General features: G+C 38.6%; 2 protein-coding genes and 1 long non-coding RNA gene across 3 annotated transcripts; 2 read left to right on the top strand and 1 right to left on the bottom strand.

The window, feature by feature from the left end:
• Window positions 1–28,038: 28,038 nt before the first annotated feature.
• On the bottom strand, window positions 28,039–31,161 carry LOC107815651 (uncharacterized). The gene is made up of 2 exons (XR_001654774.2): window positions 30,632–31,161; window positions 28,039–28,238 (listed from the first exon to the last, which is right to left on the bottom strand). It is a non-coding gene; the product is annotated as an uncharacterized LOC107815651 (long non-coding RNA).
• A 14,357-nt stretch (window positions 31,162–45,518) lies between these two features.
• Window positions 45,519–46,623, top strand: LOC142166443 (uncharacterized). The gene is made up of 2 exons (XM_075225744.1): window positions 45,519–45,682; window positions 45,786–46,623. Exons 1-2 carry the CDS (start codon window positions 45,519–45,521, stop codon window positions 46,621–46,623), a joined length of 1,002 nt encoding a protein of 333 aa, XP_075081845.1.
• A 10,756-nt stretch (window positions 46,624–57,379) lies between these two features.
• On the top strand, window positions 57,380–59,368 carry LOC142166440 (uncharacterized). Its single transcript, XM_075225731.1, has 5 exons — window positions 57,380–57,821; window positions 58,163–58,422; window positions 58,534–58,767; window positions 59,026–59,203; window positions 59,346–59,368. Exons 1-5 carry the CDS (start codon window positions 57,380–57,382, stop codon window positions 59,366–59,368), a joined length of 1,137 nt encoding a protein of 378 aa, XP_075081832.1.
• Window positions 59,369–72,089: the final 12,721 nt, after the last annotated feature.

Raw genomic sequence — 72,089 nt, 5'->3', positions numbered from 1 at the left:
AACTTAAGAGAGAATTCTATTAGGTTTGAGCCTCGATTCTTTGTTGTGATATTACCGTGGGTGTTTTGAGGCTTAGGATAAGTTTGGATAATATATTTGTACTTGTTGGTATGATTGGATGGGGTCCCGAGGGGCTAGGGTGTGTTTTAGATCATTGGTTGAGAAACTAGTTAAGTTAAGGATTTGGAGTTTGACCATGATCAATTTCGGGTCAAGATGACCTCTTTTCGGTGTCTTGAGTGCGTGAGCAGGTTCCTAGCGTATTTTATGATTGAAATGCATATATATGGTTTGTATCCGGGAGGTTCTGAATGAGTTTTGGGATGCTAAAACGAAAATTCTTTTGTTGCTGATTTTCTAGTATAAAATAAATACGAAAATGTCATTTTTGTCCCTTAAATTTTCAGATTTCCTTTAAAACTTCAAAACATCATATCTCTATCTTTTTAAGACCAAATTGGGTGATTCAAAAGGCTATCTTGAGTGTACTCTCGCAAGGATTATGCTGGGCTTATCAAATATGAGTATTGAGGTCATCTAGGATCTGATTCGAGCTATAACAACTGCTGTATTGTTTTTAGTCATTCTGAAATTTAGTCACTTTATCTCACAAGATTTTGGAGCTCGAATTTGGGTTATGTTGAAGGCAATTTTCACCATATGGATTGGGATAAGTGTCTTCTAATCATTTTTGATTATATTTCATAATTCTATCTTCAATTTTAACATTTGAATTATGATTTTAGAAGATAAATTGGGGGGGTTTTGTCTAATTTTTTCTAAAGTTAATATTTGAGATTTGAACATCGATTCGGCGTCGAATTTGAGTGAAATTAGTATAGTTGGACTCGTAGTTGAATGGATTGTCAGAATTTATGAGTTTTGTCAGGTTTTCGAGGTGCGGGTTTGGGTTTGACATTTTGGTTGACTTTGGGCTTTTGATTAAAAATTCAACCTTTATCGATTGGGTTTGTTTCCTTTGGCATTATTTGATGCTTTTGAGTTGCTTTTGGCTAGTTTCAAGACGTTCAGAGGTTTATTTCTATGTGATAGCATTGGTAGAGTGTTGTTTGGTTTCCTCGGTATTTGATTTGACTTGTTCGAGGTAAGTAACATTTCTAAACTTGGAATTGAGGGTAATTATCCCTTGGATTCATGTTATTGTGATGTGCTGAGGTGACGCACATGCTAGGTGACGAGCGTGTGGGCGTGCACCGGGGCAATCATGACTCAAGTTGACTTTTAGACTATTATCAGACTTGTTCTGCTATCACATCCTGTTATATCCGTATTTTCCCCTACTTATTTGATTATTTGAGCTGTGATTCATGTTAAAAATCATGTTTAAGCTACGTGCTTATTCGGTTGAGACCTAATGAGGCTATTTATGTTGTTTTGAGTTATCTAATTTAACTTAACCATACACCCAGTCATGGTTCTTCATTTGGATATCATATCTCAGTCTCTGTTCATCAGTCATCACTATATCACATTTTATCATTGTTTTTCCATATGTGGAGTTGTTGGGTTGAGTGGTATGAGATTGTGAGCCCTTGAGACTTGAGAGGTTGATGACTGAGATGGGTCATAGAGCCGAGTTGAGAGTGTTGTTATGGATCGGGTTGCACGTCTGACGAGCAAAAAACACACACTTAAATATGCTCGCTAGTCGAATATAGTATAATATAATATCGTATCCACATAGATTGGAGTTAAATAATATTTTCGTAGTTTATAGCTTGATTGCTATCCAAGATAAACAACTATTGAGATTTATATGATTAAAACTAAAATTAACTAAGAGTCTAACTTATTGACGAATGACACTCGAACAAAAGTGAGCAAGGAAGATATCAATGAGAGAAAATAGGGATTGATTGGATAGGTGCAAAAATAAATGTCTGGGATTAATCTCTAGTTAATTCACTTCTAATGTTCAAGTGAGTCTCTCGAATTCACTCAATTATTAGTTCAAACGTTTAGTAGAAACTCCTATCTCGATTAAGTTTCAACCTCATAATATGAACCAATTTAAGCTCAGTGAAGATATGCAAGAATTCGTAGTGGATTGGTTCTTAGGAGAACCTCTCTCGATTATCCTCCTAACTAGGGTTAAACAATAATTCAACTAGTCTCTTTCGATTACTAAGAAGAACTAATGAACTCAACCAACACGATAATGCAACAATATCACAAGTTATGCCTCTCTCGATTATATGAACATGTGAATATAGATGCAATAATTAAATCATTCAAAACGATTCAATACATAAAATACTAGAGTTATAATCTACAAACAAATATCAATAAACCAAATCCATCAAACCCTAAAGAGAACTACTCCATAGATATGGAGTTATTCATCACAAATATGTTTAAAGTAAAGGAAAACATAAAACGATCCAAACTAGTGTCTTTAGTGAGGATTGAATGATGAACTCCATGTGCTTTTTCTTCTCTAACTCTTCCTTAGCCTCCTTAGGTCTTAGATGTGCCAAAAGTCCAGAAAATACCATTTTTCCATGTATATATACCAACTAGGGTCGGGCCCAAACGAACACACCTTTTCCTACTTGAAATAGGACAATTTCGGGATTGTACGTGCGCGGCCGCGCACCTGAAGGTGTGCTTGCGCATATGGCCGTGCACTTTGGACATTGTTCTGCCTGACTTGCTGTAACGACCCGACTGGTCGTTTTGAGCACTTGCACTTTTTTCGGTAGTTTGAGGGCACGAGTATCCCCGCATGATATATTATGTGATGAACCAATAGGTCATCTTATGTTTTAGAATCTAATTTTGTGTTTCGAAGCCTCAAATACCTCATTTTAGCCCTCCTAGATTTGCGTGCACAGTCCGCGTATTTTTCCCGAAAGCTTTTATGTTAAAAACTAATAAAAAATATGAAATCTTTGCCTTAAAACACATTTAATTTGACTTTGGTCAATATTTTGAGCAAACAGTCTCGGATCCGTGTTTTGATGGTCCCAATGGGTTCGTATCGTGATTTGGGACTTGGGCGTATGCCCAGAATCAAATTTGGAAGTCCCTACCTCCAGTTATCGCATTTTGTTGAAATTTGAAAGTTTAAAGGATTAATGAGTCTAAAGGTTTGATCGATGTTTGAAATTGTTGATACCGGGTCCGTAATTTGATTTCGGAACCCGTTATAGGTTCATTGCTGTATTTATGACTTGTCTGTCAAATTTGGTGAGAAACGGAGTTGGTTTGACTTGACTCGGACGTCCGGTTGTGGAAATAGAAGTTTTAAAATTTTCTTGAAAATATCATTTGATTTTGGTGTTCAATTCGTAGTTCTAGGTGTTACTTTGGCGATTTGATTGCGCGAGCAAGTTCGTATAATATTTTTAGACTTGTGTGCATAGTTAGTTTAGAGCCCCGAGGGCTCGGGTGAGTTTCGGATAGGCTACAGAGTGGTTTGGACTTAGAAAAACTCAGCTGGTGTTTCAGTTCTGGTGCAGGCCTCTGATCTCGCATTTGCGAGATCAGGCATCGCATTTGCAACCTCTGATGGATTCGCATTTGCGAGTAACTCATCGCATTTGCGAAGAGTAGCTGGGCCACCTTATGTTCGCATTTGCGAAAAATGCTTCGCATTTGCGAAGTGGGTCAGGGGAGTATAGGATCGCAATTGCAATCAGGTGGTCACATTTGCGGAAGGTCAGAGTTTGCATTTGCGAACAATTCATCGCAAATGCGATGAAAGTAGAGATGTGAAGGTCTTTGCATTTGCGATTGATTCTTCACATTTGCGGGGTTCGCATTTACGAACCCCAGGTCGCAAATGCGACATCTGCAACTGTTCAAAATGGGACTTTGACGGGATTTTGGTTCATTCTCTCAAATTTTCAAAACAAGAAACCCTAGGGGCGATTTTTCAAAGAACCTTTCTTCCCAAAATCATTGGTAAGTGATTCTAAACTAATTTCTTTCAATCTTTCACTACATTTCCTAAGATTTCAACCAAAACTCTTGTATTTTCATGGTGGAAATTGGGGGTTTGGGTAGAATTAGTGATTTTAGTAAAATTGGGATTTAGATCTCAAATTGAGGTCGGATTTCAAAACAAATTACATTACCGGGCTCGGGGGTGAATGGGTACTCGAGTTTTGGTCTGAATTTCAGGTTTGGACCAAGCGATCCCGGGAGTTGACGTTTTCAATAATGACCTAAATTGAATCTTTTGCAATCATGGGTAGTTCCTAAGGCTTAATGTGAATCGTTTGGTTGGTAAATTGCTAGATTCTATTGGTTTGGAGGCTTGTTTGAAAGGAAAAAGCTGTGGTTGAGCTTTGAGTTGATCTTTGGAGCGATGTAAGTGTTTTGCTTAACTTTGTCGAGGGAATATTTCCTACTATTTGACATTGTTTGCTACATGCGGGGGTGATACATATATGAGGTGACGAGCATATATGCATGTGCCAGGGTTAACCATGCTCGAGGGTAAATTATGTTATAAATTGTGTCTTGTAGAATCACGTGGCCTTCTTGCTTCATGTCTTACTTGATTCCTAGATACTAAGAACGTAGTATTAGACGTTAGAAACTAAGACTTAGCTTATTATAACTTGATCAAATTTTATAAGATTCTGAGAATCCATTGATGTGTCTAATTCGATTATTACTATGTGTACTCATTAATACATTGCTATGGCCGATATCCTTGAAATACTAGATTATATACTTGTGTTGTAGATCATTTGTGAGATTTGTTGAAATATAAGGTTCTTGCGGGTTTATTGAACTATTGTTGGCTTGGAAAGTTGTGGTTGGGATTCATTTAGAATATTCGTTTAAACACTCTCCTTGACGTTATTTATGCTTCATGCCTTGTTTGTCATTGATATACATATGCTTGGTAAGGAAGAGTGTAAAGCACAAAGGGTGATACCGTGCCTTTGTTTATACATTATCATGTGAGGGAGAGTGTAAAGCACAAAGGGTGATGTTGTGCCATATTATTGAGAGTAAAAGCACAAAGAGTGATGCCGTGCCATATTATTGAGAGTAAAAGCACGAAGGGTGATGTTGTGCCATATTATTGTGAGTAAAAGCACGAAGGGTGATGCCGTGCCATATTATTGAGACTAAAGCACGAAGGGTGATGCCGTGCCATATCATTTGTGAGTAAAAGCACGAAGGGTGATGTCATGCCATGTTATGTGAAGAAGAGGGACATGCATTATGTTGTGATATCTTTCCTTTGTGTATACGTTCATGCCGTTACATTGAGCTGTTATTGTTGTATTTATGGTTCTTATGTGACTTGTCGTTAATGCCCTGTTCTTGTTCTTTATCTTATTTGTTATTGTGTCACTCATGCCTTATACTTGCTAAACTTGCAAATACCATGCCTACTTCCTGATGTCATAATTATATCTTTGTCGTATCTATTTGGGTTGCACTTAGTACATGCCTTCTACCGTGTTAGTCATTCATGCTTCTACTTGTTAACGCATAAACATCATGTGTTCCCCTCTTATTCGTTATATTTGTATTTATGCCTCCACCATCCTAGTTAGTTGAAGTTACATTCCTTTTCTTGATTGTTGTCATCACCTTTATGCTTTCTGCCTAGTCTGTTACTGATGCCCTTATGTACATTCTCGTTCATTATTGCTACTTGCATATTTCTTACTTTGTCATTATTGTTATCGGCATTTCTGCCATCCGGTTGGTACTATTGTATGCATATTTGGTGAGGATGAGATAAATTCACGAAGGGTGTTGTCGTACAATTGACTTGATATCAGAGTATATTCCTAACGTTATGAAAGTTATGGGGCGACTATTGTGGTTTATTGGTTTTGCTCTAAGGAAAAGATTGGTTGAGATATTGGAAACTGTTGAATTGTGATCTCTTCTAGTACTCTATTATTGTTTTGTACATTCGTTTTGAGTACTCTATACTGTTATATTGTAGTATAGTTCTATTGCTAGATTTCGGTACATATTTTTATTAGTGAGCATCTTTTTTACTAAAAAGCCTCATCACTACTTCGACGAGGTTAGACAAAATACTTACTGGGTGCATGGGGTCGGTTGTACTCATACTACACTTCTGCACCTTGCGTGCAGACTTTTGGATCGGAGCTGCTGGTGATATCGGAAGCTGACGCTGAAGATGTTCGTGTATTCCAGATATAACTGCCACTTGTCCTTGGTAGCTTTAGATTTTGTTAATCTGTTTATGTAGCTTTTGAACAGATCGTGTAATTATTTGTATCATTTTTGTAAATTCTAAGTCTTAGAAGCTCATGATTTGTATTACCAGTTCTTGGGTTAATTTGTTTTGTTCAGATAGTTCTTCGTTATTTTCCTACAATTTTATTTGGATTGTATTGACTGTTAGTTGGCTTACCTAGCGGGTCGAGTTAGGTGCCATCACGACTAGTGATTTTTGGGTCGTGACACTTGCGCACCCAGTGCGTGCTCGTGCACCTGGGTGGCATCCTGCTCAATTCTTCATTTCCCTCGTTAAGTGCACTATTGTTCGTTGATCCCGAACACGATCCCAACTTAATCCTTGGGCTTTTACTCAAACTTCAAAGCTCCAGAATAGCTTGAATTCATTCCAAAACATCTACATATCTAGGAATCACTTCTACAAGGCATAAAATACACAATCAGTGCAAAACACTAGCGATTAAAGCTCAACTCAATCAGAGTGCAGTAAATTAGAGTGCAATAAGTGACTAAAATACGAAATTATAGCCTACCATCAACACCCCACACTTAAACCATTGATCGTCCTCGAGCAATCAAACTACACTTTATAAAGACACGACCTTTTTAAACAACTCTCCTAACTTATCATACCAAGAATATTTAAAATAGACTAAGCACAATAGTGTAACATCCTAGCCTCAAGATTTGACTCACAAGCACCACGCATTATTTATAACCCGCTCCCTTACTCTAATATAGAGGTTAATGACATTACCTTTCCTTCATGAATTAAGTGCCCTCACACAAAACCGAGAGTAGTTCCATACACAATAAAAATTAAGAATAATTAGGAACTCAAGATAGAAAGAATTCACTCACTCTCAGAAACAACATTCATATGCCACAAAAGATGCACCACAGTCTTGCTCGTAGTGTACTACTCTACTAATTGAGTCCATTCAGTCAAGGATCAAGTAGGACTTTAATTGGTTGTAATGTAAGTTGTGGGACGGGTAGGATACACTTAGATATAAGAGTGACTACACCTCCCTAAGCACCTTTAATACATACACTTTAACATTCAAAACCCCACACTTATATCAAACCATGACTCCACCTTCACATCAATATACATCAAGTCCTACTTCTTTAAGCACAATTACATCAAGAGTTACCACTTATCAAAGAATATTTTTCATAGCAATACAACTATTTTTTTTTTCTTTTCTCTTTCAATTCAAGTGGCTCTCACTTTTTTAAAAATAGTGCACCTTTTTCCTTACTTCAATAGTTCCACTCAAAAACTAAACCAATCACCCACACTCCAACTTTTACACAGTTCATAATAATTTCAAGTGCTCATGAGAGATACAAGGTTCAAATAGATAGTCAATTCAAACAAATGGGTAAGGCTTGTAATGTGGTTGCCAAAAAAATAAGATCACAAGCTCAAAGGGGTTAACTAAGATACATACCAATTAGGTGGGTAAACACATATATCTGGCTCAACAAAGAAATGCCTATATCACTTCCAAGACTGAATAAAACTACTATTTCACTTTGCAAACACACGGGACAAGTTCTAGACATCAAATGCAATGCACAGAATAACAAAAACCTCACACACACATGGCACATAACTCACTCAAGATCGGACTCTCCAGACACTTTAGTCAAATCAGTAAAGCATGGTTAAGATCATACAATTTAAGGTACTTATATAAGAGTTAAAAATTGAGTCTAACCATCACAACTAAAACACTTACTCTTCTCAAGGTATAATAAAGTTAAGAGATATTGCCTTCAATTCAAGTCATAGCATAAGGTTTCCTACTCCTAACAAAAATAAAAACTAACTACATCTGGTTCAAATAAAACCCTTGAAAAAGAACCGCGACACAAAGAAAAACCAAGGGGAAATTAATACACTACCTAACAAAAGAAACTTTTTTGTCTTTTTCTTTCTACTTTAATCCCTCAAGAAACCCGTCGAATAATATCCATCGTCGGGAAAATTTGAAAATTCTAAAAATTTTATGGTTTTTTCGAATTATTATTACTCTTTCTACTACTACAACTAACAAAAAGAAACTAATATACATACATACAACATACAATTGTCCCCCACCCCACACTTCAAATTGTGGCATGTCCCCATGACACACAATTAAAAAGCAAGAGGTAAAGGAAACTTCCCTGAATTTTTTTCTTTTCCGAGAACTTATGAACTCCACCCCTAATTCTGAATTCATTCCTCGTTTTTGCTCCTTGGAATTTTTTGTGGATCTCATTAAGCCCAATTCTTCTGAGGATACCTACAAGACCCGCTCTTTTCTTTCTTTCTTATCCTCATCTTGAGCAGTGAATTGTTCGTTCATTATGATCCTTAACGTTTTTATGCATTCTTTCATAGGATCAATCCATACATATTACTGTAAATCCCCAAAAATAAAATCCGCATGATCAATGTTAGAATAAGAAAAAAAAGACGAAAGGTCAAGTGAATATTCCTCTGGTATGTCCACGGCCATTTGTTTCTCATTCTCCTCTACTACATGTTGCAGATGTGGAAAGGTGGATGGGGGTTTGAACTCTTCTTCTGTTGCTTCATATTCAACCAAAGCCTTATTTTCAATCATCTCAGTTGAACCGGAGACTTCTTGTACCGTGGAAATCTCCCTCTGTAGACGCTCATCCTCTTGAGTAGGCTCATTCTCGCATAGTATCACCTCAATATATTCATCATCACAATGCAAAGAGCTTTCTGAAAGTGTAATTATTATTTGACTTACTTGCATTGTTAGGTTGTTAATGGCTTCATCATCTTGTGTAAATCTCTCTTCCACCTTATTTATGAACTTATACACAAGCTCTTCTAAACTACCATTCTCCCCTTGAGGTGGTTGTCTCAATTCGCTTCCATTCGAGTTATAATAAGGGTATTCATCCCAACCAGAGTCAAGATTGTGCCCATATGAATCCTTATACCTGTACGGACTAAAAATAGAGTGAGACTGTTTAAAATACGAATCATAGGAAGAATACATACCTGCTTGACAGTCAACCCATAGATGATTTCTACCGCATTTAAAACATATAGCAGACCGCTGATAATATTCAACTGCTAACTCTTCAACCATTTTCTTAGGCTGGTTGTACTCTATCTTCACAACATTTAGAGTTCAATATCTATAGTATCTTCTCCAACTTGTTAGGTACTACAAAACAAATCTTGAAAAGAAGTTAACTAATAAAGAAAATAAAATAGAAAGGGAAAAATAAAAGCAATAAAACTAAAACCTAATTCCTGAATTAGCACTACAAATTATTTCCAACACTATTGATTGCCAATCCCCGGCAACGGTACCAAAATTTGACGAGCGCAAAACACACACTTAAATATGCTCGCTAGTCGACTATAGTATAATATAATATCGTATCCACAGGGATTGGAGTTAAACAGTATTTTCATAGTTTATTGCTTGATTGCTATCCAAGATGATCAACAATTGAGATTTATGTGATTAAAATTAAAATTAACTAAGAGTCTAACTTATTGACGAATGACACTCAAACAAAAGTGATCAAGGAAGATATCAATGGAAGAAAATAGGGATTGATTGGATAGATGCAAAATAAATGTCTGGGATTTATCTCTAGTTAATTCACTTCTAATGTTCAAGTGAGTCTCTCGAATTCACTCAATTATTAGTTCAAACGTTTAGTAGAAACTCCTCTCTTGATTAAGTCTCAACCTCACAATATGAGCCAATTTAAGCTCACTGAAGATATGCCAGAATTCGTAGTAGATTGGTCCTTAGGAGAACCTCTCTTGATTATCCTCCTAACTAGGGTTAAACAATAATTCAACTAGCCTCTTTCGATTAATAAGAAGAATTAATGAACTCAACCAACAAGATAATGCAACGATATCACAAGTTATGCCTCTCTCGATTACATGAACATGTGAATATAGATGCAATAATTAAATCACCCAAAACGATTCAATACATAAAAAACTAGAGTTATAATCCACAAACAATTATCAATAAACCAAATCCATCAAACCCTAAAGAGAACTACTCCATATATATGGAGTAATGTATCACAAATATGTTTAAAGTAAAGAAAAACATAAAACGATCCAAACTCGTGTCTTGAGTGAGGATTGAATGATGAACTTCTTGTGCTTTTGCTTCTCCAACTCCTCCTTAGCCTCCTTAGGTCTTAGATATGTCAAAAGTCCAAAAAATACCGTTTATCCATGTATATATACCAAATAGGGTCGGGCTCAAACGAACACACCTTTTCCTATGCGAAATAGGATAATTCCGGGATTGGACGTGCGCTGCCGCGCACCTGGAGGTGTGCTCGTGCATATGGCCACGCACTTTGGACAGTGTTCTTCCTGACTTGCGCGCCCAGTGCACGCTCTCGCACCTGGGTGGCGTCCTGCTCAATTTTTCGTTTCTCTCGTTAAGTGCACTATTGTCCGTTGATCCCCGAACACGATCCCAACTTAATCCTTGGGCTTTTACTCAAACTTCAATGCTCCAGAATAGCTTGAATTCATTCCAAAACATCTACATAGCTAGGAATCACTCCTACAAGGCATAAAACACACAATTAGTGCAAAACTCTAGTGATTAAAGCTCAACTCAATCAAAGTGCAGTAAATTAGAGTGCAATAAGCTACTAAAATACGAGATAATAGACTACTATCAACGTCGCAGCAGGCCATACTGGCTTTATTATTATGGTTATTGTTATTGTTATTGTTATTGTTATTGTTGTTGTTATTGTTATTGTTGTTGTTATTGTGGATCGGGTTGCATGCTATATCAAGCCTTATTGTCTTTATTATTATTGTGGATTGGGTTGCACACTGCGGCATGACTTATAGGCTTTTGATTAACACTTGGGCAGGATTCGCCCCTCTGGAGTCTGACATGCCAGCAGTGAGAGCATGCACAATGATATATATACACGTGCTTTGGTGAGGGGCTTATGAGCCAGACACCTGTACAATGCTGAGTGATTTTATGTGTGTGTGTGTGTGATGAAGTGGACATTTGAGACAGACAGTTCAAGCATGTTGAGGGTGAGAGTACCTGGGATATCACCGTGAAATCATTCATTTGACATGTAGACTTGGCATATAGGCATAGAGGTGTATTTTTCCTCGTACTAGATGGTACTGTGACATTCATGATTTGACATGTACATTTAACATGTAGGCATAGAGATGTATATTCCTCATGTTAGACAGTATAAGGTAATATATGACTTGACATGTAGGCACAGAGACACACTTTCCTCATGCTAATTGGTAAACGAAGATTCTTATCTGGTGTTGTGAATTAGAAATACAATTCTATTGATAAACTCATGTTTAGTTGATTTTTAGTTGTAATATCTGGACTTGACTGTTATACCTGGAAAGCATGTCTACTTTTCCATAGCTGTGAACGAGCTGAGAAAAATATCTTTTGAGCTATTACTTTTACTACCTACATTATATTATTAAGAGTTAATATTGGCTATTGATGTTGGACACTGACCTTCTTCCGAGCTCGTCACTACTTTCAACCTAAGGTTAGGTTTGTTACTTATTGAGTACATGGGGTCGGTTGTACTCATACTACACTTCTGCACCTTGCGTGCAGATTTTGGAGCTGATGTTGTTGTGTATGGCGGGAGTTGGCATTGAAGATGTACCTGCGTTCCGGCTATAGCTGCCTCTTGTTCTTGGTAGCTTTAGATTTATAAATCCGTTTATGTATATTTCGAACAGATGATGTATTTATTTTGTACCATATTTGTAAATTCTAAGTCTTAGAAGCTCATGACTTGTATTACCAATCCTTGAGATTATGTATAGAAAGCTCAGTTATTTCATTTATTGATTTCTGTTATCCTATATGAGTTGTGTTGTCTACCTTTTGGCCTACCTAGAGGGTTGAGTTAGGTGTCATTACGACTAGCTAAATTTTGGGTCATGACATGTTTATGTGATTTAGAAGTGATCGGGAAAGAAACCAAGCGAAAATAAGTCGAAAAGGAGTTAAAATGAAGAAATTTGGAGAAAGGCCCCCAGACCTCGCAAATGCGAAATGGGCTTCGCATTTGCGAGGTCAATCAATATCGGTCATGTTCGCAATTGCAAACTCCTTGAGCGCAATTGTGAATCCCAGTTGGAAAGGCACAGGTCTCAAATGCGAATGAAGGACCGCAAATGTGAAGTCAACCAGACAGTCAACGTTCTCAAATGCGTACTCCTTCATCGCAAATGCGAAAACAGGTGAACAAGGCCTAGTTCGCAAATTCGAATATCTTTTTCGCAAATGCGATGGTCAACATTAGAGTCAAGGTTCGCAAATGCGAACATCGGGCTTTAGTTCTGGACAGATTTGGTATTTCACATTTTTTTGTCCCAAACCCACAAATACACAACCTAGCTCATTGGAAAGAGATCTTTGGCTTATTTTTGGTCTTCTTGACTAAGAAAAACAAGCTTGGTGCTAGGGTTCTTGCATACACACTAGGGACTTGAAGATTTGATGAGTTTGGATGAGAATTTCTTACCCATTTTTACTCATTTCTTCATTTCCTTGCTTTGTATTAAATATTTAAGTGTGTAGTAATACTTGAAACTTGTTATGGAAATATTCATTGTTAAAGTTTGGATTAAATTCCTTGTTATGCTTATGTATTAAATGATTTTTATTAATTATGAAGCGAGTTAATTATTTCTTTAATTATTCTTGTTCTTTAATCTTTCCAAAGGGATTAGCTAACCCTAGGACTCGCCTACTAACTTCGAATTAATCTTGGAAAAGATAATTTGGGGTTGGAAAAGATTAATTAACAAGAACTTGAGGCGTTAACCCTCATTTTATAGATTCTACCTAGGGATATGATTGAACTACTTGTAGCCATATTTGGGTGCACTTAATATCTTAATTGTTTTAGGGATAATTCAATTAGGAAGTGTTGTTAGTTTTCGGAAGAAGCTAACATAGAATTAATATCCGAGGCTAATTGACATAAACTCGCTCATATTTGTAAAATCGTGAAATTTATTGGATCGTTACTTAAGTCTAATTCCACGTGTATCCATGCTTGTAGCCATTGATCATTTTACTTGCTTTCTAGGTTAGTTTACATTTTGCATTTAGATATAGATATTTTCTCAAAACCCTTTTTAGTGTTTGGATTAGCATAATAAGTGATAATTCTCTTACTTGTCTAATTGTCTACATATTGTTCTATGTGGGATTCGACCCCGACTCATAGTTGGGTAAATTATATTGCATGCGACCGTGTCCGCTTACTCTTTGAGGAGTGGATTTATACGTCATCACCTCCCTCTCCTGACTCTGGATACACTTTGACCTCCTGGAAATCTCCACAACTTGCTGAAATAGAGTATCAGTCTCCAACTCCCGTGCCATCCCAAGTCTGAGACCATAACTGAGCCCCTCGATAAATCTGTGGACTCTTTCTCTAACAGTAGAGACAAAAGAAGGTGCATGATGAGATAGCTCATTGAACCTCATAGCATACTCAGACACGGTCATAGTCCCCTACCACAAGTTCTCAAACTCGGTGCGCCATGCATCCTTGAGGGTCTGTGGGACGAACTCCCTCAAAAAAAGATCAGAAAACTGAACCCAAGTGAGAGGCGCTGCATCAATTGGCCTACTCTCCTCATAATCCTGCCATCATCTGTACGCAAACTCTGTCAGCTGGAAAGTAGTAAGGGCAACCCTGCTCACCTCCACAATGCCCATAGTGCACAGAATACAGTGACACTAGTCTAGAAAACCTTGCACATCCTCAGAAACTGCACCACTGAAAGTAGGAGGAAAATACTTCTTGAACTTCTAAGTCCCTTCTACTCCACCTATGATGCCACTGGCCTGACCTCAGGATGAAATAACAGGCTATACCGACATAACAGTCGAAACCTGATTAACATGGGGCCGCTGCTCTAGGGTACGGGCAGAGGTAGTCTGAGCTCCTCCCCCAGCCTGAGAAGTAGCTGGTGTAACTGGGATCAATCCCACCTGAGCTAATGTGCCAAACATACTCAGGAAATGTGCCAAGGTCTTCTGAAGTCTTGGGGGTAGCAACAGGCACCTTGGATGCCTGCCCCCTAACCAGAGCTACTGTCAGCTCCTCAGCTGTTGCTCCGGCAGGTACTCTTGTTGTAGCACATGCCCTTCCTCGGCCTCTACCTCGACCCCAGCCTCTCGCGGCCCTAGTAGGGGGCGCGGGTGTCTACTCAGCTGATCTGGTAGTGCATGTCCTCACTATTTGCGAGAGAATAGAAATACAAAGGCTCAAACTCCGAAATCAATAAATTTGCATGATAGGAATGAAAGAAATGGAATTTTTCTAATAGTTTTGTAGCCTCTCGAAGATGAGTATAGACGTCTCCGCACTGATCCGCAAGATTCTACTAATCTTGCTTGTGACTCGTAGAACCTATGAACCTATAGCTCTGATACCAACTTATCACGACCCAAAATCCCACATTAAGGATCGTGATGGCACCTAGTCTCTATAACTAGGTAAACCGATCACTTACAATAGTTAAACCAATTAAACATGATATTATGAAGAAGAATTTTATATAAATGAGAAACGTAAGGTGATACATGCCAACACAGCGATAATCACTATAAATCCCCAAGACTAGATAGTACAAAGTCACGAACTCTAGCTGAATATATAGAAATATCTCAAAATAAAATACAATACTGTTTGGATAGGGAATTGATAGTATAATTAAAGGAAAGGAATCCAAGGGACTGCGGCGATCGAGCAGCTCTACCTTGAATCCTCACGATCAAAGAAGATAACACTGCCTCCAAAAACGGTATCTGCACAAAGATGTGCAGAAGTGTAGTATGAGTACACCAAGGTTGGTACCCAGTTAGTATTAAGACACACCTCGATGGAGTAGTTACAAGGTTCAAGTCAAGACACTCACTAATCAAATAACCTATGTAGAATATCAGTATAAACCAACAACAGAAAGCAAAATAATTAAATGGCAACAAAGAGAAATCATGTGATAAAACAGCAAAATAATCAAAGCACAGATAAGACACAAGTGAAAGCAGTTAAGGGAAATAATGGCTATTCTAATCAACTGTTCCGACACCATATTTACAACAAGAATCACCCCGAGGCACCACATATCAAAATCACAAGTCACAAATCATAACTCATATACATATGGCAACTTATGCCCACATTATCAATCACCTTCGCATGGCAAAGACCTCGTGCCATAACATAAGTCACACTCGCACAGAAAATACTTCATACCACAACAAACACCACATTCGCATAGCAAAGACCTCATGCCACATTATATACCACAACCACATGACAAAGACCTCATGCCTTAACATATATCACAACCGCACGACAAAGACCTCGTGCCCATTATTAATAACGCGCTCAAGAAGAATTCAACAAGAATCAAATAAATCAAAATATGATAACAACTTCCTTTTATTTCAACCTGTTATGTTACCAATAACTTAACAAAATATGAGATAATAATTTCACGTAGGTAAAATTCATCTTGGTAGCCAAATCATCAGGTAATGACAGAGACACTGAGTAGCACATTGGGAACAACACAAAAAATCACGTAATATGCATGACACACACAAGGAAAACATAAGCAACAACAATAATACTCCTTTTCATCAACAACACACCCCCAGACCATCACATGTCATCCCCACATAGCCACCCTTATCGCTCTACCTAGAGAATATATCAATAGCCACCCGTATCGCTTCGCCCTGATAATAGCACAACAACCACCTATATCACCCCGCCCAGACAGTAACACAGTAGCCACTTGTATCATTACGCCCAGACAGTATATCAATAGCCACACGTATCGCTCCGTACTATCAGCAATAGTGAAATGCCACCCTTATGCTCCGCACATCAATAATCAATCCACACAACATGTCCACATATGCCACAACTTCACAAGACAGTAGTATCAGAGATTTATCACGATATAAGCCCACAACTTATCAACAAAGTGCACAAGGAAATGTCAATAATATAGAAGGCCGGAGGGGTGTTCAACATATAAGCATTAAAGCTAACTCAAATTAGCAAGAATCTCACAAACACCCAAGTTGGCCAAATAAGGAATTAAAATCCTAAAACGTGATCTTTATCATGGAATATAAACTCAAGTAAACAACCAGAGTGAAATCACGTAGAAAAAAAGATTTCTTAATCAAGACAAAGCTATAAGAGTAACCTTGGGTTATATCCAGTCATAACCAACACATACGCCGGTGTACACACTCGTCACCTTATGTACACGTCGTTCACATAATGAAAATAATGCAATTAGACCAATTCCTATGGGGAAGTTCCCCCACACAAAGTTAGGAAAGATATTTACCTCAAAGAAGCCAAGTCAATAATCTAAGAAGCCATTCCCGCGTAAAACAACCTCTGGACGGCTCGAATCTAGCCAAAATAACTAAATATCATAACTAAAAGCCACAGGAAACGATTCCGAATAATAAAGATTCTATCTTTAATAAAACCCAAAAAACCAAAAAATCAAATCAAAAAGTCAACCCCAGGCTCGCACCCCGGAACCCGACAAAACTCACAAATTCCGAACACCCATTCCGATATGAGTCCAACCATACAATAATCATCCAATTTCAACCTCAAATCGGCCTTCTAATCATCAATTTATGATTTAGAAAAGTTATTACTAAAATTCTCAATTTATGCAAATCATCGATCAAACACAAAAATCGAGGTTGAAATTATGAAATCACAACACTATAGGTGTTGTATTCTCTTCTTGAATCAACTTTTGGTGTTCAAGTTGGTGTATAAACACTTGTAGTTCTCCTTGAAACTACAATATATGTGAAGGAGGGAATGATTATTACCTTAATCAACAAGAACACCACAAAACCTGAGGTCACTTCACTTTGAAGAATCCTCCAAAATAGCCCCGAGATGAAGAACTATGATCTAGCAAGCACCACGGGATTTCTAGTATTGGATTCATATTTTTATCTTTGGTTTTCACTCTAGAATCATGGAGGAGCTCTTGGAGAACATATAGGGGGGTTTAGGAACTGTTTTGGTCGAGAAAAATGAGTTAAAATGAGTTAAAATTGACTTAAATAAGAGCTGGACTTTTCTACCGACTTTGTGGGTCCCAAGGAAGCTGATTGCGCGGTCTCACGAAAATACGAATATCTCTCTAATCTGATATCATATAGGTAAACGGTTTAGTGAGTTAGAAACTAGACTCGTAGATATTCAATTTGTCGGTGGATCGTCCCGTAATTCCAAGTACATTGGGAGAAACATTTGGCTACATTTGACCTAAGTTTCAGCACATTTATGAATGCAACTTGTGATGACCTTTGCCAACTTTTGTTCCACAACTTGCTTGACTTTAAACACATAACATAAGACTATCATACGACTAAAATAACTCATAACATAACATCCTTATCATGTTGAATACCTTAGTCTCACCTCAAAATGTTATAACATTCCCAACTTGTCGACTTTCGACAAAACTTATTTTCTTCAATTCGTTTAGCTTCTAAGCCTTCCAACCTTCTTGGTACTTGCAGTTCATAATCTTAAGTATTTGTAACATCCAAGTTAATATGATTAACTTACTTTATGTACTTTCAAATATGATCTCATTTATTAGCTTACATCAATTGACTTGTGACGTACTTTTACGTACGAAAACATGGGGGGTAACATCATTCTCCCATTTGGAACATTCGTCCTCGAATGTTGACTGATGCGCTTATCAATCTCATAACATGTAGCTCTTACAAATACTTTAGTACTGTCATTGCTATCTAGGCAACTGTTCTGTGAATAAATCCAAAGGCCAAGGCATTCCCCCCTCTAGGCCTCTTTCTCACACCACGACCTGTGATCGGAATTCTTCCAATATCGTAATTGTCGCTACCTTCTGTCATGCAGCCTGTACGACCCTATCCTTGTATGCGCACCTATGAGACTCTTCTCTCCTTTTTCCTACAGCTTTTAGCCAATTTCTAGGCCTCACTTTGTGAACATATACAGTACTATGACAAGTTGTCCCTCTGGGCATCTGTGGGTGTACTGAAGTTCTCCGCTCAATACTTTTTCGAACTTATGACTATTGCTATATTGTTTTATAGCCTCGGTTATCTATCCTTATGGATTTACTGCATCTAGGTGGGTCAGGCTATACCATAACACTTCAATTTATTATTACCGAGGTCTACTACCCAACTCTAAGTTACTCTCTCGCTGCTTATCCTGTATGTATAAATCTAAGTCCTTTAATACTTCCTTATTATTTTTCATCTAAAGAATGACATCCTAATCTCCTCTCATACTTTGGAACTTTTATCCATCTATTATTTATTCACCTTAATGTTGATATATAATCTACCACTGATAAATTGAAATCTCTTACGTAATACATTGTCACTAGGGCTCACGTCTCATCGGGAAATATCTGAAGTGATTTGCCTGATTCACCTAGGGACGATATTATACTTCAATAACTGTATTTCATGGCATCCCAATGTGGTTCATCTTATGAGGGGTATTCTAATCCCGTGCAATTCATGAAATCCATTTTCTTTGAATTATTACCCAATCAAAGGCCTAAACGTCATCCTCTTATCAATCACAATTACACCCTTATTCTACTACCAGGGTAGTATTTCATCTCTTCTAAATACTCCTAGTATTAGACTCCTCCGAGTTCATTCAAGCTATACTGAGCTTTCTATAACTTATGGAAATCATCTTCTTACTCACATTTCCTTATCCTTACTCCTATCTACCTAAAACCTTGTTGCTCTACCATACTTTAGCTTGTGACTTATGTATCTATTTATACTACTCACAACTTTCCTTTAACTTGCTAGCACCATATATTTTCTTTTGTGCCTTCTCAGTTGTCTTTAATCATAAGCAATTACTTTTCTTGGTCGTTCTGCCACTTGCTGCATGAATACTTGGCTTATCTTAGTGTCCAAACATATTGGAATTTCGTGTGACTCATGTGATCTGGAATATTACTTTTGATTTTACTTCCTGTTCATTGGTCACGATAGGTGTCACTTTCTTATGGAGTGCATACAATATTGTGGTGAGACTGTTGTTGCAAGATCATTTCTTTTTTAGGTCACTATGCTTAGGTTGAAGTTTTCATCCTTATTTCTTCAGCTAGTCTTTCATCATAATACTTAGGGGAGACCCTCTGACTCCTGTAAAGTTGCGAGCTTATTACATTGTGTACCTGAAGGAATTTTTTATGTTCTTACTCGCCTATAATTATCCTTAGTTACTTACCTCTGTGTCCTTATGCTCGTATGGTCGCTTCTGAACTGAAATTTTGACTGTCTCCCTAGTGGCACTCTCTTTTATTTCCGTAACACTTATATGATACCTTTAAATACCCCAACTCCTATCTGAATATTTCTCAAGAATCACGATGTCATCATATCTGCAAGACTAAATTCCCTATGTTGGGTTCACTTCATTTATCATGCATGATCTGTTGATTTATCTGTGACCTCTTGTCTAGCCATAATTAGGCTCTTCCTGAATCAACTACAGACTACTCATTGGTCCATTCTCATATCTATATCCTACGTAACCCCTCTTGGGTTATGTCCTTTGTCTTAACTTACCACTCGCACTTACTCATTATGTATCAAGTGCCCATTCAAAGTTATTTATCAATAACATCCTGGCTAGGAACCCTTCCTGCATCTCCCCGCCGTCATGCTTGCATAATGTTCTGGAGTCGTAACATATCTGTAGGATCTGAATAAATCCAGTCTCATTCCTTTTGCCTTTTTACCGCATTCTTCCTTTACTATTCCATAGTTACTTGAACCACACAACTCCGACTAAATACCATATCCACCATCTTCCCCCCTTTTGGGGAGTACTAATATTTAATGCTATGAAGATTTACCTATACATGTTTTACCTCTTCATCTTCGGCGTCTTTTCACATCTTCAATGACTTTTACTCGCCTTGCGATAACCTTTTTGTATTAGAGATAACTAAATTTCTTACGCACGAAGGTGACACCTAGTGTAACTGGCACATTTAGTCCCTTAAGCTTAACTCGGCTCACAGTGCTTGCTTTAGGGAAGCGTCTTCCTGAATGAACTTTAAAGATTATTCTTCTATTATCCATTCTATTATTGCCGGAATGCGATCTCTGAAATTCTCTTGATGTCAACTATTATCACATATTCTGATCCCTAATTCATGTTCAGTTTGTCTTGTTCACTAGCCCATACTAATTTCTATTACTCTGGGGGTCTACCCTTTCCTTCTGGTAATCATGTTGGAGTCACTAACTCCTTTCTCGAAATGAGGATATGACTTTATGGCTTATACTCTTTTATTATCTCAAGGCATGTCTCCTCTTATCTTTTCCTTCACTTGACTATAGACTCTGTCATCCTGTCATATTTTGATTTACCGTTATTACCCATTTATCACATCTTACTCACAATGCTTCAATGACTCTCTTCTTATTCTCCTGCTAATATTTTGTCTATTACCTTATTCTGAAAACTTGAATAAAACATTCTTTCAATTGAGCTCCCCTTGCTCCATCTCACTGGCTCTTTGGGTCACCTAACATTCTCTCTTTACTAGGGACGAGAGTCATAATAAAGTAAATATATATCCCTTCTAGGATTCTAGTGCCTATTTTCTAAAATTTCTAAACATTCTAGTATTCACATCCGGCTGTACTATTCTAGAGTGAGCCATCTGGATTTCTCACAATGAGAACTATTACCACGTTTGCAATATCCTTTGAAAATGTCATCTAACGCTAACAATCTATCCACCATTTTGGGTTACTCTAACCCCAGCTGGATCTTTATATCCCATCCTTCTCGTAAACTATATTTGTTAGCTGCCATAGGGCATAACTGAGATGGGTGTGGCCATTTGTAAATACCTCTGTTACTATTGAAGGTAACTCAGAATGCTTATATTTTTCTGCCTGAATTGTAAATACTGATAATCATCACTAACTGGGTACTTCGTACCCTTCTTCACCTTGCTTATTTTACATGTTAATACTTATACTTTTACCTTCTAATACTCCCATGGTATGCTATTCGCGGGGTGTGTTAGATATTCCCATCTTAGGGTCTTAAGAAGAAAATTTGCACATATGGTATGCATGATCTGATAGGGCCTCAATCTGGGCCACATTGTCAAGAATTCCCTCTCTACTAGTGCCCTTACCAGCTGTTGTATTAGACCTCTGGCTAGCTATAATTTTTCTAATTGCAAGCATCGCTATATCATTAGCAAACATAAATCCTACCTCAAACTCTTAGGACTCAGCTTTATAACACGATTTGGATTTGAAATAAGGGTAACAGACTCCTAAATGTCTTGTACCTTCCTGTTTATATAATGTGGTGCACAAGACATCTATAAACAAGGTTCTACTAGACACGGCTTGTAGACTCCCTAGGATAGAACTGCTCGGATACCAAGTTTGTCACGCCCCAAACCTTGGGAGGCGTGGCCGGCACCCGGTGCCATACTCGGCTCGAGCGTACCACTCTGTAACTGTGAACTCTGGATGGTTAACTCTCAGCTTAGGCCGACGAGGCCTACCTGCAAGATGACAATACCAGTCAAGACCGACGGGGCCATATTCTGAATTATCTAAAAATAACATCCCTCTCATCTGAGGGGTAAACATACCCAAAAGCTCATATATATAATTGTACAGGCTGACGAGGCTGTCATGAACATCTACTGATATACAAAATATAGAGGACTCGTCTACAAGCCTCTAGAGATCATTGAACTATATCATGGTCAGGACAGGGCCTCGACCTACCCATCAAACTTGTATATATAAAATGGATTCCAAGGTCTAGACCTGGTAACTTCGAGGAAGTGGACCTTACCAACCAAGCTGATGTTTGACTCTATCTACTGAGAAGATCTATCCAGCTGTCTAGCAGGACCTACATGCATGAAATGCAGCGTCCCCAGCAAAAGGGACGTCAGTACGAAATAATGTACTGAGTATGTAAGGCAACAGAATAACTGAAGGCTGAAATTGAACTGATAATATAATAACTGAAAGTAACTGGGAGTCAAAGATAATCTGAAAATATGCTTACATGCTAGTACTGACTCAACTCTCTCAATATAGTATGTAAAATAGTTGCCCGGCCCTATAAGGCTTGGTATGTGCAACTGTTCTGCCATAGTAGGCTCGCTCATAGGCGCTCGGCCATACTAGGCTCTGTATCTCGGCCATTCTGGGCTCGCCCATAAGTGCTCGTCCACAGTAGGCTCAGTATATAACTTACCATCTGATCAGAGGTTGCCCAATAGAGGCCTGCCACCGATTATAGCTCGATGGTGGTGAAAATACTGTAATAGTGTGTGTGTCTATATATATAGACCATCTACTCTCTTGACTGAATATAAAGTCCCGATAAGGGAGAATACAATAATTTATGAGACTAGGATAATATACATAAATTCAGGAATATGAACTTCTCATTATGTCACGTTATCAAACGCATGTAGTTATGGGATCATGCCAAAATGAAGGAAAGGTTTAGCCTTAACATACCTTATCACACTCTGTCCAGTAACCATGTTGAACTCGTCTCGCCGCACTTCAATCTATAGCAACGATAATAATGTTATCGTTAAGCTATGAAAGATGCAACTATCGTACAATAAATGACAAGCTTATTTTATATTAAAACGGGCGGCATCTCCCCTATTTTCCTTGCTTTCCCAAGTCCATAAACCAACAAGAACTCATACAACCTTCACCTATATACTTTCATCACCACAACACAAATCAAGCTACATAACAACAAGTGCATAAAGATCACCAACGAATATAATATTTAACACGACGAACGACAAGCTCGGATTGAATCCCTTTTGATCCATTTAACCTAAAATCCACTCATTCATTAACTTAACAACATATCCAGCATGATATTAAGTGCAATGGGAGGACTTCTAATCTCCTATTCATCTCCTAATTCACCCTCAAGCAGCCAAACAATCCAACAACAACAATAAGTGCAACTTTCCATAGTTATGTTGTCCTTTCTCTTCATATTCACAGTACCAACAATAAGTTTGACATGTAGACAATACATATATAATAAAAACATCATAAGAAAGTCATTTTCCAAGGTTTCCAACTATTTAAAGTTCATAGAGACAACCTTTCCAAAACAATCCATTAAAAACAATAACATCTCAAACTATTTCAAGTCTACTCTTGTAGTATTTTGCTCAAATAATGCAACCAACACACAAACAACTTCAAGCACATATAGTAGGCTTTTATAATAACCTTAAACAGTATAAAAAACATGAAATTTCAGCCAAACACAGCCCACAACTATCCTCAATGACACCACTACACTATAGGTGTTGTATTCTCTTCTTGAATCAACTTTTGGTGTTCAAGTTGGTGTGTAAACACTTGTAGTTCTCCTTAAAAATCCAATTTATATGAAGGAGGTACTGATTCTTACCTTAATCAACAAGAACAACATGAAACCTGAGGTCAATTCACTTTGAAGAATCCTCCAAAATAGCCACGAGATGAAGAACTATGATCTAGCAAGCACCACAAGATTTCTACCACTGGATTCATGTTTGTATCTTTGGTTTTCACTCTAGAATCATGGAGGAACTCTTGGAGAGAATATAGGAGGGTTTAGGAACTGTTATGGTCGAGAAAAATGAGTTAAAACGAGTTAAAATTGACTTAAATAAGAGCTGGACTTTTCCACCAACTTTGTGGGTCCCAATGGAGCTGCTGGCGCAGTCTCACGAAAATGCGAGTATCTCACTACTTCTATGTCGTATTGGAAAACGGTTTAATGAGTTAGAAACTAGACTCGTAGATCTTCAATATGGTAGGTGGATCATCCCGTAATTCCAAGTACATTGGGATAAAAGATCAGCTACATTTGACCTAATGTTAAACACATTTATGATGTAACTTGTGATGACCTTTGCCAATTTTTGTTCCACAACTCGCTTGACTTCAACACATAACACAAGACTATCATATGACTAAAATAACTTATAACATAACCTGCTTATCATGTTGAGCACCCTAGTCTCACCCCAAAATTACATGTTATGACATTCCCAATTTGTCGACTTTCGACAAAACTTATTTTCTTTAATTCGTTTAGCTTCTAAGCCTTCCAGCCCTCTTGGTACTTGAAGTTCATGATCTTAAGTATTTGTAACCTCCAAGTTAACATAATTAACTTACTTTATGTACTTTCAAAGATAATCTCATTTCTTAGCTTACATCAATTGACTTACGGCATACTTTTATGTACGAAAATATGGGGTGTAACAAAAGAAAATTCAAGCCATAGCAATTGAAGTTTCTTCATCCGGATTAAATCAAACATCATATTTTAATGGTCGCATTTGATATTCATAAGCATCCTTTGCTTTGACATAGTAAGCAGCTCTAGACATAATATTCACATAATCTTCTAATAATGTGCATCTAATTAAAACATGTTTAAAACATAACAAACCAATTTGGACTTCGCCTTTAATCCCACATTGACTGGGAATCAGTTTTCGTAGTTCTTGAATTTCTGGCCAACCATACGAATACATTCGCACGACTGCAAAGTCCAAGTTGTCAATGCTATTGCAACACCCCGAAAAATTTCGAAGTACTTAAGCGTTATTAAGAAAGTTGATGTGCGCTAATTATATTATTTTGAGTGCAGACAAGGACTATTAATATGATGGATATCAATTTGATATGATAATAAGTGTACGAGGCATATTATAAGTGATATGAGGTCTAAGGAGAGCCCTAAGTCCAAGTCAAGTTGGAAATTTCATGATAGACTAAAGTTTCAAATGGGTACGCACAAGACCAAACTTTGAACGAGCATATCTACATACATAAAAGGCGTTATGTGATGATCTACCCATCAAATGTAAGATCTTTGAGTCTAGTTATCAAATGAAAGATCTTCGAGTCTAGTTTCTAACGCTTCAAACCGTTCGTCATTTGGACATTCCTACAAGAAGTTATGACCAAATTACCAAAGGCTGGCGGAATACGATTCTGCGGCCAATTATGCGACCGCAGAACCATTATGCGATCGCAGAAGTGGTTATGCGACCGCAAAACTGGTCGCTAGGGTTTAGGGTTTTACTAGAGAGAAATATTTTTGTTTCGATGATCCCTTTTTTATCCAGACTATTGTCAATAATTGTCTTTATTATGCTATTTAGGTAAAATAATATTTTTATATTTTTACAATCATAATCTATTATTTTGAAAGTATTAATTTCAAAACAACATTTTTTATCATTTTATAGTCATTTTTTAATTTATTTTTAATTAACTTTCGTATTTTAAATTCCAACCAAAAAATAGGCCAAAATCGGACAAAAAGTGGCCCAAATCTCAGGCCCAATGATCCCAGACCTAAAACCAATCGACCCCTTATTGAAATCCGGTCGGGACCCGTTTACCTGACCTGCCCCGCCTTTTCTTTAATCTTGGCCATTGATCTCAAATGATCAATGGCCCACAACAAATCCCTCATTCTCCTTATACCCCGTCACCCAAAACCTAATCTCATTTATCTCCGCCCAGCCGCCCTAAAATCCTCTCGACTCCTCCCCTGTCTTCTGTGAAACTCTAGCCGCCTCACCCTAGACCCTCTTTGAATATGGCCACACCATTGAATATCTCCATAATTTACTTACCTTATATGTACTACTCTGTTATTACTTGCACGACCAAGGAATTACTTAGTACTTGCCTGTTTTTGGCAAGTACTGTCTCCCAGATTCAAGCCGATTGACTTTGATTTTGTGAAGATTTGGATGATATTCTATCTATATCCACTCAACAAGGGACGATTCTTACATCCCTAGTTTGATTTACAGCCGTTGGACCTTAACTAGGGTTTGAAATTATTTTGTCTCCTTTACCGGCTTTATCACTGATTGCATGCGATTTTCTTTCCTTATTTGTGATTGACTAATTTCTTCCCATGATGGTTTTGTTTAATCAAACACTATATAAATCTCCCCCCCCCCTTCCTCTAAAACAGACTTTAATCGCTGCTCTCTTTCACCCACTTATTCTATTGCACTCTAGTTTTCCTCTGAAGTTATTGGGTTCTTGGTCGGCTGAAAGTCAAGGCCACCGTGATTGGTTCATTGACTTCCTCCGGTGCAAGTAATGCTCGGAGCTCTTTCGAAGCTCTTTTGAACTCTGAACCACCAGATTTTGGGGTTCTCACTATTCTCTCTTGACTGCTGCTATTTGAGCCATTGGTGAAGCTCTAATCTTTCTCATTTTTACTCGTTAACTTGCAACTGATTAGTGTTCTTGACCCTTGCAATTTTTATTCTTGGTCAATTTGTGTGTGTTCTGTGTGCCATTACCATATGAACTTTATGAAAAAGCATGATCTAGTCACCCATGCACTCTGAATTTTAAAATGGTGCTATCGTTGTATGCTCTATTGTCCTAATGTTATTCTACAGTTCTATGTTCTCTAGTATCAAATTTGTCTAAGTCTAAAACTTCTAAGATACGCTCCAACACATGTAGTTTACTCTCCTTATGTGCAGTTAACCTGAATAACTTCTGACCTTCTTAGGTGTTGCCTGATTTTTATGTTTATGTTGACCCTGAATTTATTTTTTTGTCTGTCATGAGTTCATGCCTTGCTTTAAATTTTGTATTGAGACCTCGTGTGAAGACTTGTATTTTCCCAGAATCTCGAATATGCTAAGTCTCTCATGTTTGTAGCTAAGTGAATACCTGCTAAATATTTTGAACCATGACTACCAGTTTGTTTGCTCTAAACTTTCATAATAGGAACTCTTGTTTGACTACAAAGACTAGTTGTGATCATGTCTTCCTTAGATTTCCATGTTAAGCCATTCGTGTATAAACTGCTACTTGCTAGTGTTCATGACCATGCATGTCCTGAACTTTCATGCTTAGTTCTTTTTCTGTAAAAGACTTGTTTGTCGGATACTTTGCAATTGAGCCCTACTTATCCTAGGAAGTCCATCTTTATGATGTTATCACTTTAAACCTGTTTGCTAACTTGGGAAGTTACTGTATGTGCTCATTCTGTGTGTTTGCAAGAGTCTTTATGTTACTTTCGAATGTGTTCGTGTGCTCTTTCACCTATTACACATCACCCCCCCACCCCCCAAGATGATTATTTAGAAATTCTTGCTATTGGTAATTGCAATACTAAAAATCCATGTGTATGTGTTCTTACCTAAATTCAAAGTCATCTGAATGACGTGTTTGCACTTATGTTCCCTGTATTCCTGTTGGTTGTTAATGGGTAAACACTACAAAAAAATATTGATATTGCGGCGGTTATTTTTATGTTTAGCAGTAGTTTTTAACCGCCATAATACGCACTAACGGCGGTTTTCAAAATCGCCATAATCACGTCCGCCACAAGTTTATTACGACGGTTTCGCACAACCGCCGCAATTGTATGGTGCTTAAAATGGCGGTTTTCTATTTGCATACTATGGCAATTTGAACTGCCGCAATTGCAGTCTCACTTGTGAGAAATTAGGCCACAATGTTTTGCATAAACTGGCAGCTTTAATTGGTATGAATCATGATTATAATTGCTGTAATTTTATTTATTTATTTTTATAATTTTTTTCTTTCACATTTACCTCCTATAATGCTTTGTTACAATTTTGACATACAAGATAAAATAACCAAAATATTCATTTAAAAAAATTATTCCAATAGTACATAAGATGTAAAATTAATATTATGAAGATATTTCATAAACATAATTAGATATATATAATATGATAAATTAAAAGGGCAGTCCTAGATATAATATGCATTGTTATTTCTACATGAAGATCTCTTGGCCTATGGAGCACCACTTCCTAAATCTGGAGCCTACAAAAAAGATGCGACAGAAAATAAGTGACTAAATGTATTGTTTAGCAATAGTATTTTCTAAGGCTTCATAAGGTTTGTCAGAAAACACAATAGAACAAGCAATGTCCTAAATCGAAGCTAGAAGTATCACAGAATAACAGAGTGTATCAACCAAGTACATTTAAGGAAAAAAGATGATAAAGTGAGAATCAAAGCAAAGTCAGCAAATTTCCAAAAGTCAGCGAAGAGCAAGTCTAAAAATTTCACAGATGTAGTTCACAAAATCAAATTTCATTTGGTTAACAATTCAGATTTTATCATACTTTTGTATTCTAAGTTTTGTTAAATTTAAAAACTGGTATCTTCAGATTCACTTTTGTATTCTAAGTTTTGTTAAATTTAAAAACTGGTATATTCAGATTCACAACAGGTCACCAATATCAGGCGCGCCTAAATCTCCAATCTCTCCAATGATATTACTGAGTTGCCTTTCCATATTCAACTTCTCCTTATGCTTAAAGTGCTCGCTGCTAAGGCATTATAATTGGTTAACAAAAGTATCACCTTTTGATTGAAAAGGTCAAAAACTCAATATACTCTTATAAGCACGCTCTTACGTATATTAAAATCATTTAGGTTCGTTCTTCAGAGAATATAAAAGAGACTGCAGGAAGCTTAACTGGTGTGAATCTAAGAAGTTAAGTAAACAAACAAGAACATGATAACTTGATATAAAGACAAAATATTAAGAATTAAAACTCACCTTATGACCTTCTTCAATATAGAATAGAACTCCTTTTACCTTTTGCAAGACATGTAATACTCAGATTAGAGATCATGCCCTTTTTTTATAAGTAAAATAAATAGATTAGAGATCACGTCATAGTACTTTCTCTCCACACACCTCAAGAAAATTACTTGAACCTCTAGCTGAGTATCAAACCTTAAAATTTTAGGCTCTATGTAAAAATTTCAGAACAAAATGATAATTATACATTCTGAGTCTTTAGTCTCTAAAGCATATCTCTTTAGGTAACTTAGCTCTCTAAAAGAATGATAATTTTGGTTCAACACCAAAATAATAAGGCCGTAGAGCCTCTGAACCGAGTAAACAAATCATAACATGGTCTAACTTTCTTAACAAGTCCTATTTTGTCTACAAAATAAAGATATAGAAACACTTCCAAAAAGCTATTGTCACGTCACGTGAAACAAAAACATAAAGAAAATATGTTATTTCACATACTTTCATAGGTCTCTTTGTACATGTCTATCATGCGAGAAACCAATTCATATCTTCAGTTTATAGGCTCAAGCTCATGCATGATTATGAAGCGAAGACCTCTTTTGTGTAAGAGGCTTAGAGCCTCTAAACTTGTCCAGTCGTAGTAAATTAAACCTATATTTAGAAGACTGATTACTCAAAAGTATAACAAACACCAAAAAGCAATGAGGATTTATCAAAATAAGATATGATTTATCAATAAAACTAGACAACTCCATGTATTAACCTTGATCGGGGAATACTCAAGTAGGTAAATCTCAGAAGAAGTACCACTAGTCAAAACAAATATGCTGCAGAACTTCATAGAAGAAATATTAAAAGTCATACACAAATCTGAAGGAAGATATAATTCCTGCATTCTTTCGTAGTTCGAAAAGTTTTTATTTACAATAGCAATTCCAATCTCTACATAATGGTAAAAGAGAAGCTCATTGAGTATCAACACGGAGGTCCTTTCCTATACAAAAAGCCCACTAACATATGGGCAAGCAAAGTTAGCCTACGCAAAAGAGATATAATATGAGTGTTTTATTTTTTTAGATGCATATCTGAGTGTTCATTATACAGTGAACTGTTCAAAAAACACCAAACAAAATCAGTGCAGCAAAGTTTGCAATGGCTAGTTAAAAGCTAAGAAAGATTGCAATAATATTGCAACAATACTACAACTAATGTAAGAAGACCAATTCAATCCTTCAGCAACAGAATTCCATAGCTCATATAAGAATATATAGCAGCAGTAAATGACCATGAAACACCACTCCCCACACAGCTCTTGATGTAATCAATCAACTAAGCCTCAAAGCCTAACTAGTTAGGACCATTATACTATCCTCTGCACACAGATTCTGCTCTATGCCTACTAATCTATCTTTGAATGACCAGCTAAGGGTACTCAATTCTCTCAACCCTACACTGACAAACATGTCCCAACCAAACCAAAAACATTTCTAAGAAAATAACGATACAATCCTAACAATAACTGATATATAAAATCTTTGAAAGCAAGCAGCTAAGCATAGATCTAATGATCACAGTGACAAAGCATAGCAACACAACAAAAAAATCACAGATCCACATAAATATATATACATATAAGCAAAAAGAAGAGAAAATTAGGGAGTACCTAGGTGAACTTGATCCACATTTATCAAAAGCACGACGGAGATTAGCGAACTCCTCACGAGCTTCATCGGATACCTGACAAAAAAAGGAGAAAGAAAGGAGAGAAGATGGAGTTGCCGGCTACGACGATCTGGCGAAACGCCGCTGACGGCTTGGCCCAGATTGGTGCGAGGGAGAGAGGCAAATAGGAGAGTAGGGTTTTTTAGGGTCGGAGAGTTCTGATATCTAAGAGTTAGATGTATTGACCTTTTCTAGATAAACCAAAAACTATCTTACAATTGAAATATAAATAGTTGCCATTTAAATCGCCGTATTTTCACTTTATAACTGTGTGGTGTGGTGTTGTGAAGATGGCCGTAATTAGTTGTGTATTGCGGCGGTTTTACCTAATAAAACCGTCGCAATTTCACGGATATTTTTATAGTGAAGCAATACGTTTGCTTCTATGTTTGGGCCTGGTCTGTTGACCATGTTTGTTGTTGGATCTGAACACAGAATCCAAGTGTGCTCTATCCACCCTTGTGCACCTGGAATTTGGGCATATTGGTTTACATGAAGATCGAGGCTGGTGAATGCACAGATGCATCATTGGGTTACTTTGTATTTTTAATTGGGCCTGTAATTATTTTATTTGGGCCTGTAATAATTTGTAAGAACAAACGCTGGAAAATTAGTGAAAAGGGGTTGGGATACTCTAATTTTCGTATAAACGGGTAGAAAGCATGCCTATAGGGTCAAATGATCTTATTTGCTACTTGTTCGTCATGCTTTATGTCTGTGCACTACTTGACGATATACAACATGCCTATAGGCCCTTAACCTCGCATATCCATTTAAAAATCATGATTTAGGACTCTAATTAACTGTTAATATTGATGCTACCAACATGACTCATAACTTTTCTAGAAAGCATGTCTACAGGATCCCGACCTCGTTTGCTATTTGTTCATCTTGTCTTATTTATGTGCCGTACTTGCTAACAAACAATATGCCTATAGGACCCCATGTTAGTAACTGAAATTGTTTTCCTTCAACTGTGCTCTTTACATTCATCCGCCTAGAGATCATGACTATAAGGTTTGCAAATAAGAATTCGCCACTATTGTTTTGTCTAAAAACAGTCTAAACCTGATCGTTTAAAAATATTGCCTATAGGACTCAAAATGATGCAGTCTGCCCATTTGACAATCCATGTATGAATCCTGTACCTAATTAATTGCAACTGGTCATCCGCGCATTCACATAGAAACTATGTCTTAAGACTGACTAATCAAAATGCAGTATTCTGTAACTGCCCGTCTTAATTTACAATCAGAAGAGCATGTTCATAGGGTATTCACCTAACTATACTGCCATTACCCACCACCGTTAATTGTTATCCTCTTGACGTTCATGCAAGTCTATTTGTTGAGGTAAACACGAGCCCTTTGTGCTAATTGCATCTTTACATGAAGTCCTATTTGTTTCAACTATGTGGTGCCTAGTTTTTTCTAATTTTGAGCAGCCTAGATCGAGTCTAGAACCACCTATATAGTGGTCCAATGCCTCCTGGGTCATAGGCATGGGACGGGTAGGAATGTGTAGGGCACGACTTAGAATTGAACTAGTGGGCTTTAGGTAAACAACTTAAAGATAGTAATCGGGTAGCAGGAGATGATAATCTATGCTCGCTGGATAATATAAGCAACTTTTGTACTCCAAAGGGTTGCGAAGTATTATTTATATTGCACGGGGTGATCCTTTAGGCTAAAAATTTTAGGACCCCCACTCCCCCCCCCCCACATTATGTCTAATAGTTCCTTGTATATCTGTTTGCTTAGAAATTTAGACTTGACTAAGCTATATCTTGTAACCCCCAAGAGTTGTACCACTTAGTTTATTAATGAATGAATTATGTTCCTTCAAATTATCTCCTTTACTTGTGTATGATTTCTTCAAATAATTACTTCATCCTATCTTGAGTGACCAACTACTCTTTACTCCCTTGATTTGCATGCTCACTTTGAATAACTATTTACAATCCGATAAATCCCACATTGTTTAAAATTCGGATGGGAATCACATTTGTGGACCTTGAAGAATGCCTAACACTCTCTCTTTGAGGTAATTTGAGCCCATACCCGATCTTTGGTAATACAGACTAGTCAAAACAGAGTTATTTGCAAATAGGTGTCCTAACGTATCTTAAAAATCCTTAGGTGACGATTCTTCTCTTTTAATACCTATTTAAAAGAGTTGTCACATGTCAAAACCTACTTTCGCGAGAAAAGGAGGCGCGAAAACGACCCTAGAGGGATGGATCCTTATCCACATGTTGCATGGACAACTCACATGCCATAGTATAACAACCACAAGGACCACTCACGTGCTATCATAACTCAACCCGCAAGGATCACTCATGTGCTGCCAATCAAGTCTATATCACACAGAAAACATATACAAGAATACATGTATACGAATAATAGATAATAAATCACATACTCTTGGACTGATAAAAGTAACATGCTATGGTGTATACACGTGCGAAGTGTGCTACCACAGTTTAGATTAGGCAGATATGCCTGAAAATAAAAATTATCATGTTTGAACAAGAAATTAACCTACACATAATCTCTAGCATGATTCAAGTAGCTGAGGAAGGGGTACAAAAATATGAAGCATGATAGAAAGAAGCATAGTATCTATTACAAGTCATAACACGACCTAAGGACTACCTCGAATATGGATAAAACTTGGTGCGCACACACATACTTATCCCCTGCATGTGCGTCACCCTCGACACGTAGTCATCATTAACAATTCAAGTAACTAGTCCCTCAAACCAAGGCTAGTCAAGATACTTACTTCAAATAAGAAAAATCAACACTCTAAAATAGCCTTCCCTCGCAAATCCGCCTTCGAACGGCTCGAGTCTAGCCAAAACAACTCAATAACGTCAAATAAAGATATAGGAAATCAATTCTAAACAATTAAGCTTTAATCTTTACACAATTTTAAAAAGTCAACAAAAGTCAACTCGGGCACATATGGTCAAAACACGAGTTAAGGGGTAGCTCCCAAATACTCATAACTCTATGAGTCCGAATATATTATTAGATTCCAAAATCAAGTCAAAATCAACCCTCAAATTCCCAAAATTTATTCTCTTAAGTTGTAGGCAAAACCCCCAATTTTTCTCTTTTAAATACATGTTCCAAGTGCAAAAATCTATGGGGAATATATATACATAATCAAATCCAAATAAAAAATACTTACCCTCAAAGTCGTGATGAAAATCTCCCTCAAAATTACCTCTAGCCAAACTCCAAAACTCCAAATAATGAAAAATGAGCTATACCTTCGAAATATAAGTCTGCCCAGCGATTTTCGCATCCGGGGACAAAAACCTTACATCTGTGAGCCTTCATATGCGGTCCAAAATTGTGCATTTGTGACCTCCACTCAGCTGACCATTCCTTGCAGGTGCGAAACACCTTTCACAAATGCGAAGTCCGCATCTGCGAACCACCCCCGTAAAAGCGACCATCGCAGAAACGCCAAATGCTTCGCAAAAGCGACCACTGCCCATCTAGACTCCTCTTCGCATCTGCAAAACCACTTCTCGCATGTGCGATTTTGAACCTGTGCACCACACTTCCGCAGGTGCGATGCACTAGCACCAGACCTGCCAAAAAATATCAAAATGGTCTGGAATCCATCCGAAAGACACCCAAGCCCTTTGGGACCCCATCCAATCAACCAACTAGTCCGAATATCTAATACAAACTTATTTCAAGGCTTAAACCATCACAACAGCATCCAAAATCACAAACCACATATCAAAACTCAAGTTGCATAACTCTTAAGTTCAAGAACCTCCAAACTTCAAACCAAGCATCTGATTCAATGCTAACCAATCCGGATTATATCCAAACTTTGCACACAAGTTCCAAATGACAAAACGAACCTATTCCAAGTCTCGAAACAACAGTCCAAATCCGATATAATCAAAGTCAACTTCTGATCAAACTTATGAACTTTTCAAAGCTTTGTAATGACCCGATCGGTCATTTTGATCATTTTCATTTTTGTTTGGAGTTTCTAGGATGCGATTAGCTTCTGATTATGTAGTATGACTTGCGTGTATGGTCAGTTTTGCTTTTTGAGTGCTTCGGGATTGATTTGGAAAAATGATTCTCATTTTAGAAGCTGAGTTGGAAGAATTGACCAACTTTGACTTTTGCGTATTTGATCTCAGATCTAAGTTTTGATGATTATGTTAGGTTCAGATGGTAATTTTGGACTTAGGCATGTGTCCGGATGTGTATTTGGAGGCTCCTAGGTTGTTTTTGCTTGAATTGGTAAAAGTTTGATAGTTGAAATTTTGGAAGGTTGATAGGTATCATGACTAAAAATGCGGCTTGACCTAGCTCCGACGATTACGGGAGACTTGCGGCTACTCTGATCTTGCTACTTCCATGGCCACTCCGACCACTGGCCAGCCTCCTACGAAGGTTGGTCACTCGTCTCTCAACATCACACAACCCCTTCCAACATCCATAAACCCTACTACAATCCCAAACTACGCAAATCTCCTAAAACCTTAAGTATTAAATGCTCCCATGTAAGTTACCCATGTAAACCCAAAACGTGTAGAATTTTTACATGGCGAGCCTATTATTCAATGGAAGAAGATTGAAGTAAAATAGTCCATTGCTCAACAGGGATAACAGTTAGCAGTACTTGGCAAGTTCTCGTATGGAAAGCCTGTGATTTAAGAGTTGAGGAAGATAATTCCCATCCAATGTGAGTTGAAAGGGCCATGCTCGATTTGATTGATTTAAGACATATACGTCCTTATTAAACTGTCATTGATGGAAGATTATATTCATCTGCTATCCAAGCGTGCCTTTTACTTGAAGGTACAAGGGGACTCATGACAGATACGATGCACCAAATGGAACCCATGGTGGAAGCAAGAAGAAGAGATACCTATAGCCATTGCGTGGATCTCGTTCTTAGATCTGCCCCCTAATTTATTTGGCAGGGAGTTTGTGTTCTCTCTAGGAAACGCAGTTGGTAGGCCTCTACATGTAGATTTAGCCACTCAAAATGGAACAAGACCTAGTTGTGCCAAGGTGAAAGTAGAAGTGAACCTACAAGCTACATTGCCCTAATGAATCAAGATTATTGAAGAGGAGGATGAAATTGGTCCTGAAGAATCAAAATGGGTAAAAATTAAATATGATTACATGCCCAAATATTGTAGAACATGTAAGAAGCAAGGACACAATGAGAGTGAATGTTGGATTATTCATCCAGAGTTACACAAAAAATTTGATGAAGAAGATGAAGACCAAAGGAAGGAAGGGGATAATGTTAGGCTAGGAGATGTTACTAGGACAACTGCAGCTTCGTCTAAAGTTTTAACAAGTGGTAAAGTACTGGAAAAACTTGTACCAAATACTACCAAAAATGAGTGGATGCAAAGAAGGAAGAACAAGTATCAAAGAGATAGTAGAGGCTATTGTCACGACCCAATTTCCCTCTGTTTGGGTATCGTGATAGCACTTAGTTTTAGGGACTAGGTAAGACTAACATTAATTGAAACAACAACATTATTTAAATAACATCTAACAAATTGAAATAGAAATCTCTTAAAATTTACAATTCCCAAAATCCGGTAGTACAAGTCATAAGCTCTACAGAGTGTTTGCTAGAAAACCTCTAAATACAACTGTCCAGAAATAGGAATAAACAGTGCAAAATAAAAACTTGAAGGTGACTCCAAAGCCTGCGAACGCAGCAACAGGTTTACCTTGAGTCTCCACAACAACAATCCACATAACTAGCTAACGAACAAGTACCTGGGTCTGCACAAAAATGTGCAGAAGTGTAGAATGAGAACACCACAGCAGTGCCCAGTAAGTATCAAGACTAACCTCGGTAGAGTAGTGATGAGGAGCAATCAAGACACCCATTGGTCTAATAAACTGAACAGGTATAAGTATATGAACAACAGAAGTATGATGTCTACATAAGGACTATGCAATATGGCTTACAATACAGTAATGGCAATAAGGAAAGAAACAACAAGTATCAATGGAATATCATGAAAATGACACACACAAAGTGAATGGGACACAACCTAAATCCGGAATCACAAATACAACAAGGACAAGTAATAACTCAGCAACTACAACCGCTATTACATCAGGTTTTAGTCAACAACTCCACGAGGTACCAGACCTCGGACAAATAACAACTCACGGGTCTCAATACCTAAGCCCTAAAACTTGGCATCCTGTGCCCCCATAACACCTCATAACCGCACTGACGACTTATGTGCCAATAGAGCCATTCTCACATAGAAGGCAAGTAAACAAGGGTGAGCATCTATGCTCAACAATATCAAGAACACCTCTTATCCAATAAGAGTGCTTAACTACGTGTATGCTTGTGCAAATGTCCTAACATAGTCCATATCAGCAAATAAGCATAAGGAAAAAGAATGGACAACACGTAGAATATTTTCTCACAACTTTCACAAGATAAAGCTCACACAGGTACGTATACCACTACACAAATATCATAACAAGAATGCCCCCAGGCCACAAATCAATCCCTGACACAGCCCACCTTGTCTCGCCACGTGTGCAATAGTAACATAAATGCCTGCCTTGTCTTGCCACGCGTGTATAATAATGTTCCCACCTTGTCTTGCCACATGCGCAATCCACATATATATATATATATATCCCGCCTTGTCATGCCGCATGTGTAAATATCAATAGTAACAATAGCACGGCAGACACCTCATGCAACCCCATAACAACAACTGTATGACAGAAACCTCGTGCATCACAATAATAACTACCGCACGACAGAAACCTCGTGCATCACAATAATAACAACCGCACGATAGAAACCTCGTGCATCACCACAACAAGTACAACAATAACAATGGCAATAATACAAAGTATGACAAGTAAATCAACTCAAGAACTTTAATTCACAAAGAAACGGTAGAACAAGTTCACAAGGAATAACTATAGTAAAGAATACTAGGCATAAACAGAACAATTTAACAAGGGAAAACTAATATGTAGCAATGATCCCACAATATACAATTCAGCAACAAGGAAGCTAACACGAGTCAAATAATTCCAAATAAAGACAAGTCGACTAAGATATAAGATATCTAAACTTCTTTTAAGGTTGAGAAATTACGAAGGATATTCAACAATTCAATTAAGGATAAGCAGCGTAAAGATAATCATAACCCCAATTAAGATTGAACCATTATAAGATGAGATAATAATAATTCCAAATAAAGATAAGCAGATATGAAAAGATAGCATGACAATAGAAGAGGTAAAATCTTCAGTTAAGTCAGATAAGAGTCAAATAGGCCGTAAGAGTCAATCCTAAAAGCAATTAATTCTAATTAAAGCATGTAGAGGTGAAACTAGTAAATAGGAACTTAATCATATCAAGAACAACTTCATATTCAGTGAATATAAGGAACTAAGAACCCTAAAAGGCTTCCACAAATAAGTCTGAGCACGCACTTGTCACCTCGCGTACACAGACTACAGTCAACAAAGAAGACTCAAATCCTAAGGGGAAATGCCCCACACAAGGTTAGGCAAGATACTGACCTCAAAGAAGACAGACCGATACTCAAAAATGAACTTCTCGGGTGAAATGACCTCCGGACGGCTCAATCAAAATAACAAGGTTAGGCAATCCCCCACACAAGGTTAGGCAAGATACTTACCTCAAAGAAGACAGATCGATACTCAAAAATGAACTTCTCAGGTGAAATGACCTCCGGACGACTCAATCAAAATAACTTCAAAGCACAAATAAAACTCATAAGAGACTATTCCGGATCATAAAGCCTCAATCTTTATAAAAATCTAAAAATCGGTCCAAAAGTTGACCCCAGAGCCCACACCTTGGAACCCGACATATTTCACAAAATCCGAACACCCATTCCAATATGAGTCCAACCATACAAAAATTATCAAATTCCGATACCATTTCCTCCCTCAAATAATGATTTTTCATTTTGAAATTTTTCTTCAAAAACCACCATTTTCCTCAACTCAAAATACAAATTAAATGATAAAAATAAAGATAAAAATCATGGAATATATTAAATTCTAGGTGAAGAATACTTACCCAATCGGTTTTCTTGAAAAACCCACAAAGAATCGCTCAAAACCGAGCTCTAGAACTCCAAAAATGGTGAAAATGGCAAACCCTCGGAATAGAGGACTTTATATGGTGCCCAGGTCGCGATCGCGGAGATTGGGTCGCGATCGTGGAGAAGAGAATTGAGGCTGCCAAGAAAGACCCTTCGCAATCGCGAGTGAAGGGGCGCGAACGCGATGAACAATGGGCAGGAGCTTGCACGAACACGGGGCAAATGATGCGAACGCGAAGAAGAAATAGCCAACAGCCCCCAGCTCCTAATTTCTACTACGCGAACGCGAGGGAACAAATGCGAACGCGAAGTAGAAGAAAATAGACCTTCGCGATCGTGAGAGGTACTATGCGAATGTGATGAAGAAAAAATGGGGCAGATCAACAGAAAACTACGCGATCGCTACTGGAGCTATGCGATCGCGAAAGAGAGCACCAGACACCAGAAACCAACAATCCAAAAAATAGAAGAAATAGGCCCGAGGCCCATTCGAAACACACCCGAGGCCCCCGGGACCCCGTCTAAAAACAAAAACAAGTTCCATAACCTAACACGGACTCGCTCGAGGTCTCAAATCACATCAAACAATGTCGAAACTATGAATCATACCATGAATCGAACTTATAAACTTTCAAATCTTGCAACTTCTAAAACCCATTCCGAAACCTATCAAATCAATCCGGAATGACGTCAAATTTTGCAGGCAAGTCCCAAATAAAATAACGGAGCTGTTCCAACTCTCGGAATCGCATTCCGACCTCGATATCAAAAAGTCCATTTCCGGTCCAAATCTCCAAAAATTCGACTTTCGCCATTTCAAGCCTAAATCAGCTACAGACCTTAGATTCACAGTCCGTACACGCTCCTAAGTCCAAAATCACCCAACAGAGCTAACGGAATTGATAGAACTCCATTCCAGAGTCGTCTTCACACAGTTCCGACTATGGTCAAAATGCTAAGACTTAAGCTTCTGTTTTAGGGACTAAGTGTCCCAAATCACTCCGAATCATTCGGTAATTGAATTCAACCACGCACATAAGTCAATACACATAATACGAAGTTGCTCAGGGCCTTATGCCGTCGGACGGGACTTAAATTCTCAAAACGATTGGCCGAGTCGTTACATCCTTCCCCTCTTAAACAAACGTTCATCCTCAAACGTGCTAAGAATTGCCTCGAAGTCTTCAAATCACTAAAAGTACCTATCCAACATACACCAGTGGGTGACCTCGCGTCACACCAATCCACATAAGCCTGACGACACCATCCCAACTGTAATTCACCCTTTCTACCAAAACCGATAAGCCTTAGAGTCAAAATTCTCACCTCCCATTTATATTCAAAAGACCCGATTCTAAATCCATAACCGGTATCAGTCTCAACCAGCTGTAACAACTCATGCCTACGCCCACAAGGTACGACCACTCAACATGACACACCACACATAGGCCCATAATAACAATTCTGATCATAATAGCTGCCCGAAATCAAAACCAGCCTTATATCCGATAGGAACCCGATTCAAACCTCCACAACACTGACAACGATGCAAGAAACATGAAGACCCCTTCATTACACACCCGAATCAACAAGTCACAACTAACACCACCGGGCATACACCCCGCAAGCTAAAACTCAAGAAGCACATAACGAAAATGACTGAATATGTAAAGAGAACACATAAGGGAAATATCAAACATGCCCGACAGGCATAACTCTCTAACAGTACCATACTACGAATCATTTCAAAAGAAAAAATCAAAGTACATGAACAAATCATAAGGATCTCATCCTGGTATAACCTTCCACCACCAACTTGTCACGACCCAATTTCCCCTCTGTTTGGGTACCGTGATGGCACCTAGTCTTAGGGACTAGGTAAGCCTAACATTGATTGAAACAACAACATTATTTAAATAACATATAACAATTTGAAATAGAAATCTCTTAAAATTTATAATTCCCAAAACCCGGTAGTACAAGTCATAAGCTCTACAGAGTGTTTGCTAGAAAACCTCTAAATACAACTGTCCAGAAATAGGAATAAACAGTGCAAAATAAAAACTTGAATATGACTCCAAAGCCTGCGAACGCAGCAGTAGGTTTACCTTGAGTCTCCACAGCAACAGTCCACACAACTAGCTAACGAACAAGTACCTAGGTCTGCACAAAAATGTGCAGAAGTGTAGAATAAGCACACCACAGTAGTGCCCAGTAAGTATCAAGACTAACCTCGGTGGAGTAGTGACGAGGAACAGTCAAGACACCCACTGGTCTAATAAACTGAACAGGTATAAGTATATGAACAATAGAAGTATGATGTCTACACAAGGACTATGCAATATGGCTTACAATACAGTAATAGCAATAAGGAAGGAAACAACAAGTATCAGCGGAATATCATGAAAATGACACACACAAAGTGAAAGGGATACAACCTAAATCCGGAATCACAAATACAACAAGGACAAGTAATAACTCAGCAACTACAACCACTTTTATATCAGGTTTTAGTCAACAACTCCACGAGGTACCGGACCTCGGACAAATCACAACTTACGAGTCTCAATACCTGAGCACTAACACATGGCATCCTGTGCCCTCATAACACCTCATAACCACACTGACGACTCACGTGCCAATAGAGCCATTCTCACATAGAAGGCAAGTAAACAAGGGTGAGCATCTATGCTTAACAATATCAAGAACACCTCTTATCCGATAAGAGTGCTTAACTACATGTATGCTTGTGCAAGCATCCTAACATAGTCCATATCAGTAAATAAGCATAAGGAAAAAGAACGGACAACACGTAGAATATTTTCTCACAGCTTTCACAAGATAAAGCTCACACACAGGTACGTATACCACTACACAAATATCACAACAAGAATTCCCCCAGGCCACAAATCATCACAAATCAATCCTTGACACAAGCCACCTTGTCCTGCCACGTGTGCAATAGTAACATAAATGCCCGCCTTGTCTCGCCACACGTGCATAATAATATTCCCACCTTATCTCGCCACATGCGCAACCCACATATACATATATATCCTGCCTTGTCACGCCGCATGTGCAAATATCAATAGTAACAATAGCCCGACAAAAACTTCGTGTAACCCCATAACAACAGCCGCACGGAAAAAACCTCGTGCATCACAATAATAAAAATCGCACGACAGAAAACTCGTGCATCACAAAAATAACAACCGCAGGACAGAAACCTCGTGCATCACCACAACAAGTATAACAATAACAATGGCAATAATACAAAGTATGACAAGTAAATCAACTCAAGAACTTTAATTCACAAAGAAAAGGTAGAACCAGTTCACAAGGAATAACCACAGTAAAGAATGCTAGGCGTAAAGAGAACAACTCAACAAGGGAAAACTAATATGTAGCAATGATCGTACAATATACAATTCAGCAACAAGGAAGCTAACACGAGTCAAATAATTCCAAATAAAGACAAATTGACTAAGATATAAGATATCTAAATTTCTTTTAAGGTTGAGAAATTACGAAGGATATACAACAATTCAATTAAGGATAAGTAGCGTAAAGATAATCATAACCTCAATTAAGACTGAACCATTATAAGATGAGATAATAATAATTCTAAATAAAGATAAGCAGATATGAAAATATAGCATGACAATAGAAGAGGTAAAATCTTCAGTTAAGTCAGATAAGAGTCAAATAGGCCGTAAGAGTCAAACCTAAAAGCAATTAATTCTAATTAAAGCATGTAGATGTGAAACTAGTAAATATGAACTTAATCATATCAAGAACAACTTCATACTTGGTGAATATAAGGACCTAAGAACCCTAAAAGGCTTCCACAAATAAGTCCGAGCACGCACTCGTCACCTCACGTACACAGACTAAAGTCAACGTAGAAGACTCAAATCCTAAGGGGAAATCCCCCCCCCACAAGGTTAGGCAAGATACTAACCTCAAAGAAGACAGACCGATACTCAAAAATGAACTTCTCGGGTGAAATGACCTCCGGACGGCTCAAATCTAATCAAAATAACTTCAAAGCACAAATAAATCTCATAAGAGACTATTACGGATCATAAATCCTCAATCTTTATAAAAATCTAAAAAACGGTCCAAAAGTCGACCCCCGGGCCCGCACGTCAGAACCCGACAAATTTTATAAAATCCGAACACTCATTCCGATATGAGTCCAACCATACAAAAATCATCAAAATCCGATACCATTTCGTCCCTCAAATCATGATTTTTCATTTTGAAAATTTTCTTCAAAAACCACCATTTTCCTCAACTCAAAACACAAATTAAATGATAAAAGTAAAGATAAAAATCATGGAATATATTAAATTCTAGGTGAAGAATACTTACCCAATCGATTTGCTTGAAAAACCCACAAAGAATCGCTCAAAACTGAGCTCTAGAACTCCAAAAATGGTGAAAATGACAAACCCTCGAAATAGAGGTCTTTATATTCTGCCCAGGTGTTTGTGCATCATGATCGCGGAGATGAGAATTGAGGCTGCCTAGAAAGACCCTTCACGATCACGAGTAAAGGGACGCGAACGCGATGAACAATGGGTAGGAGCTTGCGTGAACGCGGGGCAAATGATGCGAATGCGAAGAAAAAATAGCCAACAGCCCCCAGCTCCTAATTTCTACTACGCGAACGTGAGGGAACAGATGCGAACGCGAAGTAGAAGAAAATAGACCTTCATGATCGCGAGAGGTACTATGCGAACGCAATGAAGAAAAATGGGCCAGATCAACATAAAACTACGCGATCGCTACTGGAGCTACGCGATCGCGATAGAGAGCACCAGAAACCAACAATCCAAAAAATAGAAGAAATTGGCCTGAGGCCCATCCGAAACACACCCGAGGCCCACGGGACCCCGTCTAAACACACAAACAAGTTTCATAACCTAACATGGACTCGCTCGAGGTCTCAAATCACATCAAACAACGTCAAAACTATGAATCACACCATGAATCAAACTTATAAACTTTCAAATCTTCCAACTTCTAAAACCCGTGCCGGAACCTATTAAATCAACCCGGAATGACGTCAAATTTTGGAGGCAAGACCCAAATAACATAACAGAGTTGTTCCAACTCTCAGAATTGCATTCCGACCCCGATATCAAAAAGTCCACTTTCGGTCCAAATCTCCAAAAATTTGACTTTCGCCATTTCAAGCCTAAATCAGCTACAGACCTCAAATTCACAGTCCAGACACGCTCCTAAGTTCGAAATCACCCAACGGATCTAACAGAACCGACGGAACTCCGTTTCGGAGTCGTCTTCACACAGTTCTGACTATGGTAAAAATCTGAAGACTTAAGCTTCCATTTTAGGGACTAAGTATCCCAAATCACTCTGAATCATCCGGTAATTGAATTCAACCACGCACACAAGTCAATAAGCATAATATGAAGCTGCTCAGGGCCTTATACCGTCGGACGAGACTTTAATTCTCAAAACGACTGACCGAGTTATTACAACTATATTATTTTCCTTGTAGCGAATACTACTGCCGAGACAACACATGAGAACAAAGAGTCAAAAGGAAAGGAGAAATCAAACAACAATGGTGCTACTGAGAAACATTTCTCAAAAGTATTGCAAACTAGTAACAATTTTGCATTACTGGAGGAGGGTGAGATTGATGTAGACAAACAAATAAAGAAAGAAGCTGTAGAGAAAGTATTACACAAGGAGAAGATTGAGGGAAGGGAGGCAACAGATGCAACTCCTAATGCAACTGGGAATGCTACTGAAAAATTGACTCCTAAGAAGGCTGGGATTCAAATTGCAAATAAAAAAGTTCCTAATCCTAGCAAGGAATGGATTAATGAGGCAAATAAAAAGGAAACAATAATTGAATGGGTTCATAGGAGATTTGGAACTGGTAAGGAGGAGCTGAGGGAACTTAATATCATGACTAATCATTCCTCGCTGGACATTCCATCGCAAACACATGATGATTCCATGGACAATATTATAAAAAATGAAGTACATTCTAATAGAGCTTTATGGAGTGATGAGGTTGAGATATTGGAGGAAATTACAAATACAAAATATAGTCCCAGGAGCAAGGAGGAAAGAAGTAACAAGGATGAGAAAAAGGCAGATTATATAAGCCCTAATGCTACAGTAAACCCTAAGGGTTCACAAACTATGGTTGCAGCTGTAGAAGGGGATACTAAACGATCAACTACTTTATCATTTAGGGCAGGTAAAGGATCACATGAAGAGGCTATTTATATGAGTGGATCAATAGAGGAGGCTTCAACAACTACACTGGCCAATGGAACAGTAACTACTGAGCTGCTTGCTACAGTGAACCCTAATTTTGGTGATGTTTACAATCTTCAGTTCAAGGCGATACAAGAGGCAATGAGAACCAGGGAATTGGGTACTGGGGGTTTGAGGAAGCTACAGGAAAAGCTCAAGATCAAATTGAACTTGATGTTAAGGCAGGTACACCTGAAACTAGACAAAGTAATAATGCCATTCAACTTATTGCTCATACAGTTGATGATTCCAGAATTTTAGCTAGGAAAACTTTCAGTGTTAGCAGTGGCATATTGGCTAAGGGCCTTCTCATTAACAATAAAGGTCAAAGGGAGCTGGGAATGGCAGCTAAAACCATGAATCAAATCCTTTGGATATTCAAGTGGTAGGTGAAGACATGGGTGAACAAGAAGACTTAGGTGAGGATATTGAAGATGAATCAACGGCTGTCAATATTCAGCAGGTATCTAGGAATGGAGATATTTCACCAAGGAGTCTTGACACTAAAAAATCAACTGGGAAACATACAAGGAAACAAAAGGAAAAGTCAGTACCTGTAAGGTTACAAATAAAGAGAAGTGGGATCTCTATAACCGAATAATCCTATGGATAATGCCCTAATTTGGAATGTGAGATCGATTAACACACAAAAAGCTTTCACTAGGTTACTTAACCTTCACAGAAAGTACAACTTTTATTTGATTGGGTTGATAGAACCTTGGCAAGATATTAACAAGCTAGAGGAGTATAGAAGAAAGCTAGGGATTCATGATGCCTATGCAAATATAAATGGCAAGATATGGGCATTTATTGATGAAGATATTGATGTGGAGATTATCACGGATATGGAACAACAAATGACTTTAACCTCATTTCACAAAAATCTTGGAAAAGAATTGATAGTGACACTTGTATATGCCAAATGTGATGCTGTGGAGAGAATTGAACTATGGGATTCTATGTACTACCTTGCATCCGACATGGAGTCACCTTGGCTAGTTGGGGGTGATTTCAATATTATTTTGTCTGAAGAGGAGAAATATGGTGGCCTTCCTATTTATCTAAGGGAAGTAGCAAATTTTGCACATTGTATAGACACTTGTGCACTATATGATCTTGGATGCAAAGAGAGCCTATACACTTGGTGGAATGGGAGATCGGATATGGACTGCATATTCAAAAGACTTGACATATACTTGGCTAATCAACAGTTTCAAGATATGTTTCCAGCTTTGGAGGTTGAATACTTGATCAAGTACGGTTCTGACCATGCTTCACTAGTATTATATTGTAATGCTGACATTGTCCAAGTTAAGAAGCCATTCAAGCTACTTAATTTTTGGAAAAAACGTGATACTTTCCTGAGAGTTGTCAAGGGGCATTGGAACACCGATAGTATGGGCAATCCTTTCATAGTGTTTCAAAATAAAATAAAGGATGCGAAGAAGGTATTGTCAGCTTGGAGCAAAGAGACATTTGGGGACATATTAAACAGATTGTAGCTATGGAAGATGTTATAAAGGTGCATGAAATTGAGTTTGAGTTTCATCCAACAGCTCAAAATAGAGCCAAACTACATAAGGTGGAGGGAGATCTAACTAGATATTATCATCTAGAAGAAGCATTCTCGAGGCAAAAGGCTGGTTTGCAGTGGTTCAAGGATGGTGACAGAAATACCAAATTCTTCCATGCTCATGTTAGAGGAAAAAGGAAGAAGCTGCAGGTATCTAGAATATTGGACAACAATTACAACTGGATTGATTCATAGGAGGAGATGGCAAAGGAAGCTGTTGAGTTCTTTCAAGCTCAATTCACTGAGGAGAAGATACCAACAAACTTTGAAATAATCAGTCATGTACCAAAGATGATCTCTGAGGAGCAAAATGATAGATTATGGGAAGAACCAACAATGGAATAGGTCAAGGCTGCAGTATTTGGGCTAAATGGGGACAGCGCAAGTGGTCCAGATGGATTCACCGGGCAGTTTTACCAAACTGCATGGGAGATCACTAGTGAAGATGGGTAGAACATGGTAAGGGCTTTCTTTTGTGGTGCTGAGCTTCCAAAATTTATCACACACACAAACTTTGTACTGCTGCCTAAGAAGAAGAATGTACCAACCTTCTCAGACATGAGGCCAATTAGTTTGAGTAATTTCTCAAACAAGATCATATCAAGGATGATTCATGAAAGGTTAGTTGATCTATTGCCTACTCTTATATCTCCTATTCAATCTGGCTTTGTGAAGGGCAAAAGTATAGTGGAGAACATTATCTTAACTCAAGAGATAGTGACTAATATAAGGATGAGAGGCAAACTATCCAATGTGGTGATCAAATTGGATATTGCCAAGGCCTATAATAGGGTCTCATGGAAGTTCTTGGCTAAAGTATTAAGGCAGATGGGATTTGGTGAGGTGTTTATTGACATGATATTCAGATTAGTGTCAAATAAGTGGTATTCATTATTGCTAAATGGACATGCAAATGGCTTCCTTAAATCATCAAGGGGTGTAAAGCAAGGGGATCATGTATCTCCCATATTGTCTATACTGACTGCCGAAGTACTTGGTAGAGCTTTGGATGTATTGTTTGACAATCCCAACTTTATAGGATTTGAGAATATCAATTATGTATCTTATGCTGATGATACAATCATTTTTAGTTCTTCACATTAAGGGGCAATCCAGTTGATTATGAATGTATTAGAGGAGTATGAAGCAGCCTCATGTCAGAAGGTTAACAAGGAGAATCAACATTCTATATGCATGAAAAGGCTCCTTCAGATAAAGTCAATACTGTGTTCCTTATCACTGAAGTTTAGAGGCAATCCTTCCCTTTCACTTACTTGGGCTGTCCAATATCCTATAGTAGAAGGCAGAAGTGGTTCTATAAGGATATAATTTTCAAAGTGCAACAAAGACTACAATCCTGGAAGGGCAAATTATTATCCATAGGGGGAAGGGCACTGTTGATCTCACAACAACAACAACAACAAAAATAAAAATGACCCAGTGAAATTCCACTAGTAGGATCTGGGGAGAGTAATGTGTACGCAGACTTTTTCCCAATCTCGAGGGAGTAGAGAGGTTATTTTCGAAAGACCCTCTGCTCAAGAAGACGAAAACAGACAATATCAGTATCACCAATAGAAATCACAGAAAATAACATCATGGAAATGAGAAAGTAGATGCAAAGCAAATGCGATAGACAATACATAGACCCGGTACTATCGTAAACGAATAAGTAGTAAGACACAATATTGCCACTAGCTGATATCGACAAAAACCTACCAGACTAGCCTCACAAAGGTACGAAGTAAGGGAGACTCAACTACCTCCTAACCAACAACCCTAATACTCGATCTCCACAACTTCCTATCAAGAGCCATATCCTTGGAAATCTGAAGCCTCACCATGTCCTGCCTGATCACCTCTCCCCAATACTTCTTAGGTCGTCCTCTAACTCTTCTCGTGCCCTCCAAAGCCAGTCGCTCATACCTCCTTATCGGAGCATCTGGGCTTCTCCTTTGTACGTGTCTGAACTATCTAAGCCTCGCTTCCCGCATCTTGTCACCAATGGGAGCCACACCCACCTTCTCCCGAATATCTTCATTCCTAATCTTATCCATCCTAGTGTGATCGCACATCCACCTCAACATCCTCATTTCTGCTACTTTCATCTTCTGGATATGTGAGTTCAACTGCATATGTAATTGCTGAGCTACATAGAATGTTTGCTAGGTTCTACTGTAGTAACTCAGGAAATGCTAGAGGAAAACATTGGGCTTCATGGGAGTCTTTATGTCTTCCTAAAGATGAGGGAGGTACTGGATCTAGATCCCTTCATGATGTTTCTAAAGCCCTATTTTTAAAGTTATGGTGGAACTACAGAACTAAAGATACATTATGGACTACATTCATGAGAAATAAGTACTGTAAGAAGATCAATAAAGTATTGGTTCCTAGGAAAGCTGGATCACATGTTTGGAAGAAAATACTTCAAATGAGGGATCAAATAGAGCATCAGATTTGGTGGCAATTAAAAAGTGGAAATTCTTACTTCTTGTATGACAACTGGACTGGACTTGGACCTCTTTATCATGCTTCAGGTCCAGATAATTGGTCTGATGAATCCATAGTACATTTGGATGAAGTTGTGGAGAATGAGGCATGGAATGAGGATCAGTTGAGAGATTTAGTACCAGATGAGTTAGCAAATCATATTATTGAAACCATTACACCACCTTCAGCTCACAATCAGAATGACAAGCCATGGTGGAAACTGGAAACCAAAGGTAAGTTCTCAGGAAAGTAAGCTTGGCAGTACATAAGGAAAATAAGACAAGAAAGCAAATTGTACAAGTTTATGTGGGTCAAGGGATTGCCATTTAAAGTCAGCTTGTTCATGTGGAGGCTATGGAAAGCAAGGCTACCTTTGGATGATTACTTTTTAAGGTTGGGATACTTCAGAACCTCAAGATGCTGGTGTTGTAGACATCCTAAGGAAGAAGCATTGCCACATGTGTTCCTAAAATCTCTAGTGGCTAAGTTCATCTGGAAATACTTTAGTGCTCCAGCAGGGATTAATATAGAAGGTAATCAGCTTGTACAAGTTGTCAATGAATGGTGGAGAAGACCAGTGAATGCCAGTTTGAACCCAGTGTATCAGGCTGTGCCTAGTTTGATTGTATGGCACTTGTGAAAAATGAGGAACTCGGGATTGCGAGGGAAAAGTGTGTCCACCAATAGGTTGATTTTTCAAATCTCAATCTCCATTCAAATGTTGTTAAAGATAAGAAGGCCAAACCTCACAGGAGTTACAGCTAACTGGCCAGATTTACATGATAAACTATTTCACCATATTCCTAAATTGAAGTATATTAGAGTGTTGTGGCACTTGCCTTCGGTAGGATGGATAAAACGTATTACAGATGGGGCATGTAGAGGGGACAATGGGGGAGATTCATATGGTTTTTGTATAAGATATGGTATTGGTGATCTCTTATATGCACAAGCGGATTCAATTGAGGATGCTACAAATAATATAGCTGAAGCACAGACAATTCTGGAGGCTTTAAGGTACATGATCCAATTACAGTTTCCTCCATGCGTAATTGAAACTAATTCATTGCTAATGAAGAAGGTGCTGGAGGAGGTTTGGGAGCCACCTTGGAGCATAGTCCAATATGTGGAGGAGATTAAGGCCTTAATGACTAGGGGTTTGTTCTAGGTTGAGCATGTACTACGTGAAGGTAATAAGCTAGCTGATCATTTAGCTAACTTAACATTGGAGCAACATGCTATGATACAGGTCCACTCCTTTGAGGAGATGGACACACACGGAAGGAAAATTTTAAACAGTGACAAGCTTCAGATACCCTATATTAGGGTAAGAACAACCAAGCCAAACTCTAAATGATGAAGTACTGGAAGAACATGAGAATGATGAGGAGGATTTCTGTTAGGACTGGAAGTTTTGACAAAGGGGAACTAACAGGAGGAGGAGATTACATGATACTTCCTACTCAAATCCATATGGAGGAGAGTAAGAAGATGTATTATACTAACATAGTTTGCTTTTTTGCAGGTACAATGTTTGGAGCTGAAGTTTATGTTATGGCCAAAGTTTTTTAGGTGGTATTAGCATATTCGATGCTTATTCACAGAAGGTGCAACCACTACATTTACCAGTTCAAAAAGATAGAAAATAAGCAATCAAGGAAGCCTCTCACAAATATACCACACTGGAATTATAATGTGTGCTAGGTTGAAACTATCGGGGAGCAACACACTAAAAGGCTTGAATGCCCTAACATTGTCTACTCCCTGGAGGCTCTACAAAAATGGTACAACAAGGTTCATGAAATAACATTGAGTGCTGGAACACGCAGGAGGCTCATACTACCCAGAAGTGTCTATTTGGGACATGGGAATTTGATTCATTTTGTGACTTGTTTGGACATCATTTAGAGGACCTCCCAGGTATATTCTACAAGCGCTATGCTAGTTGAAGGCAAGCCCAAGAGGATCTTAATTCTAAACACTAAGAACAATCACTCATCGATCACTCAAAGTCACAAGAAGAGTAGGATGTCAAGAAGTTGGACAAGGCTCATATGCATATCTGCGGGCGTCCCAACACGAATACTAACTCTACAAAGTGGGAATTCTACTCCCATGAGTAATGTGAAGCAGCTAATCACTTTGGATTTGCAGCGCTCAAGTTACTTCTCATGTATGCAATATTCAAACATATGGGGCAATCTTGGGATGATCAGTCCTAAGCCAAGCACTTGGCTAAGTTTAATTATATATATGCAAGTTGGATTAGCTCATTATATATTACTAAGGCTGAATGTACTGTTCAGCTTTGGCAATAGGATTGATGTAATGTCATGCTTTAGCTTTTTTCATTTTGTAAGACTTCCAGACAACTTTTTTGTATTTTGTTCTTATTATTAATAAAAACCACCACTAAGCATACAACTTAGTGGTATATTTGCTAAAGAAAAATAAGATTGATAGGTTTGACCAAGAGTTAACTTTGTTGATATCAGATTTGGATTGCATTTCTGGGAGTTGGTATAAGTCTGTTGTGTCATTTTGGACTTGCATGCAAAATTTAAGGTCATTCCGAGTTGATTTGACATAGTTCGGCGTGAGTTTTGGAAGTTGAAAGTCCAGTAGTTCATTAGACTTTAATTAAGGTGCGGTTCGTAGTTTTGATATTGTTTGGTGGGATTTGAGGTCTCGAGTAGGTTTGTGTTATGTTTGGGATTGGTTGGTGTGCTTGGTCGGTGTCTCGGAGGCCTCGGGTGTGTTTCAGATGGGCTACGGGCCATTTCCTCATTTCCTCCGTGTTCACAAAGCTTGGAAGGTTTTAGCCTTCGTGATCGCAAAATGGATGTCGTGATCGCGTAGAAGGGAAGCTGGAAGGGGGCATCAAGTAATTGTTCTCCGCGTTCGCGGGAGGGTCATCACATTCGTTTAGTTACTGGGGAATTGGTCATCGCGTTCGCGACTATTATGTCACGTTCGCGAAAAAGGGTTCAGCAGCTAGGCATTTTTTTTCTTCGCGATTGCGTGGTTGTTTCCGCGATCGCGATGTGCATACCTAGGAAGGCCTATTTAATACTTGAATTTGACGGTTTTGGTTATTTTATCATATTTTGAGTTAGAGGGCTCGGTTTTGGGAGATTTTGGAGGGGATTTTCACGATTTGGATTTGAGTAAGTATGTTTTACTCATGTTGTTTCTACTATTTTAGGTGATTATAACAACCTACTACATTTGCTTGAAGTTGTTTGTATGTTAGTTGCATTATTTGAGCAAAATACTACAAGAGGAGACTTGAAATAGTTTGAGATATTATTGTTTTTAATGGATTGCTTTGGAAAGATTGTCTCCATGAACTTTAAATGGTTGGAAACCTTGGATTATGACTTTCTTATGATGTTTTTATTATAAATGTATTGTCTACATGTCAAACTTGATGTTGGTACTGTGAATATGAAGAGAAAGGACAACATAACAATGGAAAGTTGTACTTGTGTTTGTTTGAGGGTGAATTTGGATATGAATAAGAGGTTAGAAGTCATCCCATTGCACTTAATATCATGTTGGATATGTTGTTAAGTTAATGAATGATTTAATTTGGGGTTAAAGGGTTCAAAAGGGATTCAATCTGAGCTTATCGTTCGTCGTGTTGAATAGTAGTTTCGTTGGTGATGTTTATGCACTTGTTGTTATGTAGCTTGATTTGTGTTGTGGTGTTGAAAGTATATAGGTGAAGTTTGAATGGGCTCTTATTGGTTTTTTTACTTGGGAAAGCAAGGAAAACGGGGGAGATGCCACCCGTTTTAATATAAAATAAGCTTGTCGTTCACTGTGCGATACTTGGATCTTTCGTAGCTTAACATAGTACTATTATTGTTACTGTAGATTAAAGTGTGGTGAGACGAGTTCAGCATGGTTATTAGACAGAGTGTGATAAGGTATGTTAAGGCTAATGATAACGAGATATAATGAGAAGTTTATATTCCTGAATTTATGTACATTATCCTAGTCTCATAAGTTATCGTATTCTCTCTTATCGGGACTTTATATCTAGTTAAGTATTGTCTTCTTCCAGTCAAGAGAGTAGAGAGTCTCTCTGTATATATATATATATATATATATATATATATATATATATATATATATATATATATATATATATATATACACACACACACACACACACACACACACACACACACACACACTATTTTCACCACAATCGAGCTATAATCGGTGGGAAGGCCCCTATTTGGAAACCTCTGATTAGACGGTAAGCTATATACCGAGCCTATTGTGGCCGAGCACCTATGAGCAAGCCCAAAATGGCTGATATACAGAGCAGTTGCATGTACCGAGTCTTATAGGGCCAGACAACTATTTTACATACTATATTGATAGAGTTGAGTCAGTATCACCATGTAAGCATATCTTCATATTATCTTTGACTCCCAATTACTTTCAGTTATTATATTAACAATTCAGTTTTAGCTTTCAGTTATTCTGTTGCTTTACATACTCAGTATATTATTTTGCACCGACATCCCTTTTGCTGGGGACGGTGCATTTGATGCCTGCAGGTCTTGCTAGACAGCTGGATAGACCTTCCTAGTAGACAAAGTCAAACATCAACTTGGTTGGTAAGCTCCACTTCCTCGGAGTTACCAGGTCTAGACCTCTGAGTCCATTTTATATATACAGGTTTGATGGGTAGGCCGAGGCCTTGTCCCGACCATGATACAGTTTAATTATCTCTAGAGTCTTGTAGACGAGTCATGTATATTTTATATAGCAGTAGATGTTCATGGTGGCCTCGTCATCCTACATAGTTATATATATGAGCTTTTGGGTCTGTTTACCCCTCAGATGAGAGGGGCGTTATTTTCAGATAATTCATAATATGGCCCTCTCGGTCTTGATTGGTATTGTTAGCTTGCAGGTATGCCTCGTCGGCCTAAGTAGAGGGTTACCCATCCAAATTTCATAGTTACATAGTGGTATGTTCGAGTCGAGTATGTCACTGGGTGCTAGCCATGCCTCCTAAGGTTTGGGGCATGACAACTTTCCAACACTACCACCTACCTTCTTTGTCAAGGAATCTTTGTTTTCATTAGCTTTAGCTGTAGGAAATCCATTACATGTTGATATTGCTACATAAAACAAGACTAGACCTAGTTGTGCCCGTGTCAAAATGGAGGTTGATTCAAGTGCTTAATAAAGCTACTGGAGAGGTAAGATCCAAATGGGTGAAGATCCAATATGACTACATGCCTAAGCACTGTAAGGAGTGCAAGCCATAGGGTCATTGTGAAGAAGACTGTAGGATCTTGCATCCTGAATTAGTTCCAGAAGTTCCAAATGAGGAAAGTGCAATCAGGGATAAAAGATAAGAGAAGCTGAACAATATTGATCCACCTCTTAAGATTCTAACTAGTGGCAAAGTAGTTGGCTATCCTAATGGGAAGTGGACACAAGTGAGAGACAATCGTAGAAAGAACAATAATGAGGCCTCACAAGAGGATAAAACTGGTGAAGTAGTGGAGGAGGTCGAGCAAAGTTCAAAGAAGAATAATGAGGTAAAGGGTAAAGTGTCAGTAGGGAATAAAGCTAATAAGGTGGAACATCATGCTAAGGCCCCAGTACAAACAAGCAATAAATTTACTTTGCTAGAAGAAGGTGAAATTGAACAAGTAAAACAAATCAAGAAGGAGGCGGTACTGAATGTGATACACAAGGAAAATGCTGATGCAAACAAGGAAAGAAATACAAATCCATCACCTAGTAGGGAAACTACAAAAAAGAGTGGAATTCATAATGCGACTAAGGAGAAAACACATATTCCCATTGTAACTGGGATTGGGGAGGACAATAAGAATGAGTCCACTATAGACTGGGTGCGTAGTAGATTTGGCACGAGCAAAGAAGAGCTGAGGGAGCTCAATGTCATAGTTAATCACTCTTGTCAAGAAATTCCCTATCAAACTCTTGAAGAATCTGAATATAATGTTGCAAACAATGATGTTAATTCTAGCAGTGCTTTATGGAGTGATGAGGTGGAGGCTATGGAGATTGAAGTAGATGAAAATACCAGGCCCAAGAGAATGAAGAAGATAAGCAAACATTATTACCTATGCAGATCTCTACAGTAAACCCTAATCAACTTCAAACTAGGGTTGATGATGAGGTGAGAATTACGATTAGTTTAAGGAAGTTGGGGACATCAATAACTCCACATTTACATACTAAGCAAGGTCCAAGTAGTGCAGCACCTCGACAATCCACAGATTTGAAGGAATCCAATGGAACAGTAAACCCTAGCATTCCTTCTAGGTTCATTATGTAGCTGGGGATGATGCAGTAGGTGTAGGTGATGTTAATATGGGCAAGAATGGTCATGAAATGGCCATTGTTGATACAGTGTTTTCAGGAAAGCATTGTACTACAGGCAAGCCATCTGTAACCAATGTAACAGTAACTTCTGCTACCAATATAATAGTAAACCCTAATGGGAAAACTATCACTATTTTACAAAGAGCTGGTGCTGAGCAGGTATCTTCAAAGGGAGCTGTGGATAAAAATAAACACGAGACAGGAGAATAATTTGGTGCAACAAGGTCAATTACTTCATATGGGTAATGTGGAAGATCATATTCAAATTATAGAACCTAGGAGTGATGATCCTGGGATCTTGGCAGGAAACACCTTTGGTGTCACTAGTGGTATTCTAGCTAAGGGCATTTTAATCAATCAGAAGGGTCAAAAGGAGATGGGAATGATTGCCAAGAATCATGAGCCTAATCTATTGGCAGTTCAAGCGGTTGATGATAAGTAGGATGATTAGGAACAATTAAGGGAGGACATTGATGAGGGGTCAACTGTTGTCAACTTTCAACCCATAGCACAAGAAGGAGATCTATCACCTAGAAGTGTTGACAAGAAGAAATCATGGACCAAACAAACAAGGAAATAAAAGGAGAAATTAGTACCTGTAAGGGTGAAACCAAAGAGGAATGGGGTCTCTCTTTCCAAATATTTTTTATGGATAATGTACTAGTTTGGAATATGAGTTCAATTAATACTCAAAAGGCTTTCTAGAGGTTGATTAACCTTCATAGAAAGTATAATTTTACATAATTGGTCTTATGGAGCCTTGGCAAAACATCAACAAATTGGAAGTATATATGAGGAAGTTTGGGTTACATACTGCCTTAGTAAATCTTAATGGGAAGATCTGGGCTTTTATTGATGAAGACATTGAGGTGGAGGTCATGATTGATATGGAACAACAACTTACACTTAAGTTGTTTCATAGTGTACTGAATAAGCAGTTAATTGTAACATTGGTGTATGAAGAGTATGATGCTATACAGAGAATTGAGCTATGGGATTCTCTATACCATTTAGCTTCTGTCATGGAAATACCTTGGCTTGTGGGAGGTGATTTCAATGCCATTCTTTCTGAGGATGAAAAGTTTGAAGGATTACATGTTTATCTCAGGGAAGTTGAAGATTTTTCTCATTGTATAGATACTTGTGCTCTATATGATCTTGGTTTCAAAGGAAGCTTATATACATGGTGGAATGGGAGGTCGAATATTGATTATATTTTCAAGAGGCTAGACATGTATTTGGCTAATCAACAATTCCAGGATTTTTTTCCTTCTTTGGAGGTAGAACATCTCATTAAGCATGGATTAGATCATGCCCCTCTTGTATTGTCTTGTAATATAAATTTTGTCCAAGTAATTAAACCTTTCAAGTTCCTTAACTTCTGGACAACACATGTTCCTGGAGATGGTGAAGGAGCATTGGCAGGCTAATATCATGGGAAATCCTTTTATCATCTTTCAACAGAAGCTAAAAATGTGAAGAAGTCTTTGGCTATCTAGAGTAAGTCCACTTTTGGAGACAATTTTAAGAAGATTGCATCACTGGAGGATGTCATCAAAGTCCATGAGGTGGAGTTTGAGCTCAATCCAACTGCCAATAATAGAGCCAAGCTACACAAAATGTAAGTTGATCTTACAAGATATTTGCACTTGGAGGAGGAATTCTGGAGGCAAAAGGCTGGGATGCAGTGGTTCTAAGATGGTGATAGAAACACAAAATTCTTTCATGCTCATTTCAAAGGGAAGAGGAAGAAACTACAAGTGTCCAGAAATTTGGACAACAATGGTAATTGGATTGAAGTTAAAGGGGATATGGGTAAGGAGACAGTTGAGGTTTTTAAGGATCAATTCACGGAAGACAAGGTGCCTACTGATTTTGAAATTATCAAGCACATCCCAAAGATGATCACTCAGGAGCTGAATGCTAAGCTTTGGGCAGAACCAACAATGGAGGAGGTGAAGAATGCTATTTTTGGCTTAAATGGAGATAGTGCAAGTGGACTGGATGGGTTCACTGGTCAAATTTATCATGCATGCTGGGAGATTACATGTGAAGATGTCCTCAATATGGTCAAAAAATTATTTTGTGGTGCTGTGTTACCTAAGTTCATAACTCATACTAACCTTGTACTACTGTCTAGGAAGAAGAATGTGGCAACCTTTTCAGACATGAGGCCAATAAGTTTGAGTAACTTCTCAAATAAAATCATTTCTAGGGTGATTAATGAGAGATTGGTGGAGCTTCTCCCTAACCGTAATATCTTCAAATCAAGCTGGATTTGTTAAAGGTAGGAGCATAGTTGAGAATATACTATTGACTCAAGAGATTGTCGCTGATATAAGAATGAGGGGTAAGCCATCAAATATTGTGATCAAGCTTGATATGGCAAAATCATGATAGAGTTTCCTAGATATTCTTAACAAAGGTGTTGAGGCAAATGGGATTTGGTGAAGTCTTCATTGATATGATTTATAGATTGGTATCAAATAACTAGTATTCAGTCTTATTGAATGGGCAAGCTAATGGCTTCTTCAAATAAACAAGGGGTGTAAAGCAAGGTGATCCTCTTTCCACTACTTTATTTATTCTGGCAGTTGAGGTATTAGGGAGATCATTAGATTCTTTATTTGATGATCCAAACTTCATTAGATTTGGGATGCCAAAGTGGAGTAAAAACATCAATTATCTTTTATATGCTGATGATACTATCATTTTTAGTTCATCACATTATGGAGCTATACAATTGGTTATGAATATGTTGGAAGATTATAAAGTAACTTCTGGACAGAAAGTTAATAAGGAGAAGTCATCATTCTATATGTATGAAAATGCACCTACTGAAGAAGCCAATACGGTGCATTTGATCACCACATTTTAGAGGCATCCTTTCCCCTTTGCATACCTTGGATACCCTATTTTTTATAGTAGAACGAAGAATGAGTTCTAAAAGGTTATCACACTCAAGGTTCAGGAGAGATTACATTCATGGAAGGGCAGAGTTCTATCTATTGGAGGAAGGGCTGTGCTAATTGCTCATGTGCTAAAGAGTATTCCTATTTATTTACTATCAGTTGTGAATCCACCCAAATATGTGATTGATGAATTGCATAAGATGTTTGCTAGATTCTTTTGGAGCAAGCCTGGAAATGGAAGGGCTAAACATTGGGCATCATGGGCTACACTATGCTTGCCTAAAAAGGTGATGGGTTTAGATCACTTCATAATGTGTCTAAGGCTTTGTTTGCTAAGTTTTGGTTGAATTTTAGATCGAAAGATACATTATGGATTGAGTTTATGAGGAACAAGTATTGCAAAAAGATCAATGAAGAGAGGTGATGCATGATTTTGGTATGATAACTGGAGTGGTCTGGGTGCTTTATACCATTCTACATGTCCTGATCATTGGTGTGATGAAACAATAGTGAATGTTGGTGATGTGGTGATTGATGGGAACTAGAAAGAGGAGCTATTGAGGGAGCTTCTGCCAGATGAAATTGCTGACCGCATTATGGAGAAAATAGCACCTCTAAACAGTCCAGAATTGAGGGATAAGCCTTTTTGGCAATTGGAATCAAAGGGCCATTTCTCAGTAAAGACTGTCTGGCAGTACATAAGGAAGAACAAGCAGAAGAGCAGTTTGTACAAGTTTATATGGGCGAAGGGGCTACCTTTCAAGATCTCCTTCTTTATGTGGAGACTGTGGAAGGCCAAGCTACCATTAGATGACTACATGAGAAGGATGAGGTATTTTCAGACTTCTAAATGTTGGTGTTGCAGGAACCCAAGTGAGGAAACTCTAGCTCACACTTTCTTGATATCTTCAGCAGCCATGAGACTCCAATATCCTCATGTTGTGTAGTCTGTCCCTGCACCGATCAATGACGTCCCAGGGATCCACATGTCGCTCACCCCTAAATACAGGGGGATGTAGTCTAGTCCATCTGTCCAATAGCTTCTGCGGCTCGACGGCCGCAACTGGTCTGGGCTTAGGTATAGCTGCTGCCACTGGCTGGGCTCCACCCACGGGTAGTGCATCTTGGGTCTGATATACAGCAGCTGCCTGCCCATGAGCCTGTACGATAAGGGTTTGTGCTCCTCTGCCCGCCTGAGATGTGGCTGGGTCTACCAGATATAAACCGGCCTGAGTCATAGTGTCCATGAACCGCAGCATATGGCCCATGACCTCCTGGAATCCCGGTGCAGACGTGAAATCCACCAGAGCTGGCTCTGCCACGGGCACCTCGCCCTGTTCCTCAATGATAGGATCCTCTACTGGACCCACTGGTGGCATAACTGGAACAGATCTGGGACGTCCTCGTCCCCTACCATGGGCATGGAGCCCTCCCTCGGCCTTTGCCTTGGCCTCTAACAACAGGGGGAGCAACTCTTCCCTGGTCTGGAACCTCATTAGAGTGCGTTCTCACCATCTGTGAGAGAATAATAGAAATTTATTTAGTATTACATCATTTGCACGATGGGAGATGAAGAAAGGTAGTTTTCTAACACCATATAGCCTCCCGAAGATAAGTACAAACGTCTCTGTATCGATCCGCAAGACTCTATTAGGCCTGCTCATAACTTGTGAGACCTACGTGAACCTAGTGCTCTAATACTATGTTGTCATGACCCAATTTCCTATAAGTCGTGATGGCGCCCAACATCACAGCTAGGCAAGCCAACTAGTGATTTAAACATATATTTATTTCTTTAAAAAATATTCGATTAATTAAACTCTTCTTACTTGCAAGAATTAAGAAAATATGAAAGGTCTGCTAAATTAAAAACCAAGAAAAATAATTAAATCCAAAATTCTACTAGTGTGTGTTCCAAGACCTAGTGTCACAAGTGTATGAGAATCTAGTAGATTATACAAACATTTCTAAACACCGTCTGAAATAAAATAGACAGAATACAAATACAGGAAGAGGCACTAGTTGCTACAGAACGGCTCAGAAAGGCAGCTCACCACTAAGCCTTTGGATAACGTGGGTACGCGCTGGTAGGTCCACCTATAGCACCTATCTCAAGTCCTGTACAAAAAGTGCAGCAAGCGTAGCATGAGTACGTAAACAACGTGTACCCAGTAAGTATCAAGCCTAATCTCGAAGAAGTAGTGACGAGAGGTCGACTTTGACACTCACTATGGGTCATAATATTAAAAATAGAAACATTTAATTGAACATGATTTATATGAACAATAATAATTTCCTTAACAACAGAATCAAATAAATTCTCAAATTTCAATAATTTTTAATTCATCAATTAGCTTCACAAGCTACAATAAAATATCAAGGTATCGTATAATTATTATTATTAGGCACGGTTTTTGCCGAGGTCGTACGACCCGATCCAGAGGGATGTGCGACATGATCCATAGATGAATCTATATTGCCGAGGCGTTCGGCCCGCTCCACAAGAAAGGAGGACATTTTCTTATGAACCTCTGGAATGAGAAGTTATTATAAAACTAACACATAAGGATGTACAATTTATTTTAACAATTCATTAATTTATAGAAAAATTCAAGTATATGAAATTTCGATCTTTTACTATTTCCCTTAAACAATTTACAATATAACCCCAATATTTCAATTAAAATAGAGGATGCAATTATCACAAGTATTTCATGATTTGAGTCCTAAACTACCCGGACATAGCATAATTATTAGCTACGCAGGGACTCTCGTCACCTCGTGCATACGTAGCCCCCACAATTAACAATAATTATTAATTAAAATCACCTATGGAGTAAATTTCCTCTTACAATGTTAGACAAGAGACTTACCTTATCTAAAAGTCCACTTCCAGATCAAAATGTCGCGTTAAAAATCCCAATTCGGTGCCGAAAAATCCAAAACTATCCAAATGTTATATAAAATAATTAATACATGCTCAATAATTTGAAATTAGACTATTAAATTAATTATCCAACCCAAAATGGTAAAATTTCTAAAATTCACCCCGAGCCCACGTGCCTGGATTTTGGAAATTTTGGGAGAAAATCGTTACCCATAATCTCAAGAACTCAAATATACAATTTTCATCCAATTCCATTACCATTTTTGTGGTTAAAATTTTATTTTTATAAAAATCTAGGTTTTTCATCTAAACCCTTGATTTTCAAAATTTACAGGTTATAATCTACCCATAATCTATGTATTTAACTCAAAGTATGTAGAATTAACTTACCTTCAAGTTGCTAGTTTAAATCCCTTCTCAAAAAGCTCCAAAATCGTCCAAGAATGGAGAGAAATGGGCAATAATGGCTGTTTTCCCGTTCTTTAAGGGTTCTTCCAAACAACCCTTTCGCATCTGCGGCTCCGCATCTGCGGAAAAGGCACTGCAGATGCGGCTTCCCCTAAGCGCTCCCCGTCGCTTCTGCGGTCAGTAGCTCGCATTTGCGAGTCCGCTTCTACGACTTATACGTCGCATCTGCACCCCGCTTCTGCGGCTTGTACCAGCGCATCTGCGCCCAGTCCGCTTCTACTGTGTCATCCACGTGCCTGTGGGCTCGCACCTGCGGCTGAGCATTTGCAGCAGAAGCTGGAAGCTTCAGCTACTGCTCCAAAGTCCAAAATTTATCCGAGCCTCGTCCGGTTAACACTCGGGGCCCCGCCCGAACATACCAACAAGTTTGAAATCATAAAATGGACTCGCTCGAACCCTCAGAACGTGTAAAACAACATCAAAATTAAGAATCATACCCCAAACCAAATTGATTCAACTTAGAAATTTTAAATTCTTCAAACTTACTCTGAACGCGCCGAAATATACTTATACTACTCGGAATGATACCAAATTTTGCGTGCAAGTCTTAAATCACCATACGGAGCTATCCTCAGGCTCGGAATTCCAAACGGACCTCAATTACTCTAAAACCTACTCCAAACTAAATTTAAAGAACATTAAACCTTATAATAGTTGATTTTCACTATTAAGCGCCGAAACGCTCCCGGGTTGTCCAAAACCCGATTCGAACATACGCCCAAGTCTAAAATCATCATACGAACCTATTAGAACCATCAAATCCTGATTCCGTGGTCGTTTTCTAAAAATATTGACCGAAGTCTAACTTGGCCTTTTAAAGCCAACTAAGGAACCAAGTGATCCGATTTCAACCCGAACACTTCCAAATTCCGAACCAACCATCCTCACAAGTCATAAATTAGTAAAAGCACATACGGGGAGTTTTATTTAGGGGAACAGGGTTCTAAATTCAAAATGACCGGTTGGGTCATTACAGTTCTAGACCATGCCTAACCTGGAATTTCGCATTTCATTTTCTGCATTAAACAAAAGAGTCAGCCCTTCCCCTTTCTGATTTGATTAATTAAGCGATAATAGTCAACATGTTGACACATATTCTCCAAGTAATGCACATAGCATGAATATGTCCCTCGAGATTGTAAATATCCCTTTGGACTTTGGACAAGGTTTATCTGAACGGATTTAATACGCCATGCATACTTAATCCATCCTAGTTTTAATATGATGCATGCACATTTTAATTCACAGTAGGTTTCTAGAAGGGTCTAGACTAGTACTCTCAAACAGACAACTTGAGAGGGAAAGGCACGGGACCATCGATTGTACCGCTGATCTACTAGTCTACCGCTAATAAGCCTTTCCGATTTGACAAGGGTATTTACGAAAAGCACAGACACTCATCAAGCGCCGCTATGTTGATAATTTGCATGAGTGGAACATGATGTTGAAAACATGCTTATGCGAAAGCAATAACATATATTCATGTAATTTACATGGTGAAAAACACATAAAGGCAGTATTAAATAATGTGATAAAATAAGCGGGAGAGAAAGGGAAAAGGACACACAAGGGAAATAATTAGCATGATTCACAAAATTCTAAAAACATGACTGAATAAAGAAAATAGAGGAGAGAGGAAAGGGAGGCTCATAGTGTAACAATTTCAAGCAAGTAAGGGGACGGGAAAGGGATGTACATAAAGAAGACAAATAAGGCAACTTAGTTAATAATCCCTCACAAGCAAAAATTCATCATGGTAAAAGCCTAAGTATCCCCAGTAGAGTCAACATGCTATCGCACCTCGTTTTCTCGCGAAAGCGGGTTTCGACGTGTGACAACCTTTTTAAAATGGGTATTAAAAGAGAAGAGTCGCCATATAATGTTTATTAATGTGCGTTAGGACACTTATTTTAAAATAACTATGTTTTGACTAGTCCGTATTATCAAAGATCGGATAAGGGCTCAAATTACCTCAAAGAGAAGGTGTTAGGCACTCTTTAAGGTCCACAAATATGGTTCCCGACTGAATTTTAAACTATGTGGGATTTATTGGATTGTAAATAGTTATTCTAAGTGAGCATGCAAATTAAAGGAGTAAAGAGTAGTTGGTTACTCAAAATAGGATGAAGCAATTAATTGAAGAAAGCATACACAAGTAAAGGAGATAATTTGAAAGAATATAATTCGTCCATTAATAAACTAAGTGGTACAACTCTTGGGGGTTTACAAGATATAGCTTAGTCAAGTCTAGGTTTCTCAACAAACAGATATATAAGGAACAATAAGACATAATGGGGGTCCTATATTTTTTTACCCTAAATGATCACCCAGTGCAACATAAATAATACTTCGCAACCCTTTGGAGTACAAGGGTTGCTCATGTTATCCAACGAGCACAAACTATTATCTCCTGCTACCCGATTACTATCTTTATGTTGTTTACCTTAAGCGCACTAGTTCAATTCTAAGTCACGCCCTACACATGCCTTACCGTCCCATGCCTATGACCCAGGAGGCATTGGACCACTATATAGGTGGTTCTAGACTAGATCTAGGCTGCTCAAAATTAGAAAACATTAGGCGCCACATAGTTGAAACAGTAAGGATTTCATGTAAAGATGCAATTAGCACAAATGTCTCACATTTACCTTCACAAATAGACTTGCATGAACGTCAAGAGAATAACAATTAATGGCGGTGGGTAATGGCAGTATGGTTAGGCAAAATACCTTATGAACATGCTCTTCTAATTGTAAACTAAGACGGGCAGTTACAGACTACTTTAGTTTGATTAGTCAGTCTTAAGACATAGTTTCTATGTGAATGCACGGATGACCAGTTTCAATCAATCAAGTACATGATTCATACATGGATAGTTGAATGGGAAGACTTCATCATTTTGAGTCCTATAGGCAAAATTTCTAAACAATCAGGTTTAGACTGTTTTTGGACAAAACTATAGTGGTAAATTCTTATTTGCAAACCCTATAGTCATGATATCTAGGCTGATAAATGTAAAGAACACAGTTGAAGGAAAGCACTTGTCATGACCCAAAATCCCTCCGAAGGAGTCCTGATGACACCTAGTCTCTAAACCTAGGTAAGCCTAACATTAACTGAAATAACGGCAATGTTTACTAACATCAAACAATTTTGAAATAACAATCTCTATACAATTTACAATCCCAAAACCGGTAGTACAAGTCATAAGCTGTACAGAGTTTGTTACAATTTTCTAAATACAACTGTTTGAAACAAAGTAAACAATGTGAATACAAATCAGAAGGTGACTCTGAAGCCTGCGAACACAGTAGCAGGTTTACCTTGAGTCTCCACAACAATAATCCGCACATCTAGCTAATGATCAACTGACTTCAAAAATACCTGGATCTGCACAAAAAATGTGCAGAAGTGTAGAATGAGCACACCACAACGGTGCCCAGTAAATATCAAGACTAACCTGAGTAGTGATGAGGAACAGTCAAGACACCCATTGGTCTAATAAACTGAACAAGTATAAGTATATGAAAAACAGAAATATGATATCTACATAAAGACTATGCAATATGGCTCATAATATAGTAATGGAAACAAGAAAAGAAATAACAAGTAACAGCAGAATACCATAAAAAAATGACATAGAAACGTGAATGGAACACAACCTAAATCCGGAATCACAAATACAGCAAGGACAAGTAATAACTCAACAACTACAACCGCTTTTACATCAAGTTTTAGTCATCAGACTCCACGAGGTACCGAACCTCGGATAATTATAACTCACGCGTCTCAATACCTGAACCCTAGCACTTGGCATCCTGTGCTCTCATTACACTTCATAACCGCACTGATGACTCACGTGCCAATAGATCCATTCTCACATAGAAGGCAAGTAAACAAGGGTGAGCATCTATGCTCAACAATATCAAGAACACCTCTTATCCGATAAGAGTGCTTAACTACGTGTATGCTTGTGCAAGTGTCCTAACATAGTCCATACCAGCAAATAAGCATAAGGAAGAAGAAGAACGGACAGCACGTAGAATATTTTCTCACAGTTTTCACAAGATAAAGCTCACACAGGTAAATGTACCACTACACAAATATCAACAACAAGAATGCCCCCAGGCCATCGCAAATCATCACAAATCAATCCCTGACACATCCCACCTTGTCTCGCCACGTGTGCAATAGTAAAATGAATGCCCGCCTTGTCTCGCCACACGTGCATAATAATGTTCCCACCTTGTCTCGCCACATGCGCAACCCACATATATATATCCCGCCTTGTCACGCCGCATGTGCAAATATCAATAGTAACAATAGCACGACAGAAACCTCGTGCAATCCCATAACAACAACCACACGGCAGAAACCTCGTGCATCACAATAAAACCAACCGCACGACAGAAACCTCGTGCATCACCACAACAATTACAACAACAACAATGACAATAATACAAGGGTACGACGAATAAGTCAACTCAGAAATTCAAGAACTCAAGGAAACGGAGGAGCTAATTCACAAGGAGTAGCAACAATAGAGAATGCTAGTCATAATAAGAACAACTCAATAAGAAAGGAAATATTATGTAACAACGGTCCACAATGTACAGTTCGACAACGAGGGAGCTAACATAAGAGGAATAATTCCAAATAAAGACAAGTCAAATAAATTATAGGGTATCTAACTTCTTTTATGGTTGGCAATTAAGAAAGAGATACAATAATTTCAATTAGGGATAAGCAGCAGAAAGATAATCATAGCCTCAATTAAGGATGAACAATTATAAAAGAGATAATTATAACTTCAAATAAAGATAAATAGTTAGGGGAAAAATAACATGGCAATAGAAGAAATAACAATTTCAATTAAGGCACATATGAATCAAATGAACAACAAGGGTGGATCATGAAGCAACTAATTCCAATTAACACAGGTAGAAGTGAAACTGGAAATTAAGAAACGTAATCATAACGAGAACAACTTCATATTCAATGAATATAAGGACCTAAGAATCTGTAAAAGGCCAATTTTTCACAAATAAGTCTGGGCACGTACTCGTCACCTCGCGTACACGGACTACAATTAGCATAGAAAACTCAATTCATAAGGGGTAGTTCCCCCACACGAAGTTAGGCAAAATACTTACCTCGAAGAAGACAGACTAATACTCAAAAATGATCTTCTTGGTGAAATGGCCTTCGGACGGCTCAAATCTAATCAAAATAACTTAGAAGCACAAATAAAACTCATAAGAAATTATTCCGGATCATAAAGCCTCATTCTGTATCAAAATCTAAAAATCGACCCAAAAGTTGACCCACAGGCCCGCACCTCGGAACCCGACAAATATCACAAAAACATGAACACCCATTCTGATACGGGTTTAACCATACTAAAACTATCAAATTCCGATACCAATTCATTCCTCAAAACATGATTTTTCATTTTGAAATTTTTTTCAAAAACCTCCATTTTCCTCAACTCAAAACACAAATTAAATGATAAAAATAAAGATAAAATCATGGAATATTATAAATTCTAGGTGAAGAACACTTACCCAATCGATTTGCTTGAAAAACCCACAAAGAATCGCTCAAAACCGAGCTCTACAAGTCAAAATATGATGAAAATGGCCTAACCCTCGATTTGGAAAACTTATATTCTGCCCAGGTCTGAAAGCATCGCGAACGCGGAGGAAGGCTCGCGTTCGCGAAGAAGAAAAATGAAAGCTGCCCAGTTGCGCTTCGCGAACGCGAAGACAAGCTCGCGAACGCGGAGAAGAAAATATTTACTGCCCGAATTAGTGCTACGCGTTTGCGAACAAACATATGCGATCGCGAATAAGGAAATTGATGGCCGAGGAATTGGGGTACGCGAACGCGTGAAACGGCACGCGAATGCGAAGGAGGGGAAAGCACACTTACGCATTCGCGGATAGAACAGTGCGAATGCATATAGGAAATGGTCACCAACTCCCAGCTCCTAGTTTCTACTATGCGAACGCGATGGAGCGGATGCGAATGCGAAGAACGGGGAAGGTAGGCTTCCATGATCGTGGAAGGAGTTATGCGAACGCGGAGAACAAATAATTCATCCTCCAAAATTATACTACGCGATCGCGGAGGAAGGGACGCGAACGCGAATGAGAAAGCCAGATGACAGATATCAGCAGTTAAAAAATAGAAGAAAATGGCCCGTAGCGCATCCGAAACACACCCGAGGCCCCCGGGAACCCGTCTAAACATACCAACCAGTTCCATAACCTAACACGGTCTCGCTCGGGGTCTCAAATCACATCAAACAATGCCGAAAATACAAATCGCACCACGAATCGAACTTATGAACTCCCAAAACTTCCAACTTCTAAAACTCGTGCCGAAACCTATCAAACCAACCCGGAATGACGTCAAATTTTGCAGGTAAGCCCCAAATAACACAACGGAGCTATTCCAACTCTTGGAATTGCATTCCGACCCCGATATCAAAAAGTCCACTTCTGGTCAAAATCTCCAAAAATTTTGACTTTCGCCATTTTAAGCCTAAATGAGCTACAGACCTCCAAAATACAATCAGGACACGCCCCTAAGTCCAAAATTACCCAACAGAGCTAACAGAACCGATGGAACTCCATTCCAGAGTCGTCTTCACACTGTTCCGACTACGGTCAAAATCCTATGACTTAAGCTTCCATTTTAGGGACTAAGTGTCCCAAATCACTCTGAATCACCCGATAACTGAATCCAACCACGTACGCAAGTCAATACACATAATACGAAGCTGTTCAGGGCCTTATGCCGCCGGACGGGACTTAAATTCTCAAAACGACCGGCCGGGTCATTATATCCTTCCCCTCTTAAATAAACGTTTATCCTCGAACGTGCCAAGACTCACCTCGAAGTCTTTAAATCACTGAATGCATATATCCAACATACACTCGCGGGTGACCCCACATCATCCCAATTCACATAAGCCTGACGACATCATCTCAACTGTAATTTATCCTTTCTACCAACACCGATTAGCCTTAGAGTCAAAATTCTCACCTTCCATTTATCTTCAAAAGACCCGATTCTAAATCCATAAACGGTATCAGTCTCAACTAGCTGTAACAACTCATGCCTACACCCACAAGGTACGACTACACAATAAGACACACCACACATAGGCCCATAACAACATTTCTGATCACAATAGTTGCCCGTAATCAAAACCAGCACCGGCAATTAGCCTTATATCCATTAGAACCCTGTTTCAAACCTCCACAACACTGACAACGATGCACAAAACATGAAGACCTCTTAACTATACACCCGAATCAACAAGTCACAACTAACACCACCGGGCACACACCCCGCAAGCTAAAACTCAAGAAGTACATAATGAAAATGACTGAATATGTAAAGAGAAATATATAAGGGAAATATCAAACAAGCCCGACAGGCACAACTCTCTAACAGTACCATACTACGAATCAATTCAAAAGGAAAAATCAAAGTACATGAACAAATCATAAGGATCTCATCCTGGTATAACCTTCCACCGTGGCACGCAGCCCGACTCAAACATATCAAATCATATGGAATCGCGAGGGTCTCACCCTCAACTCTGAATTACAAGCCTAATACACATCATACCAATTGAAATCTTCCACTAACTCAATTCTGTCAATAAAATCACAACACTTACTGAACTCTCACCCTGGTAGAGTATCAAATCACAAATCGTAACCAAATTATTCAGGAATCACATCAAATCTGCCATAATAGACAACATGAATTCACTTCTAGTCTCGTAACTTTCAATAATGAATTAAAACAATGATAGACATGGCAATTACTCATAGAATCTCCCAGCAGGAGTAAACACATAAACATAATACTAAGTCATGAACTCACCCATAGGTAGGACAACAAATAGGGAAACTCGCCCCGATAAGCAGAACCGAATCAAAATACAAATGGTGCCCCTCTGTAATAAATCAAAAGCATACCTGTATGACATCATCTGGCGCAGTGACCTCAAGCCTACTATATGAAACACATCAACAGGCTAAGCCTTCCCCTCTTGGGCGCCCTCTACTCGCCTGAATACTTCACTGTGACATACCTGTCCGGAGTCAAGGACAATCTCTTACCCTGTGGCTGGTATCTCCACACTCGAAGCAACATCTATGCTGACGTGGCTGTGGGAACTATGCGGTACGGGTACTCTGAGACCCATGAGTACCTGAAACATTGTACGAAGCCTAAAGTGCAAACTAAATTGGCTGACCCACAAAACCTCTACCATGTCGTACCCTGCCTCCAAAATAAGGACCAGTAGATCTCTTCGGTCTACGAGGCCTCCTCGCCTCCCTGTACTCTCTCTCCTGACCTTGCATGTCCTCTCTCTCATGGCCCCGCCTGTCTCCTCTCTCCTGATCCCACATGCCCACTACTCGGCCAGCGATCCCTACTACTTGCTGAAACGAAACATCCGACTCCAACTCCTGAGCCATGCTGAACCGAATATCATGCCTGAGCCCCTCAATGAATCTATGGACATGCTCTCTAACTGTAGCGACCAAAGGAGGTGCATGTCTGGCCAAATCACTGAATCTAACGACATACTCTGACACTGACATAGTGCCCTGATGCAGCTGCTCAAACTCCGCGCGCCATGCATCTCGAAGGGACTGAGGTACAAACTCTCTCAGGAATATCTCTAAAAACGAAACCCATATAAGTGAAGCTAACTCGGCCGGGCTACCCAACTCATACGCCCGCCACCACTGATAAGTCGCTCCCTTAAGCTGGAACGTAGTAAACGCAACCCCATTCGTCTTAACAATACCCATAGTGCGGAGAATGCGATGAAACTCCTCCAGAAAACCATGTGCACTCTCTGAAGCCAAACCACTGAATGTAGGAGGGTCATATTTCTTAAACCTTGTAAGTCTAAACTGCTATTCCTCAGATGCTGCAGTCCTTACCATGGGCTAAACTGGGACCACAGGTTGTGTCGCCATGACACCTGGAACCTCACCAATATGAACTCGCTGCTCTGGGGTGTGGGCGGCAGGAGTCTAGGTTCCTCCCCCGGTCTGTGAAGTAGCTAGTGCAACCGGAATCAACCACGCATGATCCAATGTACCAAACATGCTCAAGAGTTGTGCTAAGGTCTCCTAAAGTTCGGGGGTAACAACAGGCGCCTCCGGTACCTGCCCCTTAACTGGAACTACTGGCGCCTCCTCAACTGCTGCTCTGGTAGGTACCCTAGCTGCGACATGTGATCCTCGTTAGCCTCTGCCTCTGGCCCTAGCGACATCTGCTCTGGGGGTAAAGTCATCAACAACTGTAGTTCGTGTCCTCACCATCTCTGAGAGAATGGAACGATAAAAGTTCAAACATCGAGACCAATGACCTCGCACGATATGAATGAAGGAAGTGAAACTGTCCTAATAGTTCTGTAGCCTCTCGAAGATAAGTACAGACGTCTCCGTACCGATCCGCAAGACTCTACAAAACTCGCTTATGACTCGTAGCACCTATGAACCTTGAGCTTTGATACCAACTTGTCACAACCCAAAATCCCTCCGAAGGAGTCGTGATGGCACATAGTCTCTAAAACTAGGTAAGCCTAACATTAACTTAAATAACGGCAATGTTTACTAACATCGAACAATTTCGAACTAAAAATCTCTATACAATTTAAAATCCCAAAACCGATAGTACAAGTCATAAGCTTTACAGAGTTTGTTACAATTTTCTAAATATAACTGTTTGAAATAAAGTAAACAGTGTAAATACAAATCAGAAGGTGACTCTGAAGCCTGCGAACGCAGCAACAGGTTTACCTTGAGTCTCCACAATAACAATCTGCACAGCTAGCTAATGATCAACTGACTTCGAAAATACCCGGATCTGCACAAAAAATGTGCAGAAGTGTAGAATGAGCATACCACAACGGTGCCCAGTAACTATCAAGACTAACCTCGGTGGAGTAGTAACGAGGAACAGTCAAGACACCCACTGGTCTAATAAACTGAAAAATTATAAGTATATGAACAACAGAAATATGATATCTACATAAAGACTATGCAATATGGCTCACAATATAGTAATGACAATAAGAAAGGAAATAACAAGTAAAAGCGAATACCATAAAACAAAGACACAGAAACGTAAATGGAACACAACCTAAATCCGGAATCACAAATACAGCAAGGACAAGTAATAACTCAACAACTACAACCACTTTTACATCAG

The sequence above is a fragment of the Nicotiana tabacum genome, chromosome 2 (assembly GCF_000715075.1).
Source record: "Nicotiana tabacum cultivar K326 chromosome 2, ASM71507v2, whole genome shotgun sequence".
NCBI classification, from domain to species: Eukaryota; Viridiplantae; Streptophyta; class Magnoliopsida; order Solanales; family Solanaceae; genus Nicotiana; species Nicotiana tabacum.
The sequence above is the reverse complement of the archived record's forward strand: the minus strand, read 5'-3'. Positions and strand labels throughout refer to the sequence as shown.

Bases quoted from the DNA above. Each gene is read 5' to 3' on its own strand.
- LOC142166443 (XM_075225744.1), top strand. From the start codon at position 45,519: ATGGGTGAACAAGAAGACTTAGGTGAGGATATTGAAGATGAATCAACG. The intron at 45,683-45,785 runs GTTACAAATAAA...AGCTTTCACTAG, and splicing joins GAAAAGTCAGTACCTGTAAG to GTTACTTAACCTTCACAGAA.
- LOC142166440 (XM_075225731.1), top strand. From the start codon at position 57,380: ATGGGTAAGGAGACAGTTGAGGTTTTTAAGGATCAATTCACGGAAGAC. The intron at 57,822-58,162 runs GTAATATCTTCA...TTATTCTGGCAG, and splicing joins GGTGGAGCTTCTCCCTAACC to TTGAGGTATTAGGGAGATCA. The intron at 58,768-59,025 runs GTGATGGGTTTA...GATGGGAACTAG, and splicing joins CACTATGCTTGCCTAAAAAG to AAAGAGGAGCTATTGAGGGA.